General features: G+C 41.8%; 1 protein-coding gene across 1 annotated transcript; it reads right to left on the bottom strand.

Annotated features, from left to right (window-relative positions):
* Nucleotides 1-15,107: 15,107 nt before the first annotated feature.
* LOC124776000 lies at nucleotides 15,108-65,828 on the bottom strand. The gene is made up of 2 exons (XM_047250842.1): nucleotides 65,680-65,828; nucleotides 15,108-15,348 (listed from the first exon to the last, which is right to left on the bottom strand). The coding sequence occupies exons 1-2, from the start codon at nucleotides 65,826-65,828 to the stop codon at nucleotides 15,108-15,110; spliced, it is 390 nt and encodes a 129-aa protein (XP_047106798.1).
* Between the last annotated feature and the right edge of the window lie 6,261 nt (nucleotides 65,829-72,089).

Genomic DNA, 72,089 nt, shown 5'->3' with positions numbered 1-72,089 from the left:
ATGTTACGTCGTTGATGTTATCTTCTAAGGCTCTTTCCAAAACTATATAAAAAGTATATAGTTCCATTTAAAACAGCAAGGTCGGAATCACAGTTCGGCAGCTATAAACGTTAAAAATTACTTTCTTACGTCAGAAAATTGGTCACATTGCCCGTTATACAAATGAGTGAAAAGTGCACCTCGATTTATTTACTTTTTCTGGATCTATTACGGGTGACCTGTCTAATTCGTCTCGCTCTCTACGCTATAATAACATAAATATGATATCAAAAACGGAAACGTTGAACAGTAGCACTGTGTCTGTTCACTTTCTGCAATGCTGCTCGTCTGCAAGGTTGATGGTTGCTTCGTTGAGACTCCCTGTTTGCTTAATGTCGTCCGATATCTACCACTTGCTAACTAAGGAACGGAGACATCAATAAATGTTTCTCACAATGTACGTGGAAAGTTACACAGTTTTGTTGTAGTAATTAGCAAGAAACGCTATTTTGCGTGCTGCACATGACTGTTTATTACCTACTTTGGCCTTTTCACGTGGGTGATTTTTCGTTTTCACGTATTCATGTATTCATTTCTAGATTTCAAACGGATCACGCAAATATCTTATAAAAAATAAAAATGCACTTACAGTAAAACATCTGATTCATTTCTTGAAGATGGTGTAGTTTTCCGTCATGAAGGAAACTGGTTGAAAGTCGCTCTTTCCCGTGTAGAGTCGAGTCACTGCAATTTCCAAACGCAGTATTGATTCAACTGTCATAATCGACGTCTACTGTGTCAGTAGTTTTGTATGTGGTGCGAGAGTCCCCGATTTGTTGTTTCTACTTGTTTTCCGTGCGTGTGTGTGAGTGCGTGCGTGTGTGTGTCTATATGTGTGGGTGGACTGTGTGCTCGTTTGCATGTACTTGTTTATATACAAGAAAGATCGAGATTTGTGACCTACATCTACATACATACTCCGCAAGCCACCGTGCGGTACGTGTTGAGGGTACCCTGTATCACTACTGATCATTTTCTTTCCTGTCCCACTCGCAAATAGAGCGAGAGAAAAACTATTATCTATATGCTTCCGTAAGAGCGTTACTTTCTCTTATCTTCGTGGTCCTTACGCGAAATGTAGGTACGTTGGTGGCCGCAGAATCGTTCTGCTGTCAGCTTAAAATGTAGTTCTCTATTTTTTCTCGAACAGAACGTCGCTTTCCCTCCAGGAATTCCCATCTCAGTTTCCGATGCATCTCCATAATACTTACGTGTTGTTCGAACCTACCGATAACAAATCTAGCAGTCCTCCTCTGAATTGCTTCGATTTCTTCTTTTGAACCCGAACTGGTGTGGATCACAAGCACTCGAGCAGTAGTTAACCAAGGGTCCACCAATGTCCTACATGCGTTCTCCTTTACAGACGAACCACACTTTCACAAAATTGTCCCAATAAGCCAGAGACAATCATTCGCCTTCCCAACAAGAATGCTTACATGCTCGTTCCGTTTGACATATCTTTGGAACGTTACACCTAAACATTTAACTGACGTGGCTCTGCCAAGTAGCACGCTACTAATGCTGTATCCGAACATTATGGGTTCGTTTTTCTTACTCATCCGCCTTAACATTCTTCTATATTTAGAGCCAGCTGCCATTCGTCATAAAAACTAGAAATTTTGTCTAAGACATTTTACATGTTCCTACAGTCACTCAATGACGACACCTTCCCGCACACCACTGCATAACCAGCAAACAGATTGCTGCTCACACTGTCCGCCAAATTGTTTTCGTACATAGAAGTCAGAACGGTCCTATCACACTTCTCCCCGGGCACTCCTGACGTTTTACTTGTCTCTGACGAACACTCGCCATAGAGGACAGCGTAATGGCTTCTATTACTTAAGTAATCCTCGAGTTACATATCTGCGAACCTATTCCCTATGCTCGTACTTCCGTCGACAGTCTTCAGTGAGTCGCAGTATCAACTGCTTTTCCGAAATCTTGGGATATGGAACATGCCTGTTGCCCTTCTTTCGTATTTCCTATTGAACAAATGACACTCCACAAATCGAAAACGGCATTTAAATATTACTTGAAAAGTGCGCCTTTCAATCTGTTTTTCACAGGAGTGGTGGAAAGAGGGGGAGGAATTGTATGAAAAATGTTACAAAGGCAAAAGTCGCATGGGTGTATAAACAAAAATTCGTATGCAGCATGCAAAAAGGCATACGAGTATATACGAGGGGCGTTCAGTGAGTAATGCAACATAGTTTCCCTCAAAGCATATTGGTTCTATTCAAGATTCCAACACACTATACCATCCCTCACTCCTTTGGCTACAACACCCTATTTTTTAAGACAATCTCCGTTCAGTGGGACGGTGTAGCTGGTCGACGTCGGAGCGAACGTCTTGTTGCATCAACAACCTCCCCATCACCCATGTTCTGCTTCCCGCGGAGTGCTTTCATCATTCGGCTAAACAGATGGAATTCGAAATATGCGAGATCCGGGCTGAAGGCTGGGTGAAGAATAACAGTACTGTGAACTTCTGTGAGCTCCTCTCGGGCGCGCAGATTTCTGTGAAGCCTTGCGTTGTTATGGATAGGGAGAAGACGGTTTACATTTTTGTGGTGACGAACACGTCGTTTCTTCAGTTTTCTGAGGATAGTTGATCGTCGCACCATGACTGAGGACACGAAACAGGATAATCGTTCAGAGTCCCAGAAAACCGTCACCATGACATTACCCGTTGAGGCTGCGGCTGTGAACATTTTTTCAGAGAAGACATGGTGATGCGCCACTCCATGGATTAACGTTTTGTTTCCGGTTCGAAGTAATGAACCCACGTTTCAACGCTTGTGACAATGTTCAACAAAAATTGTCACGATCAGCGTCATAACGGTCAAGCAGTTCCACACAGACGGTCCTTTCTTGCTCTTTATGGTATTCCGTTAGGAGGAGAGGAATCCAACGGGAACATACCTTTGAGTATGCCAACAAGTGGACTACTAACAGAGACGTCTAGTTGAGGAGCGAGATATTTGACTGTAATTCTTTCGAAAACATCGAATGAGTGCTCGCACATTCCAAAATTGCAGGAGTCAGCGGTGTGCTGCCGACTGGGACGTGCGAGACCTGACAGGCTTGAGTTACCTCGTTGCGATTGTAATATTGTGCCCTCCCCGCGAAGTAATAAAATACTATTTTCCTTTACTATCGAAATACCAAGAGTTAAAGATATAATCTAACCACTGAGTCAATGAACTGCGCTGCAAGTCAGCATAATGAGAACGGCGTAATATTATCATGTGTATTTTGTTCTATATAAGAATGCGCGTTCGTCTTTTCTCTCTCTTCTCCTCTTCTTCTTTAGTCGCTCGCCTTTCCGACAGCATCTTACGCTATCAGACTCTTATTTTCTTCCATTTTGTTCAAATGAACTGAAATTGTATTCCTGTTAGGAATTTGTTTAATTGTGCCATTACTATCGTCAATTCCGATTACTGATATGACTTTACTATGAATACTTTTTTTTCTTTCGCTCCAGAGTTGGGGTAATATTATTGTAATTTCTACGTATTTCTCCGGAATACGGCAAAAAATTCCTTGTTATGTTCAAAACTGTGAGATTAATGCACGAGGTGTCACATGTCTGTATAAAAAGCTTCTTTCGTTAAATAATAATTGTTTAATTTGGCATTTCTGCTACATTTCACAGTAACGATAATCAATACCCAATTTATAGCCGGCCTGGGTGGCCGAGCGTTTCTAGGCGCTACAGTCTGGAACCGCGCGACCACTACGGTCGCAGGTTCGAATCCTGTCTCGGGCATGGATGTGTGTGATGTCCGTAGGTTAGTTAGGTTTAAGTAGTTCTAAGTTCTTGGGGACTGATGACCTCAGAAGTCAAGTCCCATAGTGCTCAGAGCCATTTGCCATCCCAGTTTATAAATGCTACAGATTTTGCTTTACTACATTTTTTTCTTACATTGCCAATGCGATACCCACAAAATTAAACTATTCTGAATTTTCACGCGAACCAAGAAGACACTTAGTAATTTCCCTGAGATCACAGAAACCCAAATTAAACGTTTTTCAGCACGCCACGAGTCTACCGACCTTCATTTCAAACAATAAAAAAGGTAAAAAAGGAAGGTAAAAAAGGAACAGTATTAACTAAGGAGTGAGGTGATTTTTTTACGTAGTTGATAATATCAAGTGCATTTTCGAAAAAAAATAAATATTATAGAGACTAAGAAAGTGATGTGTGTGTGCGTGTGAAATATTTAGGTTCATTTTGGTTTTCATTTAGTAATTTACTTTTGATTGTTTATTTATTTAATTATTACCGAGTATGATCATTGTTATTATTATATTTAGCGCTCAAAACGATGGCCGCTACGTATGAATAAGTGTATGTAAAAATTTAAATTCCAACTTATAATATAAAACTTTTTTTCTATTACATATAACCATACGAGGTACTGTACCACGCCGTGGAAAAGGTCAACCAACCAATTTTACGGCAAATTGTACAACTCTGAGGTAAAAACTGATTCAAATTAATTTTTCTGCTCTGTCAAGACAGTAGTTTTCGTCTATAGCATTTTTTATCTTTGATTCTCTACAAAAGTAAAATCGTAGTTAGTTGTACCGTAGTTTAGCTCAGTGATTTTGGAAGGGTGTGTTAAGAAAAATCCCATTTTGTAAAAATCGACGTAAGATTGTTTTTTCGCTTGAAGATAGAGAACACAAAATGGCCTTTTTGGCCGCTCAATGCTAAAAGAGCATCGCAGTCAGGAAAATTATTTATTGTATTAACATTATTTACTGATATATGTATATGTTACTGTTAAATATTAATATTCGTGTCGAATTTTTCCCAATTTTTCGAAATTTCATATTTTGGTCAAAGACGGTAAAAAAGAGAATTTACCAACTGAAACCATGGCTTCACCATCAGATTTCGAAAATGAAGCGTTAAATCTAAATGAATCACTCACACATTTCTCTGCAAATGAGTTAGAAGATCAAACCCCGGACTTGAACACGTCCACCGCGAATTCGGAGATCGTACAAAATAACGAAAATGGTCGTCCGACCACTGCAATTAATGAAACTGCAGCGGGTACGGATCAATTTAATGGGATGACGGAAGACAGTATTGCGCTTGACCCGCTTACTGATTTCCTGAAAAAGTTGGAATTACGCGATCGCGAACGCGATCAGAGAGACAAAGAGTTAAATAAAAACAGAATTAGCCAACATCAGGTCCGAGCTAATGAATATGGAGCAAGCTTACGTACCAATCTTGGACCAAGTTAGTAAACTGGACATGGATGTTGAAACTTCAAAAATCTAGCATTCCACAATAAAATCGGATGTGGAAGAGTTAACATGTGACCTTATAAATCTCCAAATAAATAATCAAAAGATCTTAGATGAACAGCTAGAATCTCACAAAAAGGAAATAAATATTTGAAAATCCAATTGGATAACCACTAAAGAGACGGAACTTGATACAAAGATTAATGTTGTCGTCGACAACGCTGTTCGGCGCGTACGGGAAGAAATATGTTGAAAGCCGTACAAGCGAATTCAGACGCCGCGCACAATTAGCGAGACGGGCTAAAGAACCAAAAGAAGAAATGCTTATGTGGACTCGAGAAATAAACGCTCGCGTCCGTAATTTGAAGAAAGCCGTTTCGACGGACAGCAGAACGGAAATGAATTTTCCTATGCAACCGCCGAACGATGACAATGCACGAAAAACGACATTCGCCAATGAAAAAATATTCCAAGCACCCGACTTGTCGCCAGCAAAAAGAAATCACGAAGACGAACGTATAGTGAGTTCAGCGAAGATTGGGCAAAGTTTCCTCAAGCATCGCCATTTTCATACATTTTCCGAGGACAAGACGTCCATCCATCCAATTGTATTTATACGTGCTTTCAAAAACATCTTACCCAAATACTGGTCAGAATATCAAAAAATTCAGTTCGTGATGTCACGCGTCACCGGTGACACAGCCTTAGGGGCTAGCGAAACCGCTGAATCATGCAATTCGCTTGCTGAATTCGAGAGAGCTTTCCTTGCGAAATATTGGTCTGCAGGAATCCAAGAACGTTTGCGCGAAGAAGTTTATACCCCGGAACTGTATAATCCGAAAAAGGGGAGCTTGTGCAAATATTTTGAACGATACATTGCGAAAACGAGATATTGGTCTGAGCCTATCTCACACAAAGATGTACTACGAATATTAAAGACGAAATTACCGATCCACCTTAGGGAAAAATTAATAAATGTACCAGACGAAGATTTGGAGCATTTCCTTTCGGTGATCGACTCCTTAGATCTAATCCAATAAGACACAAAGTCTTACCAAGCATTCACGAATAACTGCAACGGCTGCCACAGTATTGATAATCCGAACAGTAATGAACAGAGTAAACGTAACCAGCACAGAAAAGGTCAATACGACAAAGTGAATGTGCCTGATTACAACAATAATCCGAACCATGCTTGCGAATATCGGTTATGTAGTCAATAAATGGAATTAAGGCAACGGTAACACGGGAAACGGCACGATCCATAAGCGCAAATTCGTAGATAGAAATAATTACCATGACGCTTACCACAACAAAAGGACACCGTGGAAAAAGCCGAATGGCAATCAATGGGGTAACAACAACAGTCCTCGGAATCAGCGAAACACAAATAATCGGAACAAGAATAGTAATAACGGCAATCAATAGTCAAACCAGCAACCAATTCTATGGTTCGGTAACCAGACGCCGAATGTAATGCAAGCGGTACCCGTCATTTCAAACGAGAACGGTCAGAGTCACATTGACAATAATCGTCTTACTACACTTCGAGTACGTGAAGTAGTAGAGCAATCCGGCCAGCAGCAACAGTCAAACTAGAGCCGACCGTTCTGAACGGCCTCCCAGGCATAGTCGGATCTATAAGTGGAGGCAACCCCACAATCAACCTGAAAGTGTTACGTTACAACGACGGTGCCGACATCAGGGACGAATTATTAGAAGAAGCTAATGTCTGTAAACATGACGATGAATACATGGTGCAAGCTGCAATTATCGTCACTACTAACGGTGTTAGTGTGGAAGCAATCATTGATACTGGTGCCACTTGTAACGTTCCCTGGCAGCACACACACTATTAATAAAATGAAATGACATTTAATTGTACTATGTACGCCTATGAAGCAATTCGTATGTACTGTAATTGTTTAACAAAAGAATATTATTTAATTTTGTATAAAGGACATTCGTTATTATTGTAATATTTTCTGTAATAATATTCTCGATGTATTTATGATTGTAATATTTCAATACTCAGAATGTAATTACGAAATATGTTGATATCTGCGATAAAAAAAAAGTAAAATACAGCCACAGAGGAAAATAATGTTGTAAGATTACAAAGAGACATTAACAATCAGCAATAGTATAAATAGGTATACATAATGTGCATTCTTTGTCGTCTTCCTCGAGAGCTGAGAGAGAGAGGAACCTGTGACGTAGCATTTTATGAATGAGTAGACTTCTTTTGTCTGTATCTATCTTTAGCCGCCATTAGAGGAGAAATTACAAAGTAATGTAAGTTTAATTATTGTTGTGGTCTAAATACATTATAATTTATCAAAATTGTGTATTACTAATGTAAATTAGCTTGCCCATGTCATCTATAACATTTGTTTAAAGAATTTTCAGCATTTTTAGCGATTGTCATTGGTGTTGCTGGGCTATGCCGCGACCGAACGATTTGCAGCGGCGGCGGCACATTTAAAAAATTTTTCCGCTAAAAAAATTGACCAAACCCGTAAATCGGGAGCAGATAAAATTAGCAGTGAATTACGAGATATTTTTCTTTTACAGCGATCCTGAGGCTGACGGAATTTATTATTGGTTTTATATTTGTGCATTCATAGGCGGTTAATTAACGTTGAAGTTGTTAATCTGTTGGTTCTTTCAATTTCTAAAGCAAATAACTTAAACGTATAGTGAAATGTGTTTTGTCAATGATAATTAAACGTTCAGGTCGGCTTGGCAATATTTAACCATTTTATGCTAACAGAGACAGTCTTGTGTTCCATAGCTAACGCCGGGAAAGAATTCAGTAAATATTAAAAAGAAAACCACTGCATTTAGAAAATGTGTGCCAAGGCCGAAATACGTAAAAAATTTAATTTATATAATTTTCTTAATCAGTTAGTATGAATTTATCAGCATGAGAGGGTTGCTAAGGTTCACGTAATTTTAAATGTGCTTAATTCTGTCTAAATGAATTTTTATTACCACACGTAAATAAGGGGTTCTACAACAAAGTTCGTACTGAAAGAGCAAATAACAAAAATATTTAAAGCAACATTTCTTCCCCCCACATTTTCAAATCCATTTATTTTATTTTTTTTTACATAATAAAGAAATATATAAATATTTTCTTTTTTTATTTCATCAAACACTACAAGTGCCATAAATCAGACCTTGTTCGACCAAATTAACCGCTTAAAGAGATTACATATACTGCCCGTGCAAAATTGCCGAGTTTCTGACGCATTAAACGCTGCCACACAGATAGTTAAGCGACAGGTGCAGGTCGATCTCTGTGTAGAAGACGAGTAACTTACGTGCCACTTCTTACTAATTAAAAATTTATCGGTTCCTTGCGCCCTGGGATGGGATTTTCTACGCGGTAGAAATGCATAGATTGATCTACCTACGTGATGCGTGGTTACAAACAAAGGCAAAAGAATTGCACTACGGTTAATTAGGACTCCAAACGCACATAACAGAAACTGTCGTAATGTTATTGTTAAATTGGTAGGTCCAAGAATACTCCACATTTCTAAGGATTTCGAGACGTCAGAATCTCTGCACTCGAAAATTATTGACGCAGCAGCACCTGACAATTCAGCATCAATTGTAGCAAAAGTATCAGAGTCGATCTATCTGAACCAAACACAGAAGGAAGAACTCGCAAATCTCGTCGAAGATTATATGCCTATATTTGATAGTAAACTTGGCAGCCGGCGGAGTGGCCGAGCGTTCTAGGCGCTACAGTCTGGAACCGCACGACCGCTACGGTCGCAGGTTCGAATCCTGCCTCGGTCATGGATGTGTGTGATGTCCTTAGGTTAGTTAGGTTTAAGTAGATCTAAGTTCTAGAGGACTGATGACCTCAGAAGTTAAGTCCCATAGTGTTCAGAGCCATTTGAACCATTTGAAACTTGGCATCATAAAGAACTTTGTGTATAACATGGAGGTTGCCCCACACAAAACATTTTGTAAGACATCATATGCCGTGCCGTAGAGTAAAAAAGGAAGCTATCTATTGAAGACACTGTTCAGTGACAACCAGATAGATTTCAAAAAGTATTATGAATGATCAAATGTTAGTAAACAAAGTGCTACTTACTTGAAGTAATGACCTTTGTTGCACGTGTACCAGTATTTGTATGTAAAAACTGCACTGTGTATCTAACTTGTATATAAATTTCATGACGTATATATAAATAATGTGAATCTCTCTCTTTCAGTATTTAGCTCGTAAATTTTTCCTTTTGGATTAGTTAAGTAAATAACTTCATTCAATAATGAAAGATAACTTTTTCAAAAAGAACTTTTGCGAATGTTATTGCTTTAATGGATATGCATAATTAGTCTTGACAGGAATGTAGTTAGAGAAACCTTTTAGACTTTCTTTGCAAAGTCAATGAGTAAACTCAAACTTTGAATCACTTGATGAGTAGTAAATTTCATTTTTCCAATTATTTATGAAATAATTTCGATTTTTGTGCTATGTGTTATTTGCAATGTGTATATAGAAGTCTAAGATAGTCAGCCTCCAGATAATCAAAGGTGTTACCTTGCTTAAACCATTAGATTATACATCCATCTGATGTATACGTGATAGCCTTTTTTGCTAATTTTCGTTGCAATTTTAATTTCGTAAATATGAATTAAAATCACGAGATTTTCTCTACTTAACGGAGCAACGAATGTCATTTGAATGAGAAAGGAAGTTATGCTTTCTTTCCTGTGAATATGTAAATGGTAACGAGTAACTGAATTTTGAGTAATGTATATTTCTAATTTCATTGTAATCTTTATGGACAGTGATGATGATCTTCTGATCAGTGACTGTTACTGTGAAATCCATTATATGAACATCCAACGCAAGTATAGCTAAGAGTACGCAGCAGTGAACTCTCACAGACCTGTGTTTCAAAGAATGCTTTGACATTGTACCTTTAAAATTTACCCAAAGTGAATACGTTGATTGAAACTTTTAAAATAAAGCGTCATCGTATTTTTCACTGAACAATGTTGTGATTTACTGGGCAATATATAATAACAAAGGTTGTCACAACGAACTGTGTGTAAAAATAATCCTACTTAATGAGCAGTGGTACCACGTCAAGTTTTGTGTGGCGATTTTTCTCCAAGATATGACAATTGGTGACATTTCCACATACATTACTGCGTGCGAACTGTGTGAAGTGCTTCATTCAGTGACCATAAACTGCAACCAGTCATAAGGTGACCTCAGAATTTTGTGCTTTACGGCCACAAAACTGAAAAACAAGTGTGATCAATAGGTCAGACTCCGCCCGGGAACTGCAAATTTGATCTACTTGTTGAAGACTACGTTTTGTGTGTGTAGTCGGAACATTGAGTCAACGTTCTTGCTTTGGCATGAACGTTTACTCGCCAGCCGCAGCTAGCGTCGCCTGAACAATTACAGGGTGTTTCAAAAATGACCGGTATATTTGAAACGGCAATAGATATAGAAATACACCGTTTGTTGCAATATGCTTGGGACAACAGTACATTTTCAGGCGGACAAACTTTCGAAATTACAGTAGTTACAATTTTCAACAACAGATGGCGCCGCAAGTGATGTGAAAGATATAGAAGACAACGCAGTCTGTGGGTGCGCCATTCTGTACGTTGTCTTTCTGCTGTAAGCGTGTGCTGTTCACAACGTGCAAGTGTGCTGTAGGCAACATGGTTTATTCCTTAGAACAGAGGATTTTTCTGGTGTTGGAATTCCACCGCCTAGAACACAGTGTTGTTGCAACAAGACGAAGTTTTCAACGGAGGTTTAATGTAACCAAAGGACCGAAAAGCGATACAATAAAGGATCTGTTTGAAAAATTTCAACGGACTGGGAACGTGACGGATGAACGTGCTGGAAAGGTAAGGCGACCGCGTACGGCAACCACAGAGGGCAATGCGCAGCTAGTGCAGCAGGTGATCCAACAGCGGCCTTGGGTTTCCGTTCGCCGTGTTGCAGCTGCGGTCCAAATGACGCCAACGTTCACGTATCGTCTCATGCGCCAGAGTTTACACCTCTATCCATACAAAATTCTAACGTGGCAACCCCTCAGCGCCGCTACCATTGCTGCACGAGAGACATTCGCTAACGATATAGTGCACAGGATTGATGACGGCGATATGCATGTGGGCAGCATTTGGTTTACTGACGAAGCTTATTTTTACCTGGACAGCTTCATCAATAAACAGAACTGGCGCATATGGGGAACCAAAAAGCCCCATGTTGCAGTTCCATCGTCCCTGCATCCTCAAAAAGTACTGGTCTGGGCCGCCATTTCTTCCAAAGGAATCATTGGCCCATTTTTCAGATCCGAAACGATTACTGCATCACGCTATCTGGACATTCTTCGTGAATTTGTGGCGGTACAAACTGCCTTAGACGACACTGCGAACACCTCGTGGTTTATGCAAGATGGTGCCCAGCCACATCGCACGGCCGACGTCTTTAATTTCCTGAATGAATATTTCGATGATCGTGTGATTGCTTTGGGCTATCCGAAACATACAGGAGGCGGCGTGGATTGGCCTCCCTGTTCGCCAGACATGAACCCCTGTGACTTCTTTCTGTGGGGACACTTGAAAGACCAGGTGTACCGCCAGAATCCAGAAACTATTGAACAGCTGAAGCAGTACATCTCATCTGCATGTGAAGCCATTCCGCCAGACACGTTGTCAAAGGTTTCGGGTAATTTCATTCAGAGACTACGCCATATTATTGCTACGCATGGTGGATATGTGGAAAATATCGTACTATAGAGTTTCCCAGACCGCAGCGCCATCTGTTGTTGAAAATTGTAACTACTGTAATTTCGAAAGTTTGTCTGCCTGAAAATGTACTGTTGTCCCAAGCATATTGCAACAAACGGTGTATTTCTATCGCTGCTCGTTTAGTTTTTATTGCCGTTTCAAATATACCGGTCATTTTTGAAACACCCTGTATTACGCAGCATTGTACGGAGCCTACTCATGTTTGCCGAACCGTATTCGCGCGCAACGGCTATCAATCCCACTCCGTGCTCTGTGAAATGTTATAGATGAACAGCAAAATTCAGGACTTAGTACCTGTCTTATAACACAACTTACCTTACAGGGCGATAAGCTAGCGTCTACAAATACAACTATTGCAACATGTACTTGGTTTTTTTCATGACCACCTGCAACGAACTGCTCCCCATCCATAACGGGCCGCGCTCCAAAGAAATGCAAGTGATCGTGTCCGAGAGGAAGAAAGGATGAAAGTCGCAGCCAGCAGCCGTCGGTGAACCACAGCAGGTCCATCCGGACCTAATACTCACGTACGGCAGGGCGAGAACTCGCCATCCACCGTTCCATTGCGACGATATTTTTTCGTCACTTCAACCAACGCTTCAGTCAAGTCATTCGTCATTCCACCACGTGCAGATTTAAATAGAAAGCTCTTATGAAACATAACCACAAAATATAACGCTACACACACAGTAAAGTTCTAAAGTATACTTTGATTGAAATCTGGTTAATTCACAGTAACACAAATTTTAATGCAACCGGATTGTAAAATATTTAAGATTTTTCCTGTTACAATTTATGATGTGTTGTCTGATCATAATCCAGAGTAATATCCTTTTCGGTACCAATATGACGTTAATAGGAAAAAAGGTATATTTATTGTTCTTTAACAATGTAATCAATTGAGATTTGAGTTGAAATATTTAAGGATTCATAAGATATCAGCGTAGTCGAACACCAGTTCAGTGAATTGACTTTAAATATTTACTACCTGGTAATATTCTATAAAAGCATAACTTCCAAATAGTGCAACCTAAAAAGGTAGTGAACGTTAATGTAAAAGGAATTTTACTGAAAACTTAATAATACTGCAATATATAAGTATTATTTGAAATTATCATAAAGACCTGATTGTAATGTAACTAGTATATCTGCGCAACCCTCAGCTCACGGGGGCGGTTTTTTTAACGGTTTTGTTTTTCCCGGGCCCTCCACTGCCAAATGGGTGAGCCCGTCGAAATTTAACAAAACCGTAGTCCAAATGTGAGGGTGCACATGTTAGTGATAAAAAGCCATTGGAAGCTAAACAATGAACATTGTAAAGGGAATGTAACCCTATGATCAATTGAAATAACTGATACATGTTCATGACTAATCAGAGGATCTATTGTTACCAAAGTTCGACGATAATTTTAAAATATTGTTAATAGTTTTTATATTCCCGTCCAGGGGGCGATGTAATATTGTTCCCTGTCCGCGACGTAATAACGTACTGTTTTCCTTTTCTATCGAAATACCAAGAGTTAAAAATATAATTTAACAACTGAGTCAATATTGTTCCCTGTCCGCGACGTAATAACGTACTGTTTTCCTTTTCTATCGAAATACCAAGAGTTAAAAATATAATTTAACAACTGAGTCAATGATCTGCGCTGCAGGTCAGCGAATATGTACGCCCAGGATAATGAGAGCGGCGTAACATTATCATCTGTATTTTGTTCTATATAAGAATGCACGCTCGTCTTTTTCTCTCTGTTCCCCTCTTCTTCTTTAGTCACGCGCCTTTCCGACAGCATCTTATTTTCTTCCATTTTGTTCAAATGAAATGAAATTCTATTCCAGTCAGGAATTTGTTTAATTGTGCCATTATTATCGCCAATTGCGATTACTGATATGACTTTTCTATAAATACTTTTTTCTTTCGCTCCAAAGTCGGGCTGAGATTGTTGTAATTTCTACGTATTTCGCCGGAATACGGCAAAAAATCCTTTGTTATGTTCAAAACTGTGAGATCAATGCATGAGATGTCAGGTGTATGTATAGAAAGCTTCTTTCGTTAAATGTTAAATAATAATTGTTTAATTTGGCATTTCTGCTTTCATTTCATAGTAACGATCATCAATCCCCAATGTATAAATGTTATAGATTTTGCTTTACTACATTTTTTCTTACGTTGCCAACGCGATACCCACGAAATTAAACTATTCTGAATTTTCTCGCGAGCCGAGAAGACAGTAATTTCCCTGAGATTATAGAAACCCAAACTAAACGTTTTACAGCACGCCACGAGTCTACCGACCTTCACTTCAAACAATAAAAAAGGTAAAAAAAGAACAGTATTAACTAAGGAGTGAAGTGACCTTTTTTTACGTAGTTGATAATATCGAGTGCAGTTTCGAAAAAAAAAAAAATTTTATTACAGATACTAAGAAAGTGATATGTATGTGGGTGTGAAATATTTAGGTTCATTTTGTTTTTCATTTAATAGATTTCCTTTTGATTGATTATTTAATTATTATCAATTATTAATATTATCATACGATGATGACAGGCGCCTCGCCCGACATCTCACCGTGCTTTTGTTCGCTTCCAGATCTCCGTAGACATTCTGCAAGCTCATACGAATATCTGCGATGCTCTGGTTTTCCAGCAGAAGAAACTCAGTGACAGCTCTCTCGTTGGAGAGCACCTCCTTTACATATGCCATTTTGAAAGCTACGTATGACGCCGCCACCTAGCGTAACTTCACGAAACTTTGGTGGGAATATTCCACGATGTCCCACAACAAATTCAGTCTTTTTGAACCGAAATTGTCCTAGAAAAGAATGTGTTGCATTACTTATTGAAGGCCTCTCGTAGACGCTGCGAGAAATGGTCATTACATGAGACTCACTTTTATTATTTGCTTCTGATACTGAGTTTTATTTACTCTAGTGACATTCTCCCTTTAATTGTGGATGAGAGTTGATTTCGGTGTCGGCCGGAAACGCAGTTTGCTAGCAGAAGAAGCCCTTGCGCTGCTTCATGATGTCCTCGAGGCGCAGGCGCTCCTTGGAGGTGAGCGGGCTGACCACCTTCTTGGGCTCTGGGTACGAGAAGCAGTTGCAGAAGACCATGTGCAGCCGCACGCCGTCCAGCGCCGTCGACTGCAGCATCTCCATCCTGCGCACCTCCTTGCAGAACTGCTTCCGGTGCTGCTGCTTCATGAAATGGTAACGCTGCCGGCATACTGCGTCGCTGAAAACAATATCAGCAGGTCCAGTATCTCCTCCGTTACACCCGTAAACTGTGGCTTCAGAAAAAAACAGTACACGGTGTAACGCGTCCTCTTATATTATTACGTTTTGTTATTGTTGTTGTTAGAAAAATCTTTATTCAGTCGGTCGTCGAAATTTTGAAATAAAAGTTATTGTGGATGTCGCATAATAAATATTTCGCGTGAAGCGCTGTTGCGACACGGGCAAAGATCAATTGTGGAAACTAAGCCACTGAATATTACAAATAATGTTATTAAAGAATATGACCGACTGACTGCATCAAATAAGAGGGCACGTACATTCGCGAATGAGTGGTCAAAAAAAAAAAAAAAAAAGCGTTAGTACCATGTAGGAAATATAGTTACGCTTGTACACACTCAAATGTATGCGAACATACGAACGGAATAGAGGCACATACATTTTGAGTGTAATCATACCCCCGTGGCCTGGATAAAAGGGATTACAATTACATGCATTTATTCATCTTAGAACGTAAATGCGTGGACTTCGAAACTGAATGAAAAGAAAGACTGCAGGTTCTGAATGTCGCGGCAAATATATTGAAATTGACGGTAGCGGCCACGAAAGGAAAAAGATGAGCACATTCACGTACCTCTATTGCTGAGCAGTGTCGCCGTGAAGATCGTCGCCTCCATCTAAATTCTCTGCATAAAATTAAAATAATAGTAATAATTTTCCAGAATTTCAGGAGCTGGGACCCATGGTATCACAAAAGACGAAATCGCTCTGCTTCAAAATCACTTCCATTATTTAACCCAATTTTATCAGTAAGAAAAGGCACAACACGTCTTAACACTAGGACAGGACAACAGCGAAAGGTAACTTATTCTAAAACTAATAAACGAAAAACTCAAAAAATGTTCAAATGTGTGAAATCTTATGGGACTTAACTGCTAAGGTCACCAGTCCCTAAGCTTACACACTACTTAACCTAAATTATCCTAAGGACAAACACACACACCCATGCCTGAGGGAGGACTCGAACCTCCGCCGGGATCAGCCGCACAGTCCATGACTGCAGCGCCTGAGACCGCTCGGCTAATCCCGCGCGGCATAACGAAGAGCGTAAAGCTTCTTTTGTTCAGCAAATGCTTTACGCATTAATCTCTGGTAGTTGAACTGGTGTCTATATATTCACAAAATTTTTTATATAATTCCTTTACAACGGGCCCGCGAAGCTATTAATGCTGATTGATATGTTGATGGTCGTTGAGTATAATGAAACTTCAATAACATTCAACATTACTACAAACGTAGCCACAGAGGCGAGGTACTTCAGGGAGGGAAGTTGCAAGCCAAACTATCCACAGACGAAAGCTATTAGCGACACAGTGATAGTCCAAATACACTGTGACACAAAAAAAAAAAAAAACAAAAAAAAAAACAGGCACCACGAAGGAATTTTCTGAATGCGACGGATATCGTAGGTGTGACGTAGACGTACAGGCAAACAAATGCCTGCAATTTCACAAAAACTGGATGATTTATTCAAGAGAAAGCGCTTCACAAACTGAGCAAGTCAATAACGCGTTGGTCCACTTATGTCCCTTCTGCAAGCAGTTCTTCTTCTTGGCGTTTACTGACAGATGCTTGCTGTCTTCCCGAGGCACATCATGCCAAACTCTGTCCAATTGTCGCGTTAGATAGTCAAAATCCTGAGCTGGTTGGAGAGCCGTACCCATAATGCTCCGAACGTTCTCGATTGAGGAGAGATCGGTGACCTTGCTGGGCAGAGATAGCGTTTGGCAAACACGAAGAGGTGCAGTAGAAACTTTAGCCTTGTGCGACCTGGTATTACCTTACTGAAATGTAAGCCGAGGACGGCTTGTAATGAAGGGCAACAAAAGGAAGCGTAGAATATCGTCGAAAGGTAAGGGTGCCGTGGATGAGAAGCAAAGGGGTCCTGCTATGAAAGAAAATAGCAGCTATACCGTCCCCAGCGAAACACTAAGAAAAGACTTAAAAAACAGTATTTATAAAGAAGAGACATTTAAAAATTGAATAATAAGTGGACACCAGCCGCTCAGGAGAACATACATTTTTCTCATATAACCGTGTTATAATAATTTCTCTGTGTAAGTTTCTAGGGCAAAGAAATATAAGAAAATTATCTAAAGAGACGACAGGATAGCCTCTTGTGTTAATTTTTTAGTCGTCTTCACTTCTTCTCTTGTCCTGGTTGCGTGTAGACGGACATCTTGCGAGTGCTGGCAAATGTAAGCATATTTGTACTAATTAAGCAGATAATATATTGATTTAATAATATTGTTCACTTTTAATTTGTAAGAGATGATCCCGATTTCATGTCCGCCTTCCTTGAATTAACCTGCATTCAAGTAATTTACAGTTCAACAATCGCAGCGGCCGATGCAGCCAACGACGCCATTACGTGGCGATATTAACTTGTAAAAATTAGCGGAAGCGAAAAACTCGCCCGCTATTATCCTAATATACATTTCTCTCCACAGCTGCCCGACGTTGCAGAAAGCACGTAGCTTTAAGATTCTTATTTCAGTACAACAGCCGAGAACCAGAGCCAGGACTCCGACTACAATGCAATGGTTAACGGAGGTAAGAAAAAATACTCTCGCGCGTGTGGGGGCCGCAATTGTAATTAATAACTAAAGATTTTTTGCTTTAAAGTGAACTGACTAGCCGAGGAAATTAATATGAAAAGTTTATTCCATTGTCCAACTTATATTCTCATGTTTTAAGATTCAGCGAGTCTAACGTTCATTTGTTGTTGTTGTTGTGGTCTTCAGTCCTGAGACTGGTTTGATGCAGCTCTCCATGCTACTCTATCCTGTGCAAGCTTCTTCATCTCCCAGTACCTACTGCAACCTACATCCTTCTGAATCTGCTTAGTGTATTCATCTCTTGGTCTCCCCCTACGATTTTTACCTTCCACGCTGCCCTCCAATACTAAATTGGTGATCCCTTGATGCCTCAGAACATGTCCTACCAACCGATCCCTTCTTCTGGTCAAGTTGTGCTAACGTTCATTAACGTAACAAATAATCTCCACTGAAGATTAATATTGTTAAAAAAGAGAACTTCACAAAAGCATTTAATTGTAAATCAAAATTGAATGAAATATCATTTTGATTTAGGCCCACCACGTAAGGCGGCAACAATCACCATTACGAATCAATTTCTGTAGTAAATAATAAATTAAATTACGACGGCCGACGGACGCGAGACAGCTGAGACCATCAATCCTGGTCCTCAGGCAGTACGGCAGGCGATAGTCGGGGCATCTCCTCACTCTCTTCGGCCTGGAATCTTGATTGGAGTTGAATTATTTTCAGTGATGAGTGCCGCTTTGAACTGAGCCCCAATCACCAGCGAAGACGTGTCTGGAGATACCCTGGACAGCAGTGAGATATCAACCTGACTGTCATCTCCCATACGGCCCGGTAACCAGGTGTGATGATCTGGTGAGACATTTCCTTTCATACCAGGAGCATTATGGGCACCGCCCTCCAACCAGTTCGGGATTTTGACTATCTAACGCGACAATTGGACAGAATTTGGCGCGTTGTCTCTCGGGAAGACATCCAGAATCTCTGTCAGTCAATGTCGAGACGAATAACTGCTTGCGTAACGCATTGTTGACTTCCTCAGTTTATGAAGCTCTCTTTCTTGAATAAATCATCCAATTTTTGTGAAATTGTAATCATTTGTTTGTCTGTGCATTTAAATCACATCTACCGATTTCCGTCCCATTCGTCGGATAATATCTTCGTGGTGCGTCTACTTCTTTTCTCTCTCTCTCTCTCTCTCTCTCTCTCGCGCGCGCGTGTGTTTTTTACAAGGTGCGACAATAAAGTAATGAGACTGATTTTCTTTGCAAAATGTGGCAACCCTGCAGGCTTGTGTAGGCACAATATCTTTGACCTTGGTCCATAAGCTGCTTCTATTCCAAGCGGCACAACGATGTAACTGCTCAGTCGTGAGTTGTGCAGTAATAAGTTAACACGTGTTTGTGTCTGTCGTCACGCAAATGGAACCGCATAATATTGCGCAATGGTATGCCATTTCTTTTTGCGTTAAATTGGGTGAAAACGCGACGACAACGTACGGTATGCTTCAGAAGGCTTTTGGAGAGGAGGTTATGTGAAGAGCTTTTTCGTTGGCATAAAATGTTTAGTGAAGGCAGAACGAATGTTGAAAATTAAGAAAGATGAAGGCCGCAGTGGACGACCATTAACCTCATGGACGGATGTCAACTTGGCCAGGGTGCGTGAACTCGTACGATCTGATAGAAGATTATCCGTGAAAATGATTGCAGAAGAACCGAACATCAATCGACAAACGGTTCATCTAATAATAACTGAAGATCTTGGTATGAGAAAGATTTGTGCAAAAATGGTCCCCAAAAATCTCACGCCACAACAGCGAGAAACACGGAAAAATGTGGCAGCCGATCTGTTAGAGCAAACGGAAATCAATCCAGAATTGTTGAGACGTGTTATCACTGGTGATGAAAGTTGGTGTTTTCAGTATGATCGAGAGACAAAACGCCAAAGTTCTCAACAGTGCTCAAAGAGATCACACAGACCAAAAAAAGCTCGCATGTCAAAGTCAAAAATCAAATGTATGCTTGTATGCTTCTTTGATTCCAAGGGAACTGTTCATAAAGAGTGGGTGCCTCGTGGACAAAAAGTTAACCAAAATTACTACAAAGAAATTTTAGAAAAACTTCGTAAAAGAGTTCTTCATGTCCGTGCCAACATTGCTGATAATTGGATTCTGCATCACGATAATGCGCCATCCCACACTGCTCTGTCAGTACAGCAATTTTTAACCTCAAAACAAATTTCAGTACTACCACAGCCACCTTATTCACCAGATATCGCTCCGTGCGCCTTTTTTCTATTTCCAACAGTCAAAACGGAGGTCAAGGGACACCTTTTTCAAACAACACAAACTGTCCAAAAAGCTGTGACGGGGGTCTTGGACGATATTACAGAAGATGAGTTCCAGAAATGTTACCATCAATGGCAGAAGCGCTGGAAAAAGTGTGTGCAATCAGAAGGGAACTACTTTGAAGGAGACAACACTAAACTTGACTAAAACGATAAGCAACTTTTCTTTTCACATCAGTCTCATTACTTTATTGTCGCACCTCGTAAGTGTAGATTGCGCAATACAATACTGCTATTAAAGGATCACTTTTCGAGACGCAGTAATTGTCTTCCATTGCGACACAGAAGTTTCATATTTCGGTGAAAGGTGCCTACAATCTTCCCCTGTAGCGGTGCAGAAGTGTGGCGCCCTGTGACGTCACCCTCGGGTTCAGCGACGCTTCAGACAGCATGGTGTCGATATATGCGAAAAAAAAGGCCAGAGGCCAGAAATTTGTCTCAGGTGTAAGGTGGGTTAATTATATCACACTGGCTCGAAATTGCACCAGACTTTGATAGGAAGATCGTCACACCCTCTCTTACCCACATTTCACCTCTTCTTATGACACCTCTGCGATGAATAGCAAAACCGCGATGTCCAACATTGACGACCAGGCGGGTGGCCGAGGCAATCCTTAGACAACATTCCGAATCCGCATGCGTACTAGCAGGCCCAAGAGCAGCAGTGTAGCCTACCTGCAGGAGCCTGGGTCTCTCGTCACAGCGTCTTTCTCTGTAGGTAAATTTTTACAAGTGATCAACAAAGGTGACCAGGTGGCACTGAAAGTGTTGCCAAACTGGTGGGTATTTGGGGAACCCTTTGCCATTTTATTCACACTTGTGTCGACGTCCCGCCCCTCTGTGATTATGCTCAGGAGGGCGGGAACAGGACAGCTGAAAAAGTATAAGCTGTTTTGAATCCCATTCACATTTTGTTGAATGGCTCTGAACGATCCCTCGTGGTTCCTAACTGCACACTAAAGCAAAAATTGTGGTCGTACTGTACTCCAAAGGGGTGCGATCACGGTCAGTAGGGTTGCTGGTCTAGAACGTCCGACCCCGATGGTGACGTCACAGGGCGACATAGTTCTGGATCATTACAGGGGAATGTTGTAGGTACTTTCAGCCAAGTTTCAGGCTTACACAATGCAATGGGAGATAATTACGGAGTATCGGAAAAGTGGTACTTTTAATGTGTTGTGCACTGTACTCTTTAACTGAAAGTTCCACAGCAAGTCGGAGTCCCCAACAACGTCTTTCTGTAGCGTGGCCAATGTCAATAGCCGAGGTCACTAACTCACTCCTGCACAGAGGAGTTCGACTCGGGGATAGCGGGCGCTACTCATGGCGATGGCAGAGGTCTCCACCATAACGTCAGGTCTGCAAAGGGAGTACAGGAAGGTAGACGTTATATCGCTCTTGATACCCAAACATAGTTGCTGGGGCAACAGTCCGGATGATTGACTGATCTGGCCTTGTAACACTAACCAAACCGGCCGTGCTGTGCTGGTACTGCGAACGGCTGAAAGCAAGGGGAAACTACAGTCGTAATTTTTCCCTAGGTCATGCAGCTTTACTGTATGGTTAAAGTAGTAAAGGAGTTTGATATTTGGGGAGCAAAATAACTTATGATGGTCGAAGTAGAGAGGATATAAAATGTACACTGGCAATGGCAAGGAAAGCGTTTCTGAAGAAGAGAAATTTGTTAACATCGAGTATAGATTTAAGTGTTAGGAAGTCGTTTCTGAAAGTATTTGTATGGAGTATAGCCATGTATGGAAGTGAAACGTGCACGATAAGTAGTTTGGACAAGAAGAGAATAGAAGCTTTCGAAGTGTGGTGCTACAGAAGAATGGGTAGATCACATAACTAATGAGGAGGTATTGAATAGAACTGGGGAGAAGGGGAGTTTGTGGCACAACTTGACTAGAAGAAGGGACCGGCTGGTAGGACATGTTCTGAGGCATCAAGGGATCACCAATTTAGTATTGGAGGGCATCGTGGAGGGTAAAAATCGTAGAGGGAGACCAAGAGGTGAATACACTAAGCAGATTCAGAAGGATGTAGGCTGCAGTAGGTACTGGGAGATGAAGCAGCTTGCACAGGATAGAGTAGCATGGAGAGCTCCATCAAACCAGTCTCAGACTGAAGACTACAACAACAACAACAACAACCCAAACATTTTGGCAAGCTCCTGGATTAAACCGCAAACCCTTCTACAGTGTCTCATGGAGTTACAGTAAGTGACACTGTTGATGGCGCTGCTCTCGTCGGAAGACAACGTTAAACTTAATGGCCTCCTAAGTGCTAGACTATAGGAGTTGTTGCCACCAGGTTACTCCTTTGTCTTTCCCTCGTCGTCATATGACACAAACATGACACCATACTACACACAGAAGGCCATTGCAGTTACCTACACTCATTAGATACATTTAAGATACGATTCTCACACTCCACAAGAAAAGATGCTATTGAGGAGACAGAAAATATGTTCCAAATACGCTGCTCGGGCTACTCCTCATTGTCTGCCAGCCAACGATTTCATAGCCTCTTTCTTTTTTTCTTTTTTATGGTGTGTCGCTGGAGTCTTCAAAAGCGCATTCTGGTTGTGGTCCACAACATTAGTCGCTTTCTTTATTGGGACACATCCACCAATGAGTTCGTCCTTATTCTCACTGCCAGAATTAGGTTGGCAATGAGAGCTAAGGCGGTGGTGTAAATTATCTAGACTTCGCGCCGATGTCCTGGATTAAACTGAATATCTCTTCAGAGTGTCTCACAGAATGATCGCATGTGACACTGTTGATGACGATCCATTCATTGCAAGGGAACGTTTAGCCCCCACTGATGCAGTTCAGAACGAATAGGTTATGCGGCGAGATCAGTTTTCATCCGTTCCTTTCACTTATCATGACACTACACCGTACTATACACATACCCTTTACAGGTTGTTTTGTTTTGTTTTCGGCCCAAAAATAACTAGAGTCATACGCGTCGATGTCAGAACTGTAGAACACGAAGACAAAGAGAAGAGTTAAAGACGATTACATGTTAATCGCAGTGGAGGGAAGAGAAGACAGTTAAAAACAGGGGCATGGAGAAAGGTCTATAAAATACGCCTAGAGAAACGGAGGTCCTGAACTAAAGATTATATGTCCTTCGACATATCGCTGCGATGGATAAAAAGTAAGGCCGGCCCCTGTGGCCGAGCGGTTCTAGGCGCTTCAGTCCGGAACCGTGTTGCTGCTACGGTCGCAGGTTCGAATCCTGTCTCGGGCATGGGTGTGCGTGATGTCCTTAGGTTAGTTAGGTTTAAGTAGTTCTAAGTCTACAGGAGTGATGACCTCAGATGTTAAGTCCCATGGTGCTCAGAGCCATTTGATAAAAAGTAAAACGCGGTCGACGGCCCGCGCGCCGTTTGCTAAAACGAGTCACCTACCATCAATACCTACTTAAGACAAATTTCTCACACTCTACAAGGAAGAGGACCATTGTGTGATGAAACCAAAAACCTTTTCCGAATAGGCAGCTGAAGCCAACCCTCAGCGTCGTCCAGCCAACAATGTCATATGCCTCTTCCTCTGCTTTGTTTTGTACTACGGCGTGTCACTGTAGGCTCCATAACCATGTGCCAACTGCTGGTGGTCCACTACACTAGCAGCTTTACCAGGACTTATCCACCAACGAATCCATCTGTAGACGGACCTATTGGAGGAAGAAATACTAATGGTGCAAGTTAATGATCACCAGACCTTGCGCCAGTGTACTGTATTAAATTAGAGGCCTTGTAATCTCCCCACGGAAAATTACCCTCTACCACGCAATAATTAATAATGGTCAATCAAATCATCCACATTTATTTACGTTTGAAAAGTATCTGATCAGATTTTCTAGTAATATATGCGCCGACAGCTCGTCGACGCCAAAGTATTTTTCTAGTACGTTTATTCTTTGGAACAACAGAGGTACAGAAATGTATGCTCCATGGTTATTATAGTTGGAGAAAGGAACAGCTTCGGAAGTATCGGTTGGAAGATTGTCGGATTGCTAAAGGAGATTTTATTTACTCTTCTTCGCGCTAAAGCGAGCTAGGAAAGTTTGTGCCGCTAGCGTGATAGATAAAGAAAAACCTGTAAAAGAAAATTACATGAGACTTGGAACCAACAGAAAACGGAACATGTACGAAAATGGATTCAATATACAATTTTCCTCAGAAATAAGGTTTGTGACCATTTTATTCTAGAGTGAATGACGAATGAGTTCTCTGTCTGAATCATTGATGATTGTCTGGGCCCTGTAATTAATTGGGAAGTTTCAGCTGTGACGAAGAGAGCCTGCAATCTCTGAGTTTTTTGAAATCGTCCAAAAAGGCTTCGTCCACATCTGAAATTTTAGATCTGTCGTAAACTGAACGAATTGTTCAAACGATCGATTTTCCCAACTGAATGCAGCGCTTAATAATAATAACAAATGTAAAGATCTTTTCTAGCAAGCCATCCGCTGAATATTAAGACGAAGGGCTCCACCAGAGATTCTACTAGGCTGATTTCACATAATTAATATATTTAAACTGTACACAGATAAAGGACAGAGAGAGAGAGAGAGAGTGAATGAAATTCGAGAAATTACTCAGAATCCTCCATTAGCATAATTGTTTGTCTGTCTTTTCACGGATCAGCCTAATAAGAAAACACGAAGCCCTGACTTTATTGTACCGATTTATGTGTGAGAGTGAAAGAGTAATAAAGGCGACAGATACACCTCTGTACAGACAAAACATTACACCAAGTTAGCCGCAAGCTGCATTCACATAGACTTTCATCATTTACAAAAGCAGAGTAAAGAATTCATTATAATGGCCAATCCGTGACAGGATACGTTTTTGGACGTTGTTAAAATAATTTTGTTCTCTGTTTAATGTGAACTACGACGAGACAACTTAACTTGGAAAAGAGAAGAAATACTCGCAGTCATATAAAGTCCATCTACAAATAAAAGCAGCACGCTGGGCGCAGAATTTAAAGGCCAGATCTATAATTTTTTTTTTTTTTTATTTTTTTCGAAAGCTTGCTAGTATTGATGAAGTAGACGTAGATTTGAACATTTACTAATTGTGTTCATGCCAGGTGCGGATTGATTGACCTGCCCTAGTTGCATTTACCTGTATAAGTACTATAAGAAAGTAGCCACAGAAGTATTCTTGTGTGAAGGGAGATATATACATATTGACTGTAGAACATTTATATGGTTTTAACTAGGGCAATGTTAAAGATGAGTCAAGCGGAGCGGAGCAACACGCAACAGCCTTCAGCTGTTAGCACTGATGATAATGAGGTAGTAAGAAGTGTTGTAGAACCGACCGCTATAGATAGTGCAATAGAACGCCCGGTAGACACGGCTGGAGATGTAACAGCAAGTACGCAACATGGATTAGATCCATTGGTTATTATCATGAGACAGATGCAGATGTTAACTGAGACCATGAATAATATGAATACGAAATTAGCCTCAGTTACTGAAGGGCAAAATCATTTGAATACGAAATTAGCCTCAGTTACTGAAGGGCAAAATCATTTGAATACGAAATTAGTCTCAGTTACGGATAGAGGCGAAGACAAAGGAACTTAAAGATCAGGCCGAAGAGACGGAACTAAAATTAACTGCACAAATAGAATTGGTGAAAGCTCAATGTGAGGAATCTACTCACCGCGTACGTGTAGAAATGAAGGAGTATGTGGCTATTAAGGTAGACACCGTACGGGAACAGGTGGAAATGGTTCCGCAATTAGTACAAAAGCAAGATGCCATGTCATGTGCAATTGTGCAACTTCCTGAATTGGCACGTACGCAGACGAACCTAAAGGAAAGTGTTGAACATCTGACCGAACGTCAAGACGTTATAGACCACCAAATTAATGTATTAACGGGTAAATTATCCGAAATCACATTAGAAAACAAAAGGCTAATGTGTGAAAACGTTGAGCAAAATGTTAAAGCAGCATTCCAGACTCTATGCGGCAAACAGGAAGAGAATTTGTTTGCGAAAGGACTTGAGGAAGTGCGACAGCAGTTAGGTGCTGATTTCGAGCATTGGAAACAAACGATAGAAGAGTCGATACGTGTTTCACAACAAGGCTCAAAACAAATGAATACTGGCCAGCAGCAGAAGTTGGCAGCGTCTGTAGAGCCAGTTACTGCACATTCGCACACGATACCGACTTGTGTGAGTAACTCGAATATTAAATTGCCACGAGCTAGTTGTTCGCGTGAAGTTTTGTCTGACGGAGATTACGAAAGCCTTTGCCATGCCGAAGAAAAAATGATAAAGCATCGGCAATTCCAGATTTTTAACACTGACAAAAGGGGGGTCCATCCGATTGTTTTTATCCGAAGTTTTAGAGGAGTGCTACCCAGAAATTGGTCGGAGTGGCAGAAAATCAGTTTCGTGACTGGGTATATACAAGGTTCGGGGGCGATCTGGGCCTCGGACATGACTGCTGTATGCTCGACATATGACGATTTTGAGAAAGCGTTTTTAGCAAAGTTCTGGTCAGAAGGGGTACAGGAACGCCTAAGGCAGGAGGTGCTCTACCCAGAGCCTTTCTCTTTTTCAAAAGGAAGCCTTAGGAAGTATTTTGAAAAATATATAAACAAAACTAGATATTGGGACAGACCTATGCCTTTGCCAGACATAACAAACATACTTAAGGCAAGATTACCAACTAACATCCGGAATCAATTAATTTACGGGAACGATAAAGACTTGGAGTCGTTCCTCACGACGTTAGATCATATAGACATTATAGAAGAGAGCAACCAGAAAGCCCGTAACAACAGATTCCAATATAGGGAGATAGAACGTCCGCCAAATGGTAGGCAAGGGAACGCACAGAGATCGATAAATAGTGGAGAAACCCCTCAAAATCTCAATAATAATACCGGCAATAGTCTTGCGAGGGGCTATCCAAGGAACAACAGGAATGGGAAACGATACAATCCCGTATGGGGGAACGAAAGGAATTTCAGACCGCAAGCCTGGAACAATAACAGTAATAGAAAGTGGAATCAACCGGGGGGAATAGATTCAAATAACCAACATCAGTGGGGACGGACATCTACGAATCAACCGGTAATTACCGAAGTGACGGACGATGTCAACCACCAGGCGAATCAAAATCCAACAAACTTGTAAGGACCCACTCGTGCCCCGGAGCAGCGGTCAACAATTGGTTGAGGGGCAACAGGATATGTGTACCCATGCTAACGTATAATGATGGACGATTACTGGCAGATGAATTGACCGAGGACTTAGAACTCCAAGATGAGGAGAAGGAACAGGTGGCAGTAGCCGAAGTGCAAGTCATTTTGGAGACTGTACCTATAGTGGCGGTTTTGGACACAGCTGCAACCACGAATGTTATTTCGGAGGCTCTATTCAAGATCAGAAATATAAGACGAGTACCAATTTTTCCAGTTCAAAATTGCAGAATAATAGGCGCCGTTGGGGCTAGATCGGCTAATGTAAAAGTGCAGTCACTACTTAGTGTAGAAGTCGGAAATGTAGCAATATTAAGCACATTCCTTGTTGTAAAAAATTTGGTGGTAGACTGCATTATAGGAGTCGACAGCCTACGTCAATACGGATGCAGAATAGATTTTAAACAGGAAAAATTTGGTTAAACGTAAATAAACAAGAAATTGAGTTGGACTTGTTGAAAAAGGAAAGCCTTACCAGAAAATATAATAGTGGGATCGGTGTGCAAGTAATCAGGACTGCACAAAATTCTAAACAGCACGTAAATAATGAGTTCCAAGTCAAAGGAGATTTCGGTCAATTAGTGTATGAGAAGTTAAATGAATCCGACTGCATTATTGAAGGGCAGAAGAAGCAGCTCAAAGAATTATTATTAGCGTATGAAAACGTGTTTGATGAAAGGCCAGGAGTTATTAATGGATACATATGCCATCTCTACGTTAAGCCGCACGAAACGTATTGTAGAACTTTCTATCCTGTTCCCTGGAGGTTAAAGGCTGAAGTTCAAAAAGAAATAGATCGCATGTTGAAGTGGGGTTTGATCGAACCCTCTACAAGCCCATACTGCTCCCCATTGTTTGTCGTGCCAAAAGCGAAATGAACGCTCGTAAAAAACATAATAATAAACTGTGTGTGTGTAGTGATAGAAACCTTTAAATTGAAATAGTTAATCAGTGACATAGAGTATAGAAATAGTGACTAACTATTATTATCGAGTGTTGTAAAGAAGATAGTGGAGATAGGCTTCACCTGTGGTTTGGGTGAACATAGAACTTTAGCATTGCTAATGTCATCAAGAATGATTAAGGATCTAACTGACCTTCAAGAAGAATGAAATGTTTCCCGCAAATGACGAGGAATAATCAAAAGAGGTTCCGAGTGAATATTCATATATAATCTCATGTGAACGCTTACATGTGTAAACGTGTGAAGGGATGTGTTGTGGTAGTGAATCGTGAGTGACGGTTAACGCCGCAAAGATAATTTCCCGCGCCAAACAGTTGACGTCGGCGCGAGAATTAAAATCGATATAGACGATACAGATATGCTTTGTAAGAGACTCGCACCAAAAGCGAGGATAAACTCATTCATGTTGAACTCTAAAAGGAATAGGTGTTATAATTAGAAGTTAAGAGTTTTTAATTTATTAATGAATGATTAAAGAAAGTAATATTCATAGATTCAGTAGTAATTTAATGGTTCGTGTTCGTTTGGGAATTTTGTGTGAAAAAATCCATTTCTGTATATGAGCATGGATGAACACCGTATGAATCAGAGAGTAATTGAAAGAAGCGAATCCGCATTCCTCAATGCTAATAACTTTTACATTTCAGCACTCAAGCGAAGAAATATATGTATTTAGAATAAAAAGTTTTGAGTATAGCTAAATTATATGACTTATCAAGGAAATATAGATGATGTCTTGGTATAAAATGAACTACACTTTCCATTATTCGATGATTTGAATCCAAAATCTATAGTAAGTTACATGAATCCTTTAAATTACGAAGAACAAATCAGTGATAGAAAATGTGTTAGAACTTTTGGACTTATAAGCACAAGTGGGGAGGCAAAGTCAAAAGGAGTATTCAAAAGGGAGTAAATCGGATGATGCTTTTGGCAACATCATTAGTTAATGGTTGAATTCCTTTAAGTACGTCGTAACAAAAAGGAAGGATTTTGCTTTCAAAAAGGAGAATCTTGGACGGTGCAACCTAATCAGTTCTCTTACAGGAAGAGTTTTCCTTTTGGTCATTGCTAATTCTTCTGGAATGAATGTTGCATGTGAATTCGAGTATCCCTGTTCCTTCTACTCTTCCCATTGTGGGCCGCGTAGAAGATCAACTACAGAGGGGGCCGCGTAGAAGACCGACTACAAATGTGGACGTCGGGGACATGCAAGACCCGGGGGAGTTTAGCACCGCAAGATATTGTACCAGGAGCAAGATTGTAAAACGAGAATTCACGTTATTTATTGTAAAACGTTTTTTTCGCTAGAGGCACAAACCACTCTTCTCCAAATCGTGATACAAATTGATCCCTGTCTTTCCTTTAGAGATCTATTTCAAAATTATATTTTTTTTCTTCTATAGGCTTTCCTATCTTCTATGTACCGTAGGCTGGGGGTCTAGGCTTAAAAGGTTTTCCAAGGTTTCCCTGCTTAAGAAAGTTCCCGAATGGGTAGACCCTGACATCAGTTCATGACAGATCATCTTCCTTGGTTGTGCACAGCAAATATAACACCTAGATGCACGTAAAAGCAATACAGCCGCGGTACCGGTCTCTTCATTTCTTCTGTCTTCAACATTTCTTTTCTTCGTCTGTCTCAAATATAATATTCCTTTTCAGTCGGAGGACTGACAATCATCACTTCCGGGTTATCCACGCTAATAGATAGCTCGCGAAGTGTGTTCGGTGAATCAAAATTGAGCTCTTAAACTTCGCTCGCTGCGATGGGCATTGTAATCTCCCCACGGAAAATTACCCTCTACCACGCAATAATTAATAATGGTCAATCAAATCATCCACATTTATTTACGTTTGAAAAGTATCTGATCAGATTTTCTAGTAATATATGCGCCGACAGCTCGTCGACGCCAAAGTATTTTTCTAGTACGTTTATTCTTTGGAACAACAGAGGTACAGAAATGTATGCTCCATGGTTATTATAGTTGGAGAAAGGAACAGCTTCGGAAGTATCGGTTGGAAGATTGTCGGATTGCTAAAGGAGATTTTATTTACTCTTCTTCGCGCTAAAGCGAGCTAGGAAAGTTTGTGCCGCTAGCGTGATAGATAAAGAAAAACCTGTAAAAGAAAATTACATGAGACTTGGAACCAACAGAAAACGGAACATGTACGAAAATGGATTCAATATACAATTTTCCTCAGAAATAAGGTTTGTGACCATTTTATTCTAGAGTGAATGACGAATGAGTTCTCTGTCTGAATCATTGATGATTGTCTGGGCCCTGTAATTAATTGGGAAGTTTCAGCTGTGACGAAGAGAGCCTGCAATCTCTGAGTTTTTTGAAATCGTCCAAAAAGGCTTCGTCCACATCTGAAATTTTAGATCTGTCGTAAACTGAACGAATTGTTCAAACGATCGATTTTCCCAACTGAATGCAGCGCTTAATAATAATAACAAATGTAAAGATCTTTTCTAGCAAGCCATCCGCTGAATATTAAGACGAAGGGCTCCACCAGAGATTCTACTAGGCTGATTTCACGTAATTAATATATTTAAACTGTACACAGATAAAGGACAGAGAGAGAGAGAGAGAGAGTGAATGAAATTCGAGAAATTACTCAGAATCCTCCATTAGCATAATTGTTTGTCTGTCTTTTCACGGATCAGCCTAATAAGAAAACACGAAGCCCTGACTTTATTGTACCGATTTATGTGTGAGAGTGAAAGAGTAATAAAGGCGACAGATACACCTCTGTACAGGCAAAACATTACACCAAGTTAGCGGCAAGCTGCATTCACATAGACTTTCATCATTTACAGAGTAGAATTCATTATAGCCTCTCCACAACGTCTCAACACCAGCGAGCGTTCGGATCATGGCTGTACCGTGGGTGAAGGCGTTGCAGTGTCTAGCCGCCACCCTGGACAGTAAGCTAATTTCGCAGCCTCACATCGACTGCACATGAGTAAAGACAGCTGTGCGGCTCACATTTCTGAACCTGCTCCTCAGCCTTGTTCCCAAACCATCTCCACAGATGGACAAGACCTTACGGAACAAGTACACCACGCTGCTGTGGCCAGTGTTGAAGTAGTGTGGGTAGAGAAGAACGAACCTGCCCACGGAATTCGTAACAGCACCGTTCCACCAGTTTTGTGGAGTGCAATATCCCTGACATTGCTTTCACCATACAGCCAGATTATTGTACGAGAAAGCCAGAAATTGTAACAACATTCACAGATAAGTGGCCAATAGATAAATTTAGCATTTTTAGCTTCAAGTACTGTTTCTAGTGTTGCGTATCTTGGATGTTTAGACTACCAGGACAGTATTGATGTAGGTAGCTCAACTACGTAGGCATCATCGACTTTACTAAATCAACACAGTTTTAATCTGCCAGGAAGTTTCAATTTATCAGTTAGTTTGTGATTAGTAAATCCATCAATCGTGGGAAACCGTCCTTATAACACACTGAACTACACTACTGGCCATTAAAATTGCTACACCACGAAGATGACGTGCTACAAACGCCAAATTTAACCGACAGGAAGGAGATGCTGTGATATGCAAATGATCAGCTTCACAGAGCGTTCACACAAGGTTGGTGCCGGTGGCGACACCTACAACGTGCTGACATGAGGAAAGTTTCCAACCGATTTCTCATGTACAAACAGCAGTTGACCGGCGTTGCCTGGTGAAACGTTGTTGTGATGCCTCGTGTAAGGAGGAGAAATGCGTACCATCGCGTTTGCGACTTTGATAAAGGTCGGATTGTAGCCAATCGCGATTGCGGTTTATCGTACCGCGACATTGCTGCTCGCGTTGGTCGAGATCCAATGACTGTTAGCAGAATATGGAATCGGTGGGTTCAGGAGGGTAATACGGAACGCCGTGCTGGATCTCAACGGCCTCGTATCACTAGCAATCCAGATGACAGGCATCTTATCCGCATGGCTGTAACGGATCGTGCAGCCACGTCTCGATCCCTGAGTCAACAGATGGGGACGCTTGCAAGACAACAACCATCTGTACGAACAGTTCGACGACATTTGCAACAGCATGGACTATCAGCTCGGAAACCATGGCTGCGGTTACCCTTGACGCTGCATCACAGACAGGAGTGCCTGCGATGGTGTACTCAACAACGAACCTGGGTGCACGAATGGCAAAACGTCATTTTTTCGGATGAATCCAGGTTCTGTTTACAGCACCATGATGGTCGCGTCCGTGTTTGGCGACATCGCGGTGAACGCACATTGGAAGCGTGTATTCGTCATCGCCATACTGGCGTATCACCCGGCGTTATGGTATGGGGTGCCATTGGTTACACGTCTCGGTCACCTCTTGTTCGCATTGACGGCACTTTGAACAGTGGACGTTACATTTCAGATGTGTTACAACCCGTGGCTCTACCCTTCATTCGATCCCTGCAAAACTCTACATTTCAGCAGGATAATGCACGACCGCATGTTGCAGGTCCTGTACGGGCCTTTCTGGATACAGAAAATGTTCAGCTGCTGCCCTGGCCAGCACATTCTCCAGATCTCTCACCAATTGAAAACGTCTGGTCAATGGTGGCAGAGCACCTGGCTCGTCACAATACGCCAGTCACTACTCTTGATGAACTGTGGTATCGTGTTGAAGCTGCATGGGCAGCTGTGCCTGTACACGCCATCCAAGCTCTGTTTACCGAGCGAGGTGGCGCAGTGGTTAGCACACTGGACTCGCATTCGGGAGGACGACGGTTCAATCCCGTCTCCGGCCATCCTGATTTAGGTTTTCCGTGATTTCCCTAAGTCGCTTCAGGCAAATGCCGGGATGGTTCCTTTGAAAGGGCACGGCCGATTTCCTTCCCCATCCTTCCCTCACCCCGAGCTTGCGCTCCGTCTCTAATGACCTCGTTGTCGACGGGACGTTAAACACTAATCTCCTCCTCCTCCAAGCTCTGTTTGACTCAATGCCCAGGCGTATCAGGGCCGCTATTAAGGTCAGATGTGGTTGTTATGGGTGCTGTTTTCTCAGGATCTATGCACCCAAATTTTGTGAAAATGTAATCATATGTCAGTTCTAGTATAATATATTTGTCCAATGACTACCTGTTTATCATCTGCATTTCTTCTTGGTGTAGCAATTTTAATGGCCAGTAATGTATGACACTTAAAATACACAGCTCATTGTTTCCACGCTCATTGTTTCCACGGTGGTTGGCATACAAGCACTTTCGTAGTAGAAGAAAACTCTAATGGTCCTGACCTTAGATGCAACTTCACGAAACGAGAATCAGCTGAATAAAAATGCTAAAACATTCACGTTACATGTGAATGGCTGACCACTTAATAAAAAGCAAAGGCCGAGCTATCCACTAAGGTATCATTTCTGTCCTCTCCTCAACACTTTAGGTAGGAGGTCAGACACATGAAAAACTTAAAAAAATGCATGCTACACTCTAGCTATTGGCGACTAGAACGGTGGACAGGTCTCCACTCAAGCTGAGTCTTGCCCTAATGTCAGCATATGAAACACTTGCAAATAGTGAACCAATAGTTAGGTGTGAAACATAGTGACCATCAACTACTTCGTAAGCCTGTAGCGAATGTGAAAAAATCTCCTATATTCCCGATGTTTTATATTGTAACACCAGCAGAATTGACAGGAAAATCAAAATCTTTATGTGTTATTGTATTTGTACTGTATTCCACTTTGGGAGACAAATCCTCGATTTATTGTATACGTGTGTTGCCTGTTTTGTCGGACGCATCCGTCAGAAAAGATACCACTGTTTATTGCTACAACGGTCATAAATATCAATATTTCGAGGAGGTGCTGACTTCAGCTGCAGTTGGAAACTGAAATACTTCAGTGGCGTAGGTTGAAAATTTGTGCCAGACTGGGATTTGACCCCCGGATTTCCCACTTCATGTGACTGGTCACCTTAACTGCTTCAGCTACCCAAGCATGCTTCTCGTTCGATCCAAATACTCAACGTACTGCACACGACCAACAAGGGATGGCCTAATCCGATATTTCGAAACCTACACCGAATTCTTTTATACAGGAAGAATACACCAAAAGAAACACTATCAGAAATTTAGCTGCAAAAACGCATTGCAAGAATTTTTTTAAACGTTGAAAACCGCCAAAATCGTAGCTCCATAGGCGGCTAGAGAAATGTATACGCCTACTCTAACCGTAGCAGACAGCGCTCATACAACATGGCAGGTGTATCGTCTTGATTGACAGTCATTGGTAAACAGATAACACGTCACAACACGCCCATAATTTGTGAAGTGAATTTTAGTTTCCTTCGATAGGCTTCTTCGAACAATTTAAACAGATTCAGGAAATTATACGGAAAAAGAAAGACACAAAATTACGACGTTTACGTTAAGGAAACGTGTAGAGGAGATGTCATAAATATGTAATACTATAGATAAACTCGTAGCTGACGTCAAAGCGAGCCTTCTTGTTATCTCCTAAAATTCTGTGTATAAAGATAGTCAGGTTTCGTGCGAGAACTGCGTGCAAACTGCACTTTATCTTTTGAAGCGAAAAAACACGGAGTTGCTTTGTAATCGATATGTTATGACACATTCGCATACAACCATATCACTGGATTACGTAGCAGCGGATAACTGTTTCCACAGTTTATGTTTCTCTTCAGAAACCCGAAAACAAATTACGTCCAAAAATTTTAAATAATATTACCGTTTAGTTGCAAAAACCTTATAGCTGATATAAAAAAATAACTGTTTCCACAGGGTATGTTTCTCTTCAGAAACCCGAAAACAAATTACGTCCAAAAATTTTAAATAATATTACCGTTTATTTGCAAAAACCTTATAGCTGATATAGAAAAATATGGGAAAATGGGAGACAGTAAGTTTCAATATTGCATATGAAACGTCTTCTTACCAGTTGCAGAAAATAATTCTTTGGACTCTTGGCCTGGACTTTAACAACACCTCTGTCTTTAGGAGGACGACGAAAAGACTGTTACTATAATTTGGATTCCACCCGGAAACAACAGTGTGATTCAGCGTCTCGCAAAGATTTTTCGAGAATGTAAAGCATTTTTCAGTATATAATCAGACAATATAATTTCCGACAGCTCTTTGTCATTTCAGGTTTATCAGCGGAACAGTATTGTTAAACTTCAGCCATTTGTTCATTGATAGTTTGCATCATCATAGTTTACGAACTTGATCAAGTATGCCTGATACGACGCGCAGGGTAGCAGCGCGGCCTAAGGCGTCTTCTCGCGATCCGTGCGGCTCCCTCGTCGGAAGTTCGAGTCCTCCCTCTGGCATGGGTGTGTGTGTGTGTTGTCCATAGCATAAGTTAGTTTAAGTTATATTAAGTAGTGTGCAGGCTTAGGGGCCGATGACCTCAGCAGTTTGCTCCCATTAGACCTTACCACAAATTTCCAGTTTATGCCTGATATGCAGGAGACTATGCAGAACAATGGCCGCGACCATTTCTTACTCCATCTCACTTTTGTCTAAATAAAAGCAGTAATTACTACGAAATGCCTGGATGCTTTAATTTTTCTTTCAACAGGTGTGTCTAGTGGAAGGAAAAAGTTTGTTTTCATCACCTTATACATATGCCGCAATTTTGTGATGAGTACAGGAACTGTTTCGTTGTTAGTACCTTATTGAAAAATTATCATAAGTAGTTGGTTACAGAAGTAGTTATAAAATGTTTTATGTCAACAAATTAATATCCAAATTGATGGAAGTTGTCTGTAATGTAACACCATACACTGCCTCAATTTCCTTTCCTCTTCTATTCACTTGTGCAAAGTCTACCTGTACAACAGTTTAGCTATTGATATGAACTACAAGTTTCTTATCTATATAAAAGATAGTAGTGGGACAACAAGGACGTCAGGACATTTTGTTAGTGCAGGTTGCCTACATCAGGGGCAGGTATGCACTCAGGGGCAAACCTATTGTTCTCCTTTGATTCACAGGTACTTAACCTATTGTTCTCCTTCGATTGACAGGTACTTAACCTATTGTTCTGCTAAAAGGATCCTTCCTTTTGATTGACAGGAACTTAACCTATTGCATACCCACCCCCTCCCCCTTCACCCCCTCCCCCCTCAGGAAACCTCACCCCTCACTGCTACAGGTAAACTTTCACATCTGAGTTACTGAATAGCCCCTCTCACTCTTATCAATTTGGTTCACTACTTAATTACATAGATCAATTAATTAACCTCCCCCTCTGGTAAACCCCCTCCCCTCCCACCCTCCCTCCTAGAAATTGCCAGGAAAAAGAAACAGTATGATCGAGCATTTGAATAGAATTCGATTGCAGTGTATGGAATATTGTTCAAAGAATTTAGGTGTTGTGTGGACTACTGTTTATTTAAACAATTTAGAGGATTCAAGGCAGTGTATGGAATATACAGAAACTGGTGAAGAGGAAGGATCTCATAACAGGAAATTCAAGTGTGTTGTTGTTGTGGTCTTCAGTCATGAGACTGGTTTGATGCAGCTCTCCATGCTACTCTATCCTGTGCAAGCTTCTTCATCTCCCAGTACCTACTGCAACCTACATCCTTCAGAATCTGCTTAGTGCATTCATCTCTTGGTCTCCCTCTACGATTTTTACCCTCCACGCTGCCCTCCAATACTAAATTGGTGATCCCTCGATGTCTCAGAACATGTCGTACCAACCGATCCCTTCTTCTAGTCAAGTTGTGCCACAAACTCCCCTTCTCCCCAATTCTATTCAATACCTTCTCATTAGTTATGTGATCTACCAATCTAATCTTCAGCATTCTTCTGTAGCACCACATTTCGAAAGCTTCTATTCTCTTCTTGTCTGAACTATTTATCGTCCATGTTTCACTTCCATACATGGCTACACTCCATACAAATACTTTCATAAACGACTTCCTGACACTTAAATCAATACTCGATGTTAACAAATTTCTCTTCTTCAGAAACGCTTTCCTTGCCATTGCCAGTCTACATTTTATATCGTCTCTACTTCGACCATCATTAGTTCTTTTTCTCCCCAAATAGAAAAACTCCTTTACTACTTTAAGTGTCTCATTTCCTAATCTAATTCCCTCAGCATCACCTGATTTAATTCGATTACATTCCATTATCCTCGTTTTGCTTTTGTTGATGTTCATCTTATACCCTCCTTTCAAGACACTGTCCATTCCGTTCAACTGCTCTTCCAAGTCCGTTGCTGTCTCTGACAGAATTACAATGTCATCGGCAAACATCAAAGTTTTTATTTCTTCTCCATGGATTTTAATACCTACTCCGGACTTTTCTTTTGTTGCCTTTACTGCTTGCTCAATATACAGATTGAATAGCATTGGGGAGAGGCTACAACCCTGTCTCACTCCCTTTTTCACTCCCTTCCCAACCACTGCTTCCCTTTCATGTCCCTCGACTCTTATAACTGCCATCTACTTTCTGTAAATAGCCTTTCGCTCCCTGTATTTTACCCCTGCCACCTTCAGAATTTGAAAGAGAATATTCCAGACAACATTGTCAAAAGCTTTCTCTAAGTCTACAAATGCTAGAAACGTAGGTTTGCCTTTCCTTAATCTTTCTTCTAAGATACGTCGTAGGGTCAGTATTGCCTCACGTGTTCCAACATTTCTACGACATCCAAACTGGTCTTCCCTGAGGTCAGCTTCTACCAGTTTTTCGATTCGTCTGTAAATAATTCGCTTTAGTATTTTGCAGCTGTGACTTATTAAACTGATAGTTGGTAATTTTCACATCTGTCAACACCTGCTTTCTTTGGGATTGGAATTACTATACTCACCTTGAAGTCTGAGGGAATTTCTCCTGTCTCATACGCTCCTGGAAATAGAAAAAAGAACACATTGACACCGGTGTGTCAGACCCACCATACTTGCTCCGGACACTGCGAGAGGGCTGTACAAGCAATGATCACACGCACGGCACAGCGGACACACCAGGAACCGCGGTGTTGGCCGTCGAATGGCGCTAGCTGCGCAGCATTTGTGCACCGCCGCCGTCAGTGTCAGCCAGTTTGCCGTGGCATACGGAGCTCCATCGCAGTCTTTAACACTGGTAGCATGCCGCGACAGCGTGGACGTGAACCGTATGTGCAGTTGACGGACTTTGAGAGAGGGCGTATAGTGGGCATGCGGGAGGCCGGGTGGACGTACCGCCGAATTGCTCAACACGTGGGGCGTGAGGTCTCCACAGTACATCGATGTTGTCGCCAGTGGTCGGCGGAAGGTGCACGTGCCCGTCGACCTGGGACCGGACCGCAGCGACGCACGGATGCACGCCAAGACCGTAGGATCCTACGCAGTGCCGTAGGGGACCGCACCGCCACTTCCCAGCAAATTAGGGACACTGTTGCTCCTGGGGTATCGGCGAGGACCATTCGCAACCGTCTCCATGAAGATGGGCTACGGTCCCGCACACCGTTAGGCCGTCTTCTGCTCACGCCCCAACATCGTGCAGCCCGCCTCCAGTGGTGTCGCGACAGGCGTGAATGGAGGGACGAATGGAGACGTGTCGTCTTCAGCGATGAGAGTCGCTTCTGCCTTGGTGCCAATGATGGTCGTATGCGTGTTTGGTGCCGTGCAGGTGCGCGCCACAGTCAGGACTGCATACGACTGAGGCACACAGGGCCAACACCCGGCATCATGGTGTGGGGAGCGATCTCCTACACTGGCCGTACACCACTGGTGATCGTCGAGGGGACACTGAATAGTGCACGGTACATCCAAACCGTCGTCGAACCCATCGTTCTACCATTCCTAGACCGGCAAGGGAACTTGCTGTTCCAACAGGACAATGCACGTCCGCATGTATCCCGTGCCACCCAACGTGCTCTAGAAGGTGTAAGTCAACTACCCTGGCCAGCAAGATCTCCGGATCTGTCCCCCATTGAGCATGTTTGGGACTGGATGAAGCGTCGTCTCACGCGGTCTGCACGTCCAGCACGAACGCTGGTCCAACTGAGGCGCCAGGTGGAAATGGCATGGCAAGCCGTTCCACAGGACTACATCCAGCATCTCTACGATCGTCTCCATGGGAGAATAGCAGCCTGCATTGCTGCGAAAGGTGGATATACACTGTACTAGTGCCGACATTGTGCATGCTCTGTTGCCTGTGTCTATGTGCCTGTGGTTCTGTCAGTGTGATCATGTGATGTATCTGACCCCAGGAATGTGTCAATAAAGTTTCCCCTTCCTGGGACAATGAATTCACGGTGTTCTTATTTCAATTTCCAGGAGTGTACATCTTGCTCACCAGATGGTAGAGTTTTGCTAGGCCTGGCTCTCCTAAGGCTGTCAGTAGTTCTAATGGAATGTTGTCTACTCCCGGGGCCTTGTTTCGACTTAGGTCTTTCAGTGCTCTGTCATACTCTTCACACAGTATCATGTCTCCCATTTCATCTTCATCTACCTCCTCTTCCATTTCCATAATATTGTCCTCAAGAACATCGCCACTGTATAGACCCTCTATATACTCCTTCCACCTTTCTGCTTTCCCTTCTTTGCTTAGAACTGGGTTTCCATCTGAGCTCTTGATATTCATGCATGTGGTTCTCTTTTCTCCAAAAGTCTCTTTAATTTTCCTGTAGGCAGTATTTATCTTACCCCTCACGATATAAGCCACCACATCCTTACATTTGACTTCTAGCCATCCCTGCTTAGCCATTTTGCACTTCCTGTCGATCTCATTTTTGAGACGTTTGTATTCCTTTTTGCCTACTTCACTTACTGCATTTTTGTATTTTCTCTTTTCATCAATTAAATTCAATATCTCTTCTGTTACCCAAGGATTTCTACTAGCCCTTGTCTTTTTACCTACTTGATCCTCTGCTGCCTTCACTATTTCATTCCTCAAAGCTACCCATTCTTCTTCTACTGTATTTCTTTCCCCCATTCCTGTCAATTGAACCCTCATGCTCTCCCTGAAACTCTGTACAACCTCTGTTCTTTCAGTTTATCCAGGTCCCATCTCCTTAAATTCTCACCTTTTTGCAGTTTCTTCAGTTTTAATCTACAGTTCATAACCAATAGATTGTGGTCAGAGTCCACATCTGCCCTTGGAAATGTCTTACAATTTAAAATCTGGTTCCTAAATCTCTGCCTTACCATTATGTAATCTATCTGAAACCTTTTGGTATTTCCAGGGTTCTTCCATATATACAACGTTCTTTCATGATTCTTGAACCAAGTGCTAGCTATGATTAAGTTATACTCTGTGCAAAATTCTACCAGGCGGCTTCCTCTTTCATTTCTTAGCCCCAATCCATATTCACCTACTACGTTTCCTTCTCTTGCTTTTCCTACTATCGAATCCAGTCACCCGTGACTATTAAATTTTCGTCTCCCTTCACTACCTGAATAATTTCTTTTATCTCATCATACATTACATCAATTTCTTCATCATCTGCAGAGCTAGTTGGCATATAAACTTGTACTACTGTAGTAGGCGTGGACTTCGTGTCTATCTCGGCCACAATAATGCGTTCACTATGTTGTTTGTAGTAGCGTCACCGCACTCCTATTTTTTATTCATTATTAAACCTACTCCTGCATTACCCCTATTTGATTTTGTATTTATAACCCTGTATTCACCTGACCAAAAGTCTTGTTCCTCCTGCCACCAAGCTTCACTAAGTCCCACTATATCTAACTTTAACCTATCCATTTCCCTTTTTAAATTTTCTAATCTACCTGCCCGAATAAGGGATCTGACATTCCACGCTCCGATCCGTAGAACGCCAGTTGTCTTTCTGTTGATAACGACTTCCTCTTGAATAGTCCCCACCTGGAGATCCGAATGGGGGACTATTTTACCTCCAGAATATTTTACCCAAGAGGACGCCATCATCATTTAATCATACAGTAAAGCTGCATGTCCTCAGGAAAAATTACAGCTGTAGTTTCCCCTTGCTTTCAGCCGTTCGCAGTACCACAACAGCAAGGCCGTTTTGGTTAGTGTTACAGGGCCAGATCAGTCAATCATCCAGACTGTTGCCCCTGCAACTATTGAAAAGGCTGCTGCCCCTCTTCAGGAACCACACGTTTGTCTGGCCTCTCAACAGATACCCCTCCGTTGTGGTTGCACCTACGGTACGGCTATCTGTATCGCTGAGGCACGCAAGCCTCCCCACCTACGGCAAGGTCAATCGTTCACGGGGGGGGGGATTCAAGTGTATAAGTGTATATTGTTTATTTATAAAAAATTCAGTTTGTGGGGTTGGATTTCTCTTTCTCATGATTCTCTGCTGTTTTGAAACATGTAGGTCTTGTAAGAAGAAATTACATGGGGCAAACATGTTGCATAATGTAATGTTCAGCACTGTGATCTGGGTGTCTTAGCCTAATGTTCGAACCTTTTTCGGCACTTAATCTATTGTTCTGTTAAGTGGTTTTCCATATCACCCCCATTTCCTTAAAATATTTTACTGCCTTTGATACTAAACTAAGTATTTAGTTATGCTCTCTCTCCCACCATTTTCTGGTACTCTTTTCGAATTTTACATGCTTTTGAACGCCATTTCTGGCGCATTCTTCTTTGTCACCCACCCTCTTAAACTATTGTATGCGTTTCACATAAAAATTATGCAAATTAACCTATTATTCTGCACTTAACCTGCTGTTCTGATCCATGTCACCCACTTACGCACACCCTCCCATTAACTGTTGTACCACTACACCACGTTGACATAAAAAATTTATGTAAATTAATTAAATCGATACTCTTCACATATATGGAGCATTTTTTCTTAATTTGCAGCATCCTATCGATCAGTGAAATCAGTGGAATATAGTTTACTCAAAAGACCGCTAGTAAAAAACACATCTGACCACCCGATTCCTGACACCGACACTGGAGTCCGGGTGCATCGGCCATCAGCTGCCAAGTGATGCACTGGTATCCATTCAGGTCCCACATGCATGAGACAGCAGCATCCCTTTCATACCTGACACCTGAGAAATTCCTGTTGAAATATGTGTACACCTAGCTACCATTGCTGCCACGATGACGCATCACTGTGGTGCAGGTCCAGTGCCGAGACACGTTCAAATGCTTCCCACATTAGCACAGGGTGCATTGTTCCTAGCGATCCTAATGGGGCAGCCTGTTTCTCACTGAATTAAGCTATCAAACTGCTGCTGCTGCTAGTGTGGGTGTAACGTCTGCCACGGATTTCTGCAGACGAAAATTTCAGTGGCAAAATTATTTTGTACAGATCGCTACATTGCACTGACAGTTAAATCTCACAAAAGTTGTCTACAGATCATCAAATACAGCAAGACTGACAAAAATATTGGGAGCCTGGAACACATTTACCAGTGTAACTACCATTAAATATTACAGTTGCTGCTGCAGCCTGACACCGATCGATGTACAGGTAATGCCTCCTCTTGATGGCAGTGGTACTGGAACGAATCTCAGTGTCTATGTTCAAATGTGTGTGAAATCTTATAGGACTTAACTGCTAAGGTCATCAGTCCCTAAGCTTACACACTACTTAACCTAAATTATCCTAAGGACAAATACACACACACCCATGCCCGAGGGAGGACTCGTACCTCCGGCGCGACCAGCCACACAGTCCTTGATTGCAGTGCCTTAGACCGCTTGGTCAGTGTCTATAGTGCACATAATTTTCCACGTAAAAGTCTCTCTCAAAACCTCACGATTAGCGATGTGCTGAATCTATATTTCCCTCACAATAGGACACACACTCATTTTCTCTAGTCATGCCGCAACATAAGCCACAGTAACATTACACTGCAATATAAACACATTTTACACAAACAGTGTAGTTATCTTTTATATCTGTACAGCGCACAAAAAAAAATTATGGTATGCCTACACTCACACCAGCTATATGTCTCAATTCTCCTCAGTCCTAGCAACTTATCTAACATTGTATTCGAATCAGTGCTTCTGGAAGGTGCTGCATCCTGCCAAGATTCTCTCAAACAAGTGTTATCCGACACAATGTGATTATGAATATCACACCTGCAGACGTAATGCTTGGAAAGAAATTACGGGCACGTGTCGGTGTACGGTAATCAACATCACTATCGACAGAACAACAAGAAAAATGCGAGGGTACGCTTAGGGGTGCTGATGAGGGGACATATTGTCACAGCTGTATTTCCTGTCCTGTTTGTACGCTATAGCAGGTCCAATTGAACACTTGCATTACTATATTGCAGTGGCAAAATTATTTTGTACAGATCGCTACATTGCACTGACAGTTAAATCTCACAAAAGTGAGATTCATTTAAAAAATGAATCTATCACCACTTACATTTGGATATACTCAGTGCACTGAAATCACAATTCACCATGTCCAATCTATCATTCCACTACGACTAGGCATGCACTTTTTTTTTTTTTACTTGAATAGTAGTTTGATTACTTCCCACAACCGTGTGTCGGAACATAAGCCACCTTTACGTTCGAGCAGCAGCATGTGCACCAACAATTAAACCTTGTAAAGTGGCCTACAGATTGTCAAATATGGAAAGAGTCTTACTCAATCACACTGCTCTGCCACTGAGGACAAGAACTTGAATATTAGTGTGAAACCAATCTCCAACCCAGGAATATATCACCGTGTAACGTGTCGATGCAGTAAGCATTCAATTCGTGTCCTGCGCCATACCAAAATCGTCCCTTTTACATCATTCGTATAGACACTCCTATATACAGGGTGATTCAAAAAGAATACCACAACTTTAAAAATGTGTATTTAATGAAAGAAACATAATATAACCTTCTGTTATACATCATTACAAAGAGTATTTAAAAAGGTTTTTTTTCACTCAAAAACAAGTTCAGAGATGTTCAATATGGCCCCCTCCAGACACACGAGCAATATCAACCCGATACTCCAACTCGTTCCACACTCTCTGTAGCATATCAGGCATAACAGTTTGGATAGCTGCTGTTATTTCTCGTTTCAAATCATCAATAGTGGCTGGGAGAGGTGGCCGAAACACCATATCCTTAACATACCCCCATAAGAAAAAATCGCAGGGGGTAAGATCAGGGCTTCTTGGAGGCCAGTGATGAAGTGCTCTGTCACGGGCTGCCTGGCGGCCGATCCATCGCCTCGGGTAGTTGACGTTCAGGTATTAACCTTTTTCGTAGGACTCTCCATACAGTTGATTGTGGAATTTGCAGCTCTCTGCTAGCTCTGCGAGTCGATTTTCCTGGGCTGCGAACAAATGCTTGCTGGATGCGTGCTACATTTTCATCACTCGTTCTCGGCCGTCCAGAACTTTTCCCTTTGCACAAACACCCATTCTCTGTAAACTGTTTACACCAACGTTTAATACACCACCTATCAGGAGGTTTAACACCGTACTTCATTCGAAATGCACGCTGAACAACTGTCGTCGATTCACTTCTGCCGTACTCAATAACACAAAAAGCTTTCTGTTGAGCGGTCGCCATCTTAGCATCAACTGACGCTGACGCCTAGTCAACAGCGCCTCAAGCGAACAAATGTACAACTAAATGAAACTTTATAGCTCCCTTAATTCTGCCTTTTGTCGTTGCAGAGTTTTAAATTCCTAAAGTTGTTGTATTCTTTTTGAATCACCCTGTATACCGCGAACACAGGCAGCACCGTATATACTCCTCGAGCACTAGATATTTTCTGGCAGCTGATGGTCACAAGTCATCCACACCCAACATGTGACCAGATTGCCCTCAGTGGACTGAGGTCACTCTCAAAACTGTTCTACAAATTTGGGCTCCTTTCCCCTCGGTAAAACGCGTTACTGTTTCTGGTCCGGTTGCGACAATACACAGTCGTATTTTTGCAAGTTCAAAGAGCAAGGGGTATACTGATAGCCGTTCAGACCACCACCGAAGTGGTTTGCCTTGTCTCTGTAGCAGGGGCTCTTGTAAGTATTTGTCCACTTCCACTATTGCAGCAGCTCTCAGGTGTGGATTACTCTGCAGCCTGGAAAACACTTCATCAAATTCGAGCCAGAGACTAGAAGTAGATTCAGTGGTTGGAACTGAGATTGTTGCAGTAGCAGTGGAAGGGTTCGTCGCTAATTTCTCACAGTGCCTGATCAGGTTTAATTTCACCTTCTCAGCAGAATTTTTATCAGAAAAACCATGTAATTTGAACCGGGGATCCAATGCAGATGCTTCCGCGAAAATGGAATTTTCCTCTGTATTTCTAAATCGTCGTTTTAGGTCTTCAGCTAACTTTTCGGCCATCTGTTGCACGTCTACATGAATTTCAGTGTTATTAACAAACCTGCAACACCATTTTTTCAACGAGCGACTAAGGAGTATAACTTTAGAAGCAGTGGCAACATTTTCACTTGACATGTCCTCAGTGCAGTCTTTGAAGACTTTCAACAGGTCACACGCTTGTGTTACACTTGCAATGTCCGCTGCAGTCAGATTTGGAAGATCCAGATAATTCAGAGTGATAACTGTCATTAGGGAATTCTTAACCTCGAGTATTCTTCGCAGCATATCATAGGCTGAATTCCATCTTGTAACAGTGTCCTGTTTTAGTGTCAGAACTGGCTCTTTTAACTGTTCCTGCATCTTTTTCAGTTTCATGCAGGCCTGCGAACTTCTTTTAAAAAATTCAACAATTTTTTTTTACTTTATTCAGAATGGGTTGAATGTGCGGAAGCCCATTCTGAACAATTAAATTGAGTGTGTGCGCAAAGCAGGGGATGTGTTTCCAGGCTGTGAGTCTTATAGCTGCCACAATATTAGCAGCATTGTCGCTGACAACACACACGACTTTTTCTTGAATGCCCCATTCCCTTGTGACACGTAGCAGTTCTTCCGAGAGTTTTTCTGACATGTGCCTTTCATCGTATTTAAAGCACTCTAGGAGGGAAGACGCCAGCTCCAGGTCTTTAACGTAGTGTGCTGTCACCGACAAATAACTCTCATTTGTAGTTGAGGTCCACCCATCCATTGTCAGCACAACCGCTTCCGCAGAATTAATTTTGACTCTCACAATTTCTTTCATCATGGCGTACTGTTGTTGTAGCAGTGTATAGGAAATGGTCTTCCGAGATGGCATTCTGTAAGCACCATTCAGTTTGCCAGCAAAACTTTGGAAATGTTTGCTTTCCACTATGTTGAAGGGCAAATAATCCTTTAAAACAGTCTGCAGACGTGCGAAATCTATCTCCTGATTTCTTTTGTTAGAAAGAGGTTTCGGAAAATACATAGGTAATGTTCCGTGATATTGATGTCTGCTTTCTCATACTGAAGTGATACTGTTATTTTCTGGCACCAACTGCTGTTCGCTTCTGGCATTTACTGATGTTGGTTCCGGATTGTCCGGGTTTTTTGTCCAAGAAATATCGGAAGATGCAGGAGCAGGGGGCGCTAAGCGCCTGACTAACAATGACACTGTTGGATGCAGCACTCGAACATGACGCGCTAGATTAAATGTATTTCCTCCTTTATATGAAATACACTTAGAACAACAATTGCACTTTGCTTTCCCATCACCTAAATCGGGGAAGAAACCCCAAATTTCACTACTTTTACGCGATCGCGAGATGCTAGCCATTGTATAAGAGTGAACAGACACAAAAACTGCTTTACAAACAAAATAAAGAGGGATTTTACCTGAAATCATACCAATGACTACGGGTGACAGTTTACGTTTTGAATTTGGAGGGTTATTATTCTCAACAAAAATAAAATCTACAGGAAAACTTCTGAATAATTACTTAACGTAGGTATATAGACTTTGTAACAGTGGTAAACATACTCATTCTGTTTTGGATTAAATTTTAAAAGGAACAAAATTGGACTGCATTTCGTTGGTAGCCCTAGTTTTCAGTCCATGAATACAACAAATAAGGTTTCACTCGGCAGATAAAGACTTGGGCGCTTCATGAGAAAATGTCGAGCAAGATTAAATGTAATACCTTCTTTATATGTGACAGGTTTTCTCTGTTTATCTTTCCCTTGTCCCCTTCGACCATGCTCTATTTAACTCTCAGACATTTTAAGAGCGTAGAACGTTGCGTGCACGTTTCTGCATAGTTCGGCCATCTGTTGGTAAAATTATGAGGTATTACGAAGCTTTATTGTACGAGCGAGGCGAAGCGAGCATAGCCGCGGCTGAGCGGCGAACTGGGCAACTTCGCCAGCCTTCCGTACTTCATGAAAGAACTACTTCATTTGAACGCTTCACGGCAAAGAGTGAAATGAATGAAATAGTTCACTGGAATGAACGAGTTCGACCCATCTCTATATGTGGGATCACATTGAGCTAACAGAAGATGAACGTGGGACATTGGATGACTTGTCTTCTCCTTGTGGTGAGTCAGAACTGTCAGTTGGCCAGGATACCAGTGTTCTCAGGGAACTAGTCATAAAAAAAATTGTAACTGCCCTGAAAACGATTGAAAGTAAGGGATCCACAGCAAAATTATGGGTTCAGTACTACAAGATGGTCACTCTCGTGAAACAATTTATTGAAGCGGATCGATCAGGCAATTGGAAACTTCATCTTGAGAGCGTGCGAAAAATGCTTCCCTACTTCCATTCAGCTGGACATTTTATGTACGCTAAAAGTGGCCACCTCTACTTACAGGATATGTTGAGACTCGAGGAAAAAATGGATTTATCAGAATATGAGAAGTTCACAACGAAAGGACATTTTACAATCCGGCGATCAGAAAAGTATTGGTCAGGGGTTCCTTCTGACATGACTATACAACAAACATTGATGAGAACTATGAAGAGTTCTGGAGGACTTACTTCTGGCCGAGGAATTACGGATAGTGTATTAACCAGATGGACATTAGGCATGATTCACATGCAGAACATTTGTGAAGAAATTGAGTCGTATTGTGAAGTGAGCGCAGTAACATAAGAACAGCATTTAGTTGCAAGAAGTTGACGCATCGAACGAGATGGCATAGACTTGCGTAAGGTGCGTGATTGGTTTTCAGTACACCCTCCCTTCCCTGAAAGTGATTTTATAATGTCTATCAGCAGTGGTGTTGTCGGAACAGAGGATGTTAATTGTCATATGTGTCACGAAGAGGGAGAAAAAGGGTTGAAAAGAACAGTTGGCGACAATTTCCACAATGCAAAGTTCCGTAGAAAAGATAAAGTTGTGACTCTCCATTCTGCGTTCAATTCTGTAAAAGCTGGGAGCACTAAAACTACTCCTGTTGGTCCTTTAACTCTTTTCCAAAGGATTTGTTTAATGAAACAAAGTGAAGAAGAGTTAAAAGCCTTTCTGAAATATGAACTTGCTCTTTACCTAATGTCCCTATTCTCAGAAAAAGGCATGCGAAAAGGAACAAAATCTTCATTCTACAATGCCTTCGTTCCAGTGGAAGATGTGAAGTCAGGTGGACCGCGTAAATTTTTTGTCATTGATGGAGGGCACCTTATCCACAAAGTGACTTGGACTCGAAATGTTTGCTTCAAGTCAATAGCCCAAAGCTATGTTTCTTACCTGCAACGTCATTTTCGATCTCAATTTGCTATTGTATTTAATGGGTATCCATGTGAGAGAGACAAATGTAGCACAAAGAGTGCTGAGAGGATTCGTAGGTCCAAAAACTTCTTCGGTTGACGTTGTGGTTGAATCAGAGATGGTGAACCAAGTCCCTCAGGACAAGTTCTTGTACAACGAACGAAACAAGATGCGTTTGATCACACTTCTTAAAAAGGAATTTCTGGAGTGTAGCATTGAAGTGCACCAGGCACAAGAAGATGCTGACGTTAGGATTGTAACATCTGCCATTTCAAGAACCAAAGATTTTGGAAGTGTTGTCATTGTAGGAGAAGTTGTTGACCTGCTTGTGCTCATGACCGGTTTGGGGCAAGGCATTGAAAACTTATTTTTCTTAAAGCCAGGAAGAGGAAATGCAGAAGACAAGTGGTTTTCCACTGCATCTTACAAGTTTGACAGTGAATATATTCTGTTCACTCACGCCTTTAGCGGATGTGATACAACATCCACTTTTTTTGGTCAAGGAAAAATTAAGTGCTGCAATATTGTTGCGAAAAATAAACACCTAACCTCTGAGCTTTGCACGTTCAATAAACCACATGCTACCCGTGAAGAAATAATAACAGCAGGAGAACAGGTTACTATCGCATTGTATAGTGGAGGTATCAGCAGTTCCCACACACCAGACCATTTGCGGTACCAGCTATTCGCCAAGTCTGCCACAAAAAGCAAACTGAACCTTGCACGGTTGCCACCTACACAAGATGCTGCACAACATCATTCGTTGCGGACTTACCAACAAGTCCAAAGTTGGATGGGAAATTGGAAACCTCCTGAGAAATGGGACTGGAATCACAGTGACCACGGTCCAATACCCATTATAATAAGCCAAGATCCAGCACCTGAAGCACTTCTTCACATTGTTTCATGCTCATGCAAGCTGAACTATGGCGGAGTGTGCTCCTGCGGAAAAGCGGGTTTGAAATGTTCTTCAATTTGCAAGAAAAGTATTGGGGTCAACTGTGAAAGCGTGCCAAAATTTTTATATGAAGACAGTGAAGAAGATGTTATGGAGGATGTTGAGGAAAATGCTGGCGAAATCAACGAACTTCCTGAGGCTGACTCGCTGTTTAAAGAAGAGGTCAATCTGGGATCAACTCTATGTACAGATCCTGAATCCGTAACTCAAGGTATTTCTGGTGACACTGAGGAACCTGGCCCATCAAAACGTTGGAAGTGATGCTCATATCTGTCTCAAGTGGACTAAAGTGCGATATTCCAAGTATTACACACCCAGAACTGTCAACATTTTTTTGTAACTCACAATGCATTTTAACTGTAATAAAGCTACTTATTTTTAATGTCAACTGTGTGGCTTTTATACACAAGAATAATTACGTACCTAATTAGGTTGCCTATTGCAGATAATAATAGTTCAGTTTCCTGAGACAATTTATTTTGTGTATGTGTGTGTGAGTGTCTATGTCTCTTAATGATGTATTTTTATATTTATAGTTTTACAAATACCAGGGCTGAGGTAGCCCATAGTGAACTTCAGGTAGTGATGTAAGAATCACAATAGTTGGTTGCCCAGCAATCCTCACGTTGCATACAGAGAAATTGAATAACTGAAAGTGAGGTGGCGAATTCCAACATATAACATGATATATAATGTATTTATACTACACAAACAGAAACTGAAAAAATAGTGTTCAAAAATAAGGTATCTTGCCACTATGCTCAAAATTTGAAAAATTGGTATTTTTTGATGCGCTGTAGCGCCTTAGATATTGGGAGTATAAAAAAATGGCAAGAATCAAATTTGTAGAGAATTTTGTGCTCTTTAAAAAAGGAACGAGACGTCAAAGCGATAGGAGCAAATGAAACTGAGATATTTTGAAAAAACTGTAAAAAGGCCGAAATCTCCAAGTTTTTTGACTGCAGAAAGTTTTCCCAAGCGAAATTTTGTTGGAAAAACTCGGTTTTCTAATCTTTCCAACCATATGAACGAGTTGAAAAAATCAACTCTTCTACCCACCTTTTGCAAGGTGTTGTTGTGGTCTTCAGTCCTGAGACTGGTTTGATGCAGCTTTCCATGCTACTCTATCCTGTGCAAGCTTCATCATCTCCCAGTACCTACTGCAACCTACATCCTTCTGAATCTGCTTAGTGTATTCATCTCTTGGTCTCCCGCTACGATTTTTACCCTCCACGCTGCCCTCCAATACTAAATTGGTGATCCCTCGATGTCTCAGAACATGTCCTACCAAGGTATATCTGCCATTTGACTGGACTATACGTGATAAATCAATCAAATCTAAGGGCTGTAAATTCAACTGAATATCTAGGAATTCAATTATGAACAACTTAAATTGGAAAGAACCCATAGAAAATGTTGTTAGGAAGGCAAACCAAAGACTTCATTTTGTTGGCAGAACAATATTAATATGCAACAGTTCTGCTTAAGACACTGCCTACACTACACTTGTCCGTCCTCTTTTGGACTACTGTTGTGTGGTGTGGAATCCTTATCACATAGGATTGACGACATACGTCGAGAAAGGTCAAAGAAGGTCTGCACGTTTCTTATTGTACAGGACAAGGTGTTCGTTTCTTTTGCGGCCTGTTATTGTAAAGGTGGCTCAGTGGGTGTCGTGGGGTTTCCTACCGTGGGGTTTCCTATGAGCAGTGGCGCACTAAACCTGTCAGAGGCCCGGGCCGGCAAAACAAATCGAGGCTCCCCTTGCTGTCCCCTCCCACCCTCCTCACCACACAAGAGTTCGAGAGTTTCGGACGCAAACGGAAGGAAGTCCCACATTGCTTATCATCTTCGTTTTGTGTCGTGATAATTTACAAGGTATAACGTTATTTTACGTAACACTGAAAGTGACTGCTCTCGTAATCTCGTTGCTATTATCTAATAGCTATGTTGCCCCTTATACGACAGAAATCATTACATGATTTCTGTTGTTCGAATCTATTATTTATGTTTCTCAACTAAGTCGGCATAGAGCGAGCGGGGTGTATAAAAATGAATCCCTATTTCCCAAACCAAGAGGAAGGTCACTGTCTATATAAAACTTCGTTCAGTGCATGATGGAGGGTACTTTACTTACGGATTTGAACAAAAGCCACAGTGTTGCTCCGATCTTGATGAAATTTTGTACATTTGATCTTCAAAACAAGGGGGACCTCACCGTCTACGTGAAATTTCATACGGTGTATGGCGGAGGGTACCTTACAACAGAATTACACGCTGTTTGACTGATCAGCTTGGGAGTTGGCTCATGTATGTATGTTTTCGTGGTGAAGGCATTTATACAAGCCAACGTATCCTGGATGGCGGAGGGTTGGCCTACCTTTAAATAAATTCAACATCGTTTCGTCAATCAGCATGAAAGTTGGCAGATATACGTATTTTTTCATAGATGGGGAAAGAGGAGATGGCATGGCAGAGGCGGAGGAGGAGATATACAGAGAGAGGAGAACGTGATAGGCGCGGAGAAGGGGGAGGAGGTGCATCCAGAGAAGTGAGAGAAGCAGATTAAAAGAGAGAGGGAGCAGCAGGTAAACAGAGAAAGGGGGAAGATGGTGAATGACTAATGGAACACTGTAATAAATACATAAATTAGGAGTGTTATTGTGAATTTGATGTACTATTAGAAAAAGTGGAGGAGGAGGTGGACAGAGATGGGAAGATGGATGGAGAAGGAGAGGAGGATGGAGAGGAGGAGGAAGTGTTGTGAGAGAGGGGGGCAGATGGAGGAGATGGAAAGAGACGGAAGGGCAGGAGGAGGAGGTGGATAGAGAGACGAGATAGGACTAAATGGACAAGAGAGATGAGGGAAGAGGGGATGAACTGACATAAAACTGGGATAAATAAATATCCGGGTAACGCTGGGTTTACTGTCATTATTTAGATAAGGATTTACGCGACAATGGGCGTGTTCATCTGAAAGTAATTACAGAATATTTTCCTATGGTTAGATGCGGCGTATAAAGTCTCGATAATTAGAGTAATGTTCTTGATGTCTACTGATGATAAAATTCTTTGCTTCATACAGATGACTCCACCAGAGTTCATCTAGTTGGAATTTCATCTTTATAAAATGAACTACATAATAATCAGCTGAAAAATGCTCCTGTTGGAGCACAATAAAGGCAAATATGATCGTGTTTAAAAGACTCTGACAGAAAATTGGGCAACCAGGTGTGTGAGTCCTCATTCGGCCTTCCTCACCGAAAATTCTGGAAGCTTCACTGGACGAGTGACCATGTTATGTAAGAAATTTACCAAGTAAAATTTCAGTTTTGTTGAGTTAAAAATTCAGTAAATAGCAGATTTTGTACCAGAACTTTAGAAATACCGTTAAAAGCGTACTTTTGTGAAATACAAATAATTAGTTTCGTATGACATATATGACGAAACTCAAGAATCGGCAAGTTAACTTTGCGAAATTATTGATCCTGGTAAAATGTGTGCTGTATTTACATATACCGTTATAAAACAACAATATTTTTAAGGCCCACAGCAAATCCCAGAATTTTTCACATAGAACGGTAAATTTTTTATCATCCAACTTTTCGAATCTCTAGACCCCCTCCGTGTTGACGCTCTTGTTTCCGACTACAAATAAATATCGAAACCGTGAACTATCCGACTGACATGAAAATAAGAACATCCCTTCACATTTTATCCAGGCTTAGGACTGGCTATGCACGTAGTACATAGGCATGTTTAATTTTTTTTTCATTTTTTCATTTTATTTATTTTTTGTTGTTTTTGTTGTTATTGTTCTTGTTTATTTTTTGTTGTTTTTGTTGTTGTTGTTGCTGTTCGACATTACAGTAGCAAATTGATAACCTTTTTTCTTATCAATCGTAATTTCTTATTCAATTTTTTGTAAAAAGGCTAGAGATTTTAAATACCTTTTTAAATCTCCAGTGTCTTCATATGTTTTCATAATGTCTTTCAATCTTTTGTCAAGATCTATGTACCTTTTCTTTCTTTTTTGAAGAGATAGGCCAATGGAATCTTTTTTAATTTCAAAAATAGCATTCACTGCCTCCTCCTTCAGCTTTTGAATCAGAAAGTACACATTTGGCTGCTTCTGATTTATTGAGGAGCAGCCGTCCCGCCACCCCCTCTCAAAGGGGGAAACGGGACGGCCGCAATCCCGCCCAGCGCCGCCACCGACGAGACCGTGGCCGCCCTCAAAGCCACGATGGCGGCAGAGAGAGCGGCAATGCAGGAGATCGTCGGTCTTCACCGGCAGCTGCAAGAGTTGCGGGAAGAAATAAGAACGCTGCAAAAGAAGCCACCCGCCCCTGATGCCACCCTACGGTGGTACGACAAGCTGGGGTGGACGTGTCCACGCAAACGGACGTCGCCCCGGAACCTGTAGCAATACAGGAAACCGGAGAGACGCCCATGGACGTGGTGCAGCCTGTCCCGCCGCCGCCGCCGCCACAGCCGGTTGCGGAGAAGAAGAAGCAGCAGCAGGACAAACAAGAGTGGGGAGGGATGTACTCCGAAACCATCCCCTTCCCGGACGTCACCAACCTCCCAGCGGTCCTGAAGAAGATCGCGACCATGGTGCGAGATGGGCGGTACGACGTCCAGCGAAAAGCGTACCTTTTCGCGCAAGCGGAAGGGAAACGGAAGCCACCGCTTCCACACCGGCCGTTCGAGCTTCGTGGCGGATATCGGGCAATTATGTTCGAATTCGTCACGAAGAACGACCTCCACACCATAAACTCCAACCCGATCTTCACGCCGCGGGACTGGGGCTTCATCTTGGAGGACGCGGTCGCGCGGATGAAGAAAGAATTCGGAGATGGAGAGAAGAAGCTCACACCCGAGCTGGAGTCCGCGCTGAACAACATAGCGCGAGATGGGAAGAACATCTAGTACCACAGGAACATCCAACGTCACCGCCAGCATGCCTGCATGCTGGCAACCAGGATCTACGACCAGGCAACACGCAAGGACCATCCAGAACGAGAGGCAACACCATTCCAACCCATTAGGATCTTGGAGGAACAGCTATACTAAGCTTAGACCCCATACCTCGGGCCATGGTTCAGGTCCGTATGTTTAGCGTCAGCGTCAGCTCCTTAGCAGCTAAAATTTTGACAGTACATCTGTTTCGAAGTATTCTTCCAGTGCGAAAAATTTGAGGGTAAGATTTGACATATCGGACAGGACCGTTGCCCTGTGAGTAGCGTCCCTGTGCATTTACATTACTTGTTTGCAGCGTTTCCTGTACTGTTGCATCAAGTTCGGAACCTACTGTGTTTCTGCACTGAGTATATCGCAGTAGTTAAGCATACAGACACAACTGCTTTCGATACAAACTGCCGTAAATACAAATATTTCGATCGAGGGTGAGATCGCCGTCAACCGCAAATGAGCACTAAATGAAACCTTGATTCTTATATTCAAACTCTAGCTACCATGTTAGGAAGACGACTTCCAGGTCATGAACTGGAGAGACTGAGACCTAGGATCAGAGCAGTCGCTTACTATGGAAGCTTCTACTGGCAGGAAATGCCGCGACATTTGAAAACAGTCACCTTCCGGTTGGCCGTGGGCACTTCAATGGCTATGTTTCTAAATAGCCTATTGGCGGATATGCAAAACCACGGATCGACATTAGAGACAATTTGAGTTCTCCCCCAATAAACGTAGCTCTACACTATTTGTAGAGCCCGCAGCTCGTGGTCGTGCGGTAGCGTTCTCGCTTCCCACGCCCGGGTTCCCGGGTTCGATTCCCGGCGGGGTCAGGGATTTTCTCTGCCTCGTGATGACTGGGTGTTGTGTGATGTCCGTAGGTTAGTTAGGTTTAAGTAGTTCTAAGTTCTAGGGGACTGATGACCATAGCTGTTGAGTCCCATAGCGCTCAGTGCCATTTGAACCTTTTTTGAACAATTTGTAGTTAAATCATCGTCTTGATGATTTCAAAGTTTCCTTGGAATTAGAATGAAGTTTTCACTCTACAGCAGAGTGTGCGCTGATATGAAACTTCCTGGCAGATTAAAACTGTGTGCTGGACCGAGACTCGAACTCGGGACCTTTGCCTTTCGCGAGCAAGTGCCCTACCAACTGAGCTAGCCCAGTACGGCTCACGCTCCGTCCTCACAACTTTAATTCCGCCAGTAACTCGTCTCCTACCTTCCAAACTTCACAGAAGCTCTCCTGCGAACCTTGCAGAACTAGCACTCCTGGAAGAAAGGATATTGCGGAGAAATGGCTTAGCCACAGCCTGGGGGATGTTTCTAGAATGAAATTTTCACTCTACAGCGGAGAGGTTCGCAGGAGAGCTTCTCTGAAGTTTGGAAGGTAGGAGACGAGGAACTGGTGGAATTAAAGCTGCGAGGACGGAGCGTGAGTCGTGTTTGGGTAACTCAGTTGGTAGAGCACTTGCCTGCAAAAGGCAAAGGTCCAGAGTTCGAGTCTCGGTTCGGCACACAGTTTTAATCTGCCAGGAAGTTTCATCCCTTGAAATTGTTATTTCTGTAGTGTCATACACCTAGAGGAATTTCAAAAAATAAAATATGATGCACGGCCGAACAAAACAGATGGAATCTTCATGGGGTTATATGATTATGGATCCTGAAACATTGGCGACGGAATCTTACACCGTTCCTTGCATGGAAATTGCTCTTACAACTTGCTGATAGATTAAAAATGTGTGCTAGACCGGGACCTTGAACCTGGGAACTTGTTGATTCGATCTGGGGCTGGCGCGCCTCCTCGAAGCCCAGAGAGGTATGCCCAACACGCGTCGTCATCCGGGCGAATGAAGTATGACTCACTATCTGCGCTCATAAACTGGATTCTGCCGGCAGCTCACTCCAACAACTCGCTGTAATTTGTAGTCTCAACACTTCGGAGACATGTCACGTCTGTTTAAGTATCTGCTGAAGCTATTTCTCGAATTTTTGGCACGCCTGTCACTCCAGGTGACAGGGACACTCCATAACCCAAGAGATTAAGTTTCTTTTTTGTAAGGACCCCTTAAGGGGAACGCCCCTGAACGGGATGCATTTTTAACATTATCTTCACCCTCACAGTGCAGCTGATCTATAAATGAGAGATAGCTCAAAAGTTTACACACAATTAGGGTCATTAGTCACAGCATTTCCCAAAAAATCATTGAGGTATTTATTATATATTGGTACTGACAACAATATCGATAATAGTATAAAAAACGGAACACTATTTCACCGCGGTACCATTTTCTTTGGAACCACTGACTGCACAGCTTGGAAAAAAGTCAGAGTACATACAACATTCACATAAGTGTTTTATGCCTCCAATTTCCTGCCCTGGTGCTGATCTGTGAAAAAGGCAAGTAATTTATTTTACTACAACAAAAATATTTAAAAATGTAGCTCATATATCACCGACATCATCATCATGTTATAAATTTTTCAGGAAATAGTAGGCAAGGAAGGTAGAGGTCATTCTAAATATCTGTCCCAGTTTTTGTGAGTTTAACCTTAGTCATTTAGGAGAAAAGTGTACCTGAATGATAAAAATTCAGGTTTTCGGTAGATCGCAAAAGAAGATTTAAAGATTTATTAACTTACCACTATGCTCATGTAGAACATTCCAGCTGCATACTCCAGTTGTCCTGTTTCCTTATCCTCCATACTCTCTTTTCATTCTTTTCTTTATCCTTTGACCCCTTGGTAGCAGCTTCTGCAGCTGTCTCTGCTTCGGATGTCCGCCGCTCATCAATAGCAGTTAGAGCTGAAGCCATATTCCTTCCCATCTGGATGTTCAATTTCTTCGTAATATTGATCCTTGAAATTGCACCATCACTGAATGTTATTATTGCATCCATTACACCAGTCTTCAGCACTGTCAGCCCAACAAATACATTTTAGGGTATTTTCTCCCATATACAGCTGTTGTAGCTTTCATTTGCATTCTGAGAGAGACCATGTATACATTTCCTCATAAGATTTTTATTTGCCAATCCCTATATATAGGCCTAATTGCCTCCATTACAGCAAGTGGTAAGGAATGCTTGTGGGTACATTGTATGCCTGTAGCATTGCTGAACCGGTACTTACACGACGAATCGTCCCCTTTTGGACACAAGCCATGCTGTGGAGTTTCATCTGTTGGCACTCTGTGAAACCATGTTGCTCAAACAGCTCGTCTCATGTTCACCAAATCTCCTACATTTCTCCTTCTTGCTAGTCTGTAATATTGAGTCAAAGAACTAATTTCACTTTTTGTAGACGGCCTGGACCACCTATGTGTTTTCTGTCTGACAGTTTCTCTCCACTGAAGTCTTTACATAATTTTCTCAGCCAAGCTCCCATTCTTTTTAGCACATGCCCAACACATTCAAGCTTTTCTATCAGTGTGTCCCCTTATGGTCTTTCATTAACAACAGTAGTGTGTCCTTTACAGTCTCTGTCCCCAAGGTAGCCTACGTATCTCACACCACGACTGACCTCTGATCTTCTAAAAATGCTTAGAACTCTTTTCGTTTCCATGTTTCCACTTGGGCCATTTCCACTTGGGCCATCAAAGTTCTTTACACAAACATGGATGCCAATAAACTTACTTGAACAACCCTGGTAGTGCTTTCTTAGACATTCATAATCTAGTATCTTACCAGTTCCAATAAATGTGGCAGTTACAGCCCCATTCAGAGAAGTATGACCTCTCTTCTGCCAGGATCCATCAAATGCTGCTACAATGTCTGTATTCTCATACTAGGCTATTGCTTCTTCTGCTACTCATTTCATTGAATGTTCACTTACACCACATAAAGCATTATGTATTAATTTATTGTACCTGTCAAACCTCAGCAGAGGTGGAGGCAAATCCATCACTACACAAAATGTCTGGGCAGCTCTCCTTCCCCTTCCAATACATAGCATTGCATAAGCAAGCTGAGTATTTACACTGTAGTGTCGACTATCAGTTAATGGCGAAGTCACAGTATCACTGTGCATCTTACACGAGTTACAGGCAATCACTAACCGACTTGAAAAACCTTTCCTTGCTGAAATGTCCTCAGAAATGTCAACACTATCTTCACAATTGCAGTACTCACATTTCATAGCACTCTTCAAAAGTCTTGACAGCATATTTAGTTTCACAGCAACATTTCCGTCGTTATTGCTTCTCACAATACTACTAGGCTTGATCTTATTACATTCAGAAGCACTGCTTGTAGATACAGTTTCCGCAGGCGACTTTTGAAGCAACTGATGGGTATCATTCGGTTATTTTGCCACACGATCATTTCATATGGACACTCGCAGGAAGGAAGGAAAGAAGATTAGTTGGTTCGAATGGCTCTGAGCACTATGCGACTTAACTTCTGAGGTCATCAGTCGCCTAGAACTTAGAACTAATTAAACCTAACTAACCTAAGGACATCACACACATCCATGCCCGAGGCAGGATTCGAACCTGCGACCGTAGCGGTCGCTCGGCTCCAGACTGTAGCGCCCAGAACCGCACGGCCACTCCGGCCGGCAGAAGATTAGTGATTAACGTCCCGAGGTCATTAGACACGGAACACAAGTTCGAATTAGGGAGAAATGGTAAAGGAAACTGCCGATGCTGTTTCAAAGGAATTATTCTGGTATTTGCCTTCAGCCATTTAGGGAAATCACAGTAAACTTAAACCTGGATGGCCGCACGGGGATTTGAATGGTCGTCCTCCCGAATTCGAGTTCAGTGTGCTAATTACTGCGCACGTCTCTTGTTATGGACACTCGAGGTAATAGTGATCTTGTGACCTTTCCCACAAAATAAATGAAGAAAGAGAAAAACATTTTTTTTAATTCCGCGCGCTCTATACATCCGAGTCTCGTATTTTTTATCTTGCTGCTACACATTCCCTGACGCATGTCTGCATTTTAAGCTGTTCTGAATATTTAGTTTATTGTTATACGTGCCTTCGAATGATCGGCGAACTTTCACTTCCGAGAAAGATGGATCAAGAATTTGCGTTAAATTCTGCATCATTAATTGAATGAAGTGCAGAACCGCATACGAAATGCTGACTGCGGCTTTTGGCGAATCTACTATGAGGAAGACAAGAATTAAAGAATTAAGTCTGGTATAAATGTTTCGAAGAGGGTCTAAAAGACGTTGAAGACGCTCACCGCCGTTGACGCCCTACCACATCAATTACTGACAACGTTGTGGAAGAAGTAAAGAAAATTGTTCCATGAAAATCGCCGAATCACCATCAGAGAGATTTCTGATGATGTCGGTATATCCTCTGGCTCATGCCAAGCAATTTTTTTTTTAATGTTTTGAGCATGAAACGTGCAGCAGCAGTTTCTTCCGACATTATTGAATTTCGGTCAAAAACTACGTCTCGTAGACATCGCTCACGAATTACTGAATGAAGTAGACAAAGATCGAGAATTTCTAACGGGGATTGTAACAGGTGACGAAACATGGGTGTACGGGTATGAAGTCGAAACTGTGGCCCAATCTTTCCAATGGAAACTGCCTGAAAAGCCAAGATCGAAAGATATTCGACAAGTTCGATCACATTTCTAGCTTCGTCTCCTTCGATTACAGCGTGACAGGTCCATCATGAGTTGCCGCCTTATGGTAGTACGGTCAATAAGGACTGCTAGCTGGAAGTTATGACCCGTCTGTGTGAAGCAGTCCGGAAAAAAAAGAGCAAAGCTGTGGCAAAACCACTCGTGGAAATTACATCATGATAATGCTTCCGCTCGCACCTCAATGTTTGTTCGTGATTTTCTGGTGAAAAACAAAACCGTTATGTGGCCTCAGCCGCCGTATCCGCCAGACTTAGCCCACTGCGACTGCTTTCTACTCCGAGGTTGAAGAGAACCATGGAAGGACGTCGTTTTGCCACCATTCATGAAATAAAAACAGAATCGCTGAAGGAGCTGAACAATGTGACGAAAAGTGAGTTCAGAAGAGCTTCCAAGACTGGAAAAAGCGCTGGCACAAGTGCATTATATTTGAGGAGAACAAAGTTGATGTTGATGAACAAACAAAGGTCCTTTAAGAAAAACAAAGAGTCCCGTTACTTTCTAATCACATCGCGTATTATTTGCAAGCTTAGAAAATACTTTTGAAGATATTAACTGGAAAACACTCTGTGAAATTCTGAAACCATCGGGAGTAAAATCTAGAGAGAGATAGGTTATCTATAGAAACAAGACTGCAGTTACAGTAGTCAAAACATATGGAATTGCAGCAGTAGTTGAGAAAGATGTGGCGTAGGGTTGGAGCCTGTCCTCCATTTGTCCTGTCGCGATCTAGGACAAGTAGCAAAGAAAAAGCAAAGACACAAGCAGAAAAAAAGAAGTACATGGAGAAGAAATTAAAACTTTAAGGTTTGCCGACGAGAGACTGAAAATACAGTTTCTTGAAAACAGGTTACAAGATGAGCACCAGTAAAAGTAGAACAAGAGTAATGTAGTGTGGTCGAATTAAATCAGGTGATGCTGGCGGAATTATAATAGGAAATGAGATGCTGAAATCAGTTGACGAGTTTTCTTATTCGGGCAGAAAAATAACGGATGGGGGCAGAAGAAAAGAAGATATTAACTGCAGACTGGCAATGACAGAAGCTATTCTGAAAAATAGAAATATGTTACATCGAACATGTATTTAAGGGAGTAGTCCTCTTTGAAGATTTCAGAAAATCGATTGTTTTTGCCTAAAACATTCCAGGAATGTCCACTTTATTGCAGTGTTCATCCCAAGTTCGCCAGAAACCTTTTATCGAGTTACAAGACGATTTGTGAAAAACTATCTCCGAAAACCAATCACAGCGGGGAAAAGAATGTTGACATTGCGGCCAATGTGGCAGATTGTAATTCCAACGACGTGCTAACAGGCATTATGAAAATTATGGACGTGCTCGAACATGATATCGGATCACCCTGTTAAAACTTCTCCACAAAAGCGGACAAAAATCGTATCGAGCGATCAGAAGAGCGAATGATAGAAGTTTGCCAAAGAGGCTCGCAAGACCACCATGGCCACAAAGAAGATGGAGGAGGACGTTCTTATGGGTCTGGAAGGATTTTAGTATGGTCTTGTGATTATTTTGCTACAAATCCAGCAGGAGGGCTTCGGGAATTCCCGCCGATAACAAATGTTCCAGCTGTAGGGGGTCCTTCCACCAGGTCGCGGAGTTTACAGCGAGCCTACGATGTGGGGGGAAAAAAAAATCCTAAAGACAAAAGTGTAAGGAATAAAATCATATCAACACATTAAGCATTACTTTTTATTTTACTCGAAAAAAATCACGAATATCACTTACTTTTCATGCGTTCAAAAAGGGCTGCCCCCTTAAGCGCTCGGAAGACTTTTTGGACATATGTGCCTGGAATGCAGCGTTGTATAGAAGTGATGCGTGTACAATAAACAGTAAAACGAAAAAAAAATAGAAGCTTCGATATAGGGAATTACAGAAAAATGCTGAAGAGTAGAAAGGTATATAGAGTTACTAACGAAGAGGTACTGAATAGAACTGAAGACAAAAGAGATCTGTAGTACAACTTGACAAAAAGAAGGGATATTTTAATAGAATAAAGGATGGGAATAGGCATAGTTGATTTTCTAATAAGAGGGAAGTAAAGTTATAGAGGAGACCAAGGTTTGAATACAGCAAGCAGATTCAAATAAATGTAAGCGGCAGGAGCTATGCAGACATTGTCCGCAGTTCGCGGCCTTGCGGTAGCGTTCTCGCTTCCCGCGCACGGGGTCCCGGTTCGATTCCCGGCGGGGTCAGGGATTTTCTATGCCTCGTGATGACTGGGTGTGGTGTGTGTCTTTCATCATCATTGACTCGCAAGTCGCCGAAGTGACGTCAACTAAAAAGGACTTGCAATACAGCGGCCGAACTTCCCCGCATGGGGCCTCCCGGCCAACAATGTCATACGATCATTTCATTTCATTATATTAAGAATCTTCATACCTGGAACTACGTTTGCTGTTTGTCGGAAGTATCTTTGTTGAATTAATACGTGTTTCCCCATGTCTGCATAACTTGAAGTATATAATTTATCGATTCTTGTTGACTGACGACTATAAAGCTTGCAAAAGTGTGTATCGTAACGGAATACTTGGTTTCGAAGGCTATTTGTGAAACCGGTTTTACGCAGACTGTCCTTTTTGTTTTTTCTCGCGAATCATTAGCAGAAATGTACGAATTATGAGATCTGCAAAAGGCTTAGTTCAGTCTAGCTGATGCACAAGGTAATCAGACATCTAGCAAGAAGTGACTTACACTGAAAGACACACATATTTTCTTCGCCTGTGATGTAAGATGTTGTAACCCTTCTAAACGATAGTCGAGAAGACTTAAATAAACTATCGAACGGAAGTGATAGTATATGTAACATGTAAGACGAATCAAGGGGAAACCAAACTATTGCCAAAACATCAGAACTGGGAAAACCACAACAGTAAAAGAAAGCAAGATTACATCACATGAACGTACCAAAAACAAACTGGGGAAGGGACGTAAAGATTCAACAGCTAATGGGCTCTAGTAGTAATGAAGTAAGAAAAAAGACTCTTGGGCTGTACGTCTGCAGCACAGCAGTGTACTGGTCTGAACAGTTAACTACGAGAAAACTAAAGAAGAACCTAGAAGCACTGGAAAGGCAATACTGCCGAAGTATGTTCAAATTTAAGTAATAATAATAAATGTTAAACACTTCGGCTCCTTAGGCCACCGTCAGGCGAGAGCTGAATCTCGCAATCAAAAGCCGATTCGTGAACGATTAAATATAATTTTTAATAATGTTATCATTGTCCGCCAAGTACCGACGGAAAATTCAGTTAACGTTAAAATTTAAGTGGACAGATGACGTGCAAGACGAAGAGGTACGGGGAAAACTCGAGAAGGAAAAATATACACGGCAAAAGTTGCGACAAGAAGGGCTACGTTAATGCGACTCGTGCTGAGATGTAGAAGGATAACAAGTTTCACACTGGAATGAGCGTAAGAGGCGAAAACCTTTTAGCACCAGGTGAAGATGAGAATGTGGAAAACAAATTCTAGACGATTTAGGCATAATCGATGCCTAGAGGTGAAAAATTAGTAGGCCTACACGCTACTCAAGAGTAGGCGAATTACGTTTAAAAATTGCCATTATGAGGGGCTTCCAAAGATGTTCCCAGCGATACAAATGCAAAATATCGTCGAGATCTTGGCGGTATTTTGTTTATTGTACATAAATATTAAAATGTTTGGAAGTTCTGAAAGCAGCGTTATGAACACTTATGAAATGGTTCCATACACTTAGGCTAAAGACTAAAGCTCCGTTGTTAAATATTTCTTAAGAAGGACTTTTTGTTCCTAGATGCCAAACACAACATGAATGGAATCTTGACAAAATGGCTGATATATCAATTAAAAAACATGGCAAAGTGTAACACAACTAATGAAATTGAATGTATCTTTTAGTATTATTATCTTGAGGTAAGAAAAAAAAATCGTACATCAACAGTCGCCATAAGAGGAAATCGTTCTGAACTAAGCAATATTGCAAATTCAGACATTCGTCTCTTTTAAATTTAAAAATATTTCATTTACTGCGACCTTTGGAAAATGTACCTGTTCCATTATAACAAGATATATTCTTGGAGCTTAAAAGTAAATTGTCTTAGTGTAGGACCAGTGCGGAGATGTTGCGTAAATGAATTTTTTTAAAGTAAAAACTAATTATAATTTTAAGATGGTATTAACTTTCTTCCAGAAATTTTTTCTATGTAGACTGCTACGTGCTGCATACAGTTGAATCTCGTATGTAAACTGTTTTCCTCCAACCTGGTAGGTAACGTGTTCAGATTTCTCTTGTTTCGACAATCCATCCTGCTACAGTTTGGCAAGAAACTGCATTTGGCAGATACAGACTTTCTAAACTCGTAGAAAATTACAATTTATTGTCCAACTTTCACCTGTATTACTTCTAGGAACGAGTAATGTGGACAACTTTTCTCAGGTAAGGAGACAACGGAAGGATCTCGAATATATAATGAATACTTTTGTGTTTATCACATTGCTTCTGCTCTCCTACTGGAAAAAAGCAACAGCTGAAGTTGGTAATTTCAGCTAGTATCAAAAGACTTTAATCTTCTTGTAGTAGTGCCCTGAGTGTACAGTTCAAAGTTTTATTTTCGCGTTAATGTACTACAGTGCATCCGCGCTAACAAACGTAGGAGATGACACTATACTATACAATAAACCTTTTTTATGTTTGAGGTATTCTATTCCTCGTATGAAACTAACTTTCTTGAAAGTTTATTACATATGACCTATAGGCTCTAATTAGTGAGAACTATGAACTCTGTTTACGACATACAGCTCGTATTCCCAATTTTTTCACAAAAAGTTAGGTAAAACCTATCGTTTAAAGAGAAGCATATATGCAAATCACTCCCAAAACTAAGTTTATTGACACTTTAGTTAATCATCAAAGTTTTATGTTGAACTACTTGCAACAATCAGAAACTTCCCCCTTATTGAACTCATAGCGTGCAACTCTTAATCGACAACTAACATCTTTAAGTTGAATCACTAAGCCAACAGATATTCCATGATCGGAACCTTTACATTAATTAGAGAAATTAACCAACGTGAAGAAGTAAAGGGAAATCCAGTGGTGTGAACTGTAATGCTCAATCCCAAATAAGGTATACTTACTACGGGAGAATAAAGCCAGTGTAGCTGGGGTGTATTGAATCAGTGCTTCTGAATAGCTCGGGGAACTGTACCCTCTCCTTGATGTCCCATACTTTGCGCTTCGGCTGGTAGACGAAGGAAGGTTGCGCCTCTTTTACTTCATCGCCCATCTCGTAGCTGTTTGCTCACCGACTGAACGCGCTCTCACTACAGCGTTTGTTTTGTAACCATAGAAACAGCCGAAAGGCTACTGCGAATCGATTGGCTTCATCAGTAGTACGACCGCGAGAGAACGACTGTGTATTTCGTTAATCTCCTACATTAGCGCTAGAATAGCGTACGTAAACAGTACGGAGCGGGTTATAATTTACCGCATAGATGAGTCAGTCAACCTACCTAAAAGTACATGACTTCCGATGGTGGGGTCCTCTTAGCCGTTACGAAGAAAACCTTTATTAGACTTCCATCCTTCTTTCCACGCTTCCTCAGGAATACTGACATTACAACAAAACATCATCTTCCCATACAGGTCTGCGGGTTTCGTCGGGAGCCTGGAGTGTTGTCCAGTGCGGTATGGGCTGGAAGATTGGAAGTACTCTTGAGAGTATAGGAAAAGGCAGTGTAACAAATCGTGGAGTACTGCACTAGTAAGTATACTCTACAGTAGTTTACTCGTAAGGAATGAAGATAGTATGTACAAGTAATGAAAGTGTTGCCGCTGTGTATCCTGCAACCAGTTTCATACGAACAAAATTTTTGGTAACATTTTTGGAAACGGCTATTTTGGAAGCTATATAAAATCAGTGAAAAATAGTCTAGATCGCGATGGTTATTTTATTAGAACTACTGCTTTCGGCCTAGTCTTAGGCTATTTTCAGGCAGCACCATCAGCTGAAGCTGACAATTTGTAGAACAGTCATTTAACCTCAGTCGCTGAAACTGCTCAACGACTGAGTTAAATTAACATCGTCAACTTTAGCTGTTGGTGCTGTATGAAGATGGCCTAAGACTAGGCCGAAACCAGTCATATTAATAAAATAACCATCGCGATCTAGATTGTTTTTTCACTGATTTTATATTTCATACCAATAAACTTGAAAAATATGAGGAACAGGGGCACATTTGACAAATAATTGAGATTTTTTTATTGATTCCTTTACTCTTCTCCGGTATCTAGAAGTACGACCATGTTTTGCAATCCTGAAACACACTAAAAGCTTCGAAATTTGTTATGATTATAGTGGAAAACGTTTTTCTCCTCAGTTTTCGCTGTTAATCTCATCACCACGAGTGGTCTAACGGGATATGCAATGTCTTGCGATTCCTTCCTACATTTGGAGATTTCCTACGTTCCCAGTATCCAGTTAATGAGGTTTTCAATACGTCAATATATGCCAGGTTTCCGTATGTTACTGTTTGAAAGGACGACTGATTGAAACAGCGTTAAGCCAGTCGTTGGACGTGTGAATTAAAAAGTGCTATTCACGCATAGCCAGCTTCTCCGAATATCCTATAACTGGACCACATAACACGTGTCTAACCAACCATTTCATTTTTTACAAATTATCTAACTATCTATACTCAAGGATTGATGATGCCTGTCTGCTACATGGAAAGCAGTAGAGTTTACCGTAAAGCTGCATAGCAAGCAGTAATGTACTGTAAACAGACTTCAAATGTAGGTAAGTATTTTCTCTAAAAATACCAACGTAATGAAACAAATTTTAAGGTGATTTGGAACTTCCTCTCAGATTAAAACTGTGTGCTAGACCAGGACCTGCGACCTTTGCCTATCGATGGTAAGTGCTGTGTGCTCTGTCGACTGAACTATCCAAGCACGATACGCAACCCACCCCTCCCCCTTCACAGCTTTTCTTCCACAAGTACATCTCCTACCTTTCAAACTTCACAGAAATTCTCCTGCACATCTTGTGGTACGAGCACTCCAGGAGGAATGGATGCTGTGATTACCAGACTTAGCTGCAGCCTGGGCGCTCTGCTTGATTTGAAATTTCCTGGCAAATTAAAACTTTTTGTCGAGTCAGAACTCTAACCCAAGGTCCAGAACACAGTTTTAATCTGCCAGGAAGTTTCCGATCAACGCTGCACAGTGAAATTTCATTCTGGAAATATTAAGGTACCAATAGAAGATACAAACTAGCTATTTAATACAACTTCGAAAGATCTAGCTTTATTTGCATTTGGTTAATGCATATCTTGACTTTTTTCACACCCGTGAATATTCTCATCCTTGGAGGGATCTCTGGAACACAATGAATTAATTAATTAATTAATTAATCTGGCTTGAGTGAACCTTGGTGATCAGTACCACTGCCACATTATTTTCATCGTTCCACGTCATTTTTGAAATCAGCGTTATCTGTCAGTGTATTTCTTCAGTACTCACTTGGTGGTTGCACAAGCCATCCTTTACGTTGTTGAACCTCACGGAATTGTGAACACAAATGCTGATTAGAAAAAGGGTGTCGCTTCAATTTTAACTGTAGGCTTAACATGTAGACTTAAATGCAGTCGCTGAATGAAGGAATATTAAAATATATTATGTCGTTAACCTACTGTACGAAATTAGTATGAAAGAGACTGAAGATTATAAGAGCTATTTACATTAGAGCCGATGTAATGTCACCACGTAAGTTGTAATAGTTGAGCGCGCATGGGTGGAAGTGACGGGAACGTCAGAAGTTGCTCAACAATTATAAGAAGGATGGCATCTACAATGAGAAACCTCACTACGGGAAGGGATTATAAATTTGGGCGCTCCTATATGGACAACTGTCGTTGAAATCTGTTAATCCATTGAATGTTAAGAAAACTGCAACAATATAATCGATACGTAATACTTGATACGAACTTTGATTCCACACATTAGGTATATGGCAATATACGGGGTGTTTCAGAGTCTTTGTTACTAGTGTCTATGGGTGACAGATCATGTTACAGGGAATAAATAACTTTTGTTTGAGAAAAACTGTTCACTGCTGCTTCCCAGCTTAGTATTTGAAAGCTCTGGAACCACGATATTTCACCAAACCAGCTTATCAGGTGCGTAGCACACTAATTGACTCGGTAAACTGATAGTGATTTTCCGCGAGAAAACCACAAGAACGGGTGTCTCCAATCGGAGCAAATCATTTTAGAGGGGAATCAGGGGCTTCAGATTTGTCTGGGCTACCATCCTTCATGTGGAGCATATGACTAGATGACAGGCAACACGCTGCATACAAACACTGCAGAGTGCCTATGCTTTATCACTTCTCATGTACATAATAAGCATTAAACAACGTTTGGTATAGTCAGGAAGTGTCAGTGAACAGTTTGTACATAATAAAAGTTATTCCTCATGACGTGATCTATCAATACAAGACGTTTGCAGCGAAGACTTTAAAACACCCTGCATGTATGATTAGGATTACAGAACTGTACTACATATCTGGCTTTGAGAATGCATAGTCTCTCGATTACCAGCTTTCATCATTATCGACAGTGTGTACACGTTACAGAAGGATGTGTTCCACACATGTGAGCAAATCCGGGGGCAGTCAGGTGTGCTCACTCTAGTGTGTGATTCTTTGGGAAGGAAGGCAGAAAAAATGTGTAAGAATGTATGGCAGCCTTATTGAGCACGTCATGTATAGAGTAGTTTTGAAGTCCATGAAACATTTCAAACAAGCGATGCAGATAAATGGCCGAGAACAATATAATAAATTACGAAGTTCGTAGAAGACCTGCTCTCAATTTTTTTTTAATATACACTCCTGGAAATGGAAAAAAGAACACATTGACACCGGTGTGTCAGACCCACCATACTTGCTCCGGACACTGCGAGAGGGCTGTACAAGCAACGATCACACGCACGGCACAGCGGACACACCAGGAACCGCGGTGTTGGCCGTCGAATGGCGCTAGCTGCGCAGCATTTGTGCACCGCCACCGTCAGTGTCAGCCAGTTCGCCGTGGCATACGGAGCTCCATCGCAGTCTTTAACACTGGTAGCATGCCGCGACAGCGTGGACGTGAACCGTATGTGCAGTTGACGGACTTTGAGCGAGGGCGTATAGTGGGCATGCGGGAGGCCGGGTGGACGTACCGCCGAATTGCTCAACACGTGGGGCGTGAGGTCTCCACAGTACATCGATGTTGTCGCCAGTGATCGGCGGAAGGTGCACGTGCCCGTCGACCTGGGACCGGACCGCAGCGACGCACGGATGCACGCCAAGACCGTAGGATCCTACGCAGTGCCGTAGGGGACCGCACCGCCACTTCCCAGCAAATTAGGGACACTGTTGCTCCTGGGGTATCGGCGAGGACCATTCGCAACCGTCTCCATGAAGCTGGGCTACGGTCCCGCACACCGTTAGGCCGTCTTCCGCTCACGCCCCAACATCGTGCAGCCCGCCTCCAGTGGTGTCGCGACAGGCGTGAATGGAGGGACGAATGGAGACGTGTCGTCTTCAGCGATGAGAGTCGCTTCTGCTTTGGTGCCAATGATGGTCGTATGCGTGTTTGGCGCCGTGCAGGTGAGCGCCACAATCAGGACTGAATACGACCGAGGCACACAGGGCCAACACCCGGCATCATGGTGTGGGGAGCGATCTCCTACACTGGCCGTACACCACTGGTGATCGTCGAGGGGACACTGAATAATGCGCGGTACATCCAAACCGTCATCGAACCCATCGTTCTACCATTCCTAGACCGGCAAGGGAACTTGCTGTTCCAACAGGACAATGCACGTCCGCATGTATCCCGTGCCACCCAACGTGCTCTAGAAGGTGTAAGTCAACTACCCTGGCCAGCAAGATCTCCGGATCTGTCCCCTATTGAGCATGTTTGGGACTGGATGAAGCGTCGTCTCACGCGGTCTGCACGTCCAGCACGAACGCTGGTCCAACTGAGGCGCCAGGTGGAAATGGCATGGCAAGCCGTTCCACAGGACTACATCCAGCATCTCTACGATCGTCTCCATGGGAGAACAGCAGCCTGCATTGGTGCGAAAGGTGGATATACACTGCACTAGTGCCGACATTGTGCATGCTCTGTTGCCTGTGTCTATGTGCCTGTGGTTCTGTCAGTGTGATCATGTGATGTATCTGACCCCGGGAATGTGTCAATAAAGTTTCCCCTTCCTGGGACAATGAATTCACGGTGTTCTTATTTCAATTTCCAGGAGTGTATAAATGCTCTACACGTCCATCCTTCATCGCACGACACACATCTAATCGATTGTCCAATTCTGCCCATACCCGACCCAGCACATCCAGAGTAAGAGTAAGAAGAGCAGTTGCGATGTGGTGTCGTAAATCTTCAGGGTTCTGTGACAGAGGAGTCTTTGATGTAACCCCACAAGAAAAATTTCCAAAGCGTGAAGACCAGCGACCGTGGTTGCCACTCGAGTAGTGCCTATCCAGCAACGTGGCAACGTCTCATTCAGATAATCTCGTACACAACCGTGGAAATGTGGAGGGACGCCATCTCGTTGAAAAAAAAAATACCTGCCATCAGTTTCAAGTTGGAGCTTGAGTCAAAGTTACAGCTGCAGCATATTGAGATTGATGATGCCATTGACAGAAGTAGTAAGCACAGACTGTGTTAGAAACAGAAAACTCTTTGCACAAATTCTAGTACGCAAAAAGCTTTTTTTGTGTGTGTGGTTCAAAGCCATTTTCAGCAACTGCACACATGTGTCATTTGTTACGTTATGTTTAGTCATTAATCTATACCAGGGAGAGCCAAAGAATTTCGCACACGAGAAGAGCTTTAGCTAGCATGCCATAGCTCTCTTGCCTGGCTGCGCACTTACCCCACTGCCATGCTGCGCCGAGTATGAGGAGCTGAAGACGGGCACACTGCAAACGCGCCGCATTCAACTGGCAATGCAGTCGCATTGCATAGGACTTGGTTTCATATTTCTCAGCAACGTAGTTCATAAACGAAACAAATGTTGGCTACTAAATACTTTTTGAACACTGACGACATAATTTTATCTGGCACAATCTGTCAGCATGCGGACAGACACAAGACAGTTTCACAGATTTTCGCACTTAAGATTGTGATGTAATTATGAATGACTTAGTCACACGCACGAGTTGATGGAAATACTTTACGCGTTTGCAATCTAATTATGAATACGTGGAAACTCTCCTAGATTGTTTTAACACAAAATAATTTATCTTTTAGACAGGAATTACACTGCAGAACAGTCAGTTGCATCTGCACATCCACAGGAGCGCTTTCAACTGAAACAGCAAAGGTCTCGAACACAGATGCAAAATTGGCGTCGTACTAAAAACGTTTAGAAAACTGCCCTTGTAATTGTTTCAAGACCACAATGACTTCTTCAAATCTTTCATTTTCTTTAACACCAGTGAGCTTAGGCAAATAGACAGTATTTTTTGTCCCATCCACAATGC

Source organism: Schistocerca piceifrons, chromosome 2, assembly GCF_021461385.2.
Source record: "Schistocerca piceifrons isolate TAMUIC-IGC-003096 chromosome 2, iqSchPice1.1, whole genome shotgun sequence".
NCBI classification, from domain to species: domain Eukaryota; kingdom Metazoa; phylum Arthropoda; class Insecta; order Orthoptera; family Acrididae; genus Schistocerca; species Schistocerca piceifrons.
The sequence above is the reverse complement of the archived record's forward strand: the minus strand, read 5'-3'. Positions and strand labels throughout refer to the sequence as shown.

What these genes read in the sequence shown, in the direction of transcription:
- LOC124776000 (XM_047250842.1), bottom strand. Translation starts at nt 65,828, where the DNA reads ATGGGCGATGAAGTAAAAGAGGCGCAACCTTCCTTCGTCTACCAGCCG. An exon ending in ACTGGCTTTATTCTCCCGTA is followed by an intron (nt 15,349 to 65,679) that starts GTAAGTATACCT and finishes TATTGTTTTCAG; the next exon opens with CGACGCAGTATGCCGGCAGC.